Genomic DNA, 72,089 nt, shown 5'->3' with positions numbered 1-72,089 from the left:
GGCTCTGGCATCGACGACTTGGTCATGCAGGCATGAGGAATTTGCACATGCTTGCGAAGAAGAAGCATGTCATTGGCATTGAGAATGTCAAATTCCTCAAGGATCACTTATGTGGAGCCTGTGAAGCTGGAAAGATGACCAAGGCCAAGCATCCAGCGGAGACTATCATGACCACTACTCACCCATTTGAATTGCTTCACATGGATCTCTTTGGTCCTAATCATTATTCTGCTATTTCAAATGAAGCATCTCAATATGGCTTTGTTATTGTTGATGATTACTCTCGTTACACATGGGTACACCTTGTTACTTACAAACATGAAGTGCAGGAAGTCTTCAAACGATTTTCCTCGAGGGCTTCAACCAACTTTGGTGTGAAGATCAAGCACATCAGAAGTGACAATGGCACTGAGTTCAAGAATTCTAGTCTCGATGACTATCTTGATGAACTTGGTATTGCTCATGAGTTATCTGATCCCTATACTCCTCAGCAGAACGGCGTCGTGGAGCGCAAGAACAGGACTCTTGCTGAGATGGCTCGCACTATGCTTGATGAATACAAAATGCCTCGTCGTTTCTGGACTAAGGCAATTGATACTGCGTGCCACATCATCAACAGAGTATATCTTCACAAATTTTTCAAGAAGACTGCCTATGAACTCCTCACTGATAAGAAACCCAATTGATGAATTTTCCTATATGATGAGTGAAGAATATCAAATGTCTATGATGGGAGAGTTGAAATTCTTCTTAGGTCTTCAAATTCGTCAACAACGCAATGGCATATTCATATCTCAGGAGAAATACCTCAAGGATGTACTGAGGAAATTCGGCATGCAAGATTGCAAAGGCGTCAAAATTCCTATGCCCACAAATGGCCATCTATGCACTGATGAAAATGGTATTGACTTCGATCATAAGGTATACCGCTCCATGATTGGCTCTTTATTGTACTTATGTGCATCTAGGCCAGATATAATGCTTAGTGTTTGCATGTGTGCCCGATTTCAAGCTACACCGAAGGAATCACACCATAAGGCTGTGAAGCATATTCTTCGATATCTAGCTCACACACCAACACTTGGATTATGGTACCCCAAGGGCTCGTCTTTTGATCTCATTGGATATTCTGACTATGCTGGTGATCGTGTGGACCGCAAGTCAACATCTGGTACATGTCATTTCCTCGGACGATTTTTGGTCTGTTGGTCCTCGAAGAAACAGAACTGCGTATCACTATCTACTGCTGAAGCTGAGTATATTGCCGCTGGTTCTTGCTGTGCCCAATTGCTATGGATGAAGCAAACTCTCAAGGACTACGGCGTCAACATGAAGAATGTGCCTCTCTACTGTGACAATGAGAGTGCCATCAAGATTGCTCACAACCCAGTTCAGCACTCGAAGACAAAGCACATTCAGATTCGTCATCATTTTCTTCGTGATCATGTGTTGAAGGGCGACCTTTCTATTGAGCATGTGAAGACTGAAGAACAGCTAGCCGATATCTTCACAAAGCCCTTGGATGAGAAGAGATTTAGCAAGTTGCGGTGTGAGCTAAATATTCTAGAATCTTCGAATGTTCTTTGAAAAGGACACTCATCCTAACACTTATGCAAAATTGATGACTTAGATGTGCAACACATGAAGAAACGTTTTTCTTCAATCAACAAAGAATAACACTCTTAGTGTGAAGAAATTAACAAAGAATTTGATTCTCAGAACCCTACGATAATTGTACGTGGTGTCTGAAATCATCATTCTTATACGGTGGATCACGCCACCACCATAAGTTGAAATTCCTCAATTATTCATATTCTTCAACTTTGCATTGTCTTCACTGCTTCCGTCATTTTTCTTCATTGACTATACATACATATATATATATATAAGTTTATATCCTCTACAGCATTCACTTATTGCTAATTCTTCAAGTTGGGTTTTCTGCTAAGTGAATGTGATCGGACCCTTTCCCTCTATGCTATACTCAACCCAATCTGTTCACAAATTCTTCATGTGCGTTCTATTTGAAACTCGTTCAAAATCTTCACTGTGTCCTTGTCAGCTGAAGAAATTGCGAACGGAACTTTAAAACCTATCTTATCTAAATTTTCGGCTTTGCCGCTCAAACCGTTCCGCATCCCACATTATACTTATCCACTCACCCACGATCTAACACGATCTCCACCTCTCAGTACGTGGGTGACACATGTCAAGCGAATGAGAAGGGTCAGGGGCACGTTCGTCCAATTTCTTCGGGCGAGCAGTTTTTCACTGTGGCTATAAATACCCATCCGTCCCTTCCTCACTTCTTTTACTCCGCTCGACCTCTCTCTCCAGCTCGAGCTTCCCAAACCCTAGCGCCGCCGCTACTTCATCGCCGCCGGTGAGGAAGAGCTTCACTGCCTCGACCTCGTCGCCGACGTACTCGCGCCGACCGCGAAAATCTTCACTCCGCCGCCGCCGTAGCCGTCTTCCTCCGCCAAGTTAGGGCGTGGAAGATCTGCACAGACGAACTTCACATCTCCTCACTCCAGTTCGTCGTGTTCTTCGTCCAGGGTAATTAAAATTTACTTTTACTTCCCTTGTTGATTCGAATGATTATCTTCAAAATCTTCAAAGGTGTTTTTCTTCATAGCTTCACACACTAAACACCTCACAAGTCATCTATTCTTGATTCGTTTCTCTAAGCATCATTTTTCTTCAAGATTCCTCAATTGTGTGGATCTTCGATCTATACAACTCTGGAACCTAAGACAAAGAATGCTTAGTGAAATTCTTCAAGACTCATCTGATCAAATTCCTCAAACTTTTTCTTTTTAAAAAACCTTCTAAGAACGCATATGACCTCTCCAAATTCCTCGCAACTATACTCTGTTCACAGGTACTCATGTCAGCTGTTGAATCACTAGGTTCTCATCAACTTAACTCATTTGCAGCGTTCCTCGAAAAAAAGTTGCATACTTCTTCAGAGAATCCAATTGTTCAAATTCCTCAACTGAAGAAAATGGCTGATGGTAAGAGGCCACAGAAAGGAGGAAAGAAGCCTGAGGTCATGACTGCCTTTGAAATCCCTGAGGACATATACAAAGATTACTGCACTCCTGATGAGGCCAAGTTTGGAAAAGAGGACAAAAATCAGCGCAAGGTGCGCATACAGAGGATAGAAAGGAGATGGGAAAGAGAATGGAGGGAGTACATGTATGTAACTCCAAAGTACATGAAGAAATTCGCACTCAATCCTCCATGCCCAAGAGCTCCATTGGCACCTGGCCAAATAGCAGATCCCACCAGCCTCAAGCGCGGTGAGGACTATCCTGACGAATGGGCCAAGCGCCAAGCCAAGTTGGCTAAGCAAGCCAGAGAAGCAGTGAGGAAATTCAATGAAGACTCTACTGGTGTTGCTGCCTCTGTTGAGGCCTCTGCTGTCAAGCCAAAGAAGGCTATGTCAAAGAAGCCCGCGCGCAAGCTAAGTGCTTCATCAACAATGCCCTCAAGTCCAAGTTCCTTAGCAATGCCCTCACGGCCAGAATCCTCAAAGCCCTCACGGCCAATTCCTCATGCTGCTCCTGTTCCTTCAAAGTCCTCAGCTCCTCCGCCAAAGCCTTCAGCTGTTCCGACTAAATCCTCAGCACCTGTGCATCTCGCCTCATGCCAAAGGACTGCAGACATCTCCATTGCCTCAGGTGTCTCAGCTAGTTCCTCAGCTGCACCAAGTTCCTCAGCTGGCCCCTCACTGCTGAAGACAAAGGCCACTGCAGGACGAGGTCCTTGCCCAAGTCCTCAGAAGAAAAAAGTCGCTTTCCAAGTGTCATTTGAAGAAGACGAAGCTGATGATGATGAACTTGCAGAAATCATCAGAGATAGGCAAGTCAGGGCCGCTAGAGCCAAAGGAACAGAGGTGCCACTGCTTTTGGATCCCAAGTTGATCCTCGACTACATTGATGTTTGGCACAAGGACCCCAACACTCCCATGTCGGACTTCAAGCTGACTCCTGGCCATAGTCACATGCTGACCCACTTCATTCAAGAAGAAAAGTGGAAATTTGAGAAGGCCAGGCAGATCAAGAAAGCGCAGTACAAGAAAGAGCGCTATCTGAAGAAAAACATTGTCTCTATGACAACTGAAGAACTTGTCACTATTCAGACTGAGATCAAGAAACTCAGTGATGACTTTGACACATATCACCCTGATTGGCTTGGAGCCAAGGTTCGTTTTGTGAAACTTGCGGATAACTTCACTTCCAATGTTGCAGCCCCAACGCAACAGGAAATTCCTCAGGCTAAAGCATCTGCTCAGCCTACTGAAGAACATGCCAGCACCGCTGATGAAAATCAGGCTGCTGAAGAAAATGTGAGTTCCAGGGCTGATGACTGCATTCCAGCCACTGAAGAAATTACCAGGGCATCCACTAGTGGTGCGCCTGAAGAAAATGAAGAACTCAGGGCAACTTCATCAGTTGTGCCTGAAGAAAATCAACCAGATTCCTCAGCTTCTCCTGCACCAACTTCAACTCCAATCCTTCCATCTGCATCAGATGTGAAGAAGACCAAGGCTGCAGAGCGTGCTGCAGTGAAGAAAAGGAAAGCACAGCTGCTTCAGATTCTTCAGCTCCGAAGAAAATGAAGCCTATGACAAGTTAAATTGCAAATCCCATTGATGCTGTTCTCATCTCAACCAGGCCATCAAAGGACCTTATTCCTTTTGATGAAGAATATGTGATCCCCAGCGGATCAGATGAAGAAACTCCTTCTGCTGCTTCGTTAGAGCAGATTGGTGAAGAAATTGAAGTGGATGCGATCCCTTCAACACCTGTCATCTCCTCGCCCATGCCTCAGTTCACAGCTGAAGAGGCTGGCGTTGAAGAAATGGAAGATGAAGATGTGGACGTTGGCTGCTCCACACCCGTAATCAGTGATGAATTCTGGGACAATCAACATCCAAACTCTCCAATGTTCACACTGCTGCAGCAAATACCTCAGTCGCCTGCACCAACTGTTCAAATGGGCTCTGAAGAAACTCATCCCACTGCATCTGTCCATGAGGAAATTCCAGCCACTAGCACTGAAGAAACTGCTGTTGCTGAACAACCAACGACGCAGACTGCCACTGAGGAGGAACCAGAAATTCCTCAGCCCGAAGAACCTGCGATTGAGATTCCTGAGGTCGTGATGCAACTCACTAACACTCCTCTGCCGAAGCCAAAGGATCCATTCTCACGCAAGCAAAAGTTCAAGGCTGATGATTTCTTCGGCGAGCACGTATTCTTCGAAGATTACAACCCATATAACTCTGCTCGCATTAGGAAGAGGCGTTTCTGGACTGCTAGTCAAGCCAATTTCTATTCCTCAGTGATGTTCAACAAGGAGAAAATATTCTACCATGAGCATATTCCTCACGTGGATATGGAATCTCTGTCGTGCTTCGCACCAGTCCTCAGTGTTCTTCACGACGCTGGACTGCTAAACTTTTGCTCTGACATCTGTGATTGGAATGAAGAACTGATTCTTCAATTCTATGCAATGCTGCACATCACCGGAGATGCTGAAGATGTGAATTCATGGGTACTGGACTGGATGTCTGAAAACACTCACTACACTGCACCAGCCTCTGAATTGCTTCGTGCTCTACCACTCAGTCCTCCCCTTGAAGAAGCTCGTTGCATCTACAGTGAACCTGAGCTCACACATCATTACATGCAGGTGCTGATGAAACCTTTGAAGCCAGGTCAAGCACTAAGAACCAAATTCCTCGTGAAGGAATTGCTGTACGTGCCCAGAACTGTCTATCGTATTCTTATGAGGACAATCAGTCCTATCAAAGGCCACGACTCATCTGATGAGGAAATTGTTGGCATCATGAAGAATCTGGTATTCAACATCGTTCATGGCATTCCTGTCAATTATCATGATTTCTTCATGGGGACTATGGCAAATGTTGCACTGTCTCCGTTTGAGCTGAAGCCTTATGCATCTTGGATTATGAGATTCCTCAGGACAAGGTCTTCACTCAACTACAAAGCTGATTTCCAGAATCACCTCAGCTACTTGCCCCCAATTGAAGTCCTCAAGCAGACATATTCCTCAGTTGATGGAAAGGGCAAGGCACCAGCTGTCATAGATGAAGGCATTCGTCCATTGGATGGTCAGTTTCGCAAAGCTGCATCTTATTCCACCAATGATGACTCTGCCACACATGACTCTGCCAATGCACCCAAGTCCACTCCTCAAGCCATTGCTCCGCGCGTGATGACTGACCGAGAACTTCTGCTTAGTCTTCACCAGAAGGTGGATCGAAATCACAAATGGGTTAAGCGTCAGTTTGGTTCTCTTGTTCACAACATGACTGCTACACACAATGCAGTGAAGAAAAACCACTACTACCTCCATCAAGTCTTCGGTCGCACCTGGGCAATCCTGTCACATCTGTATGGTGAATAAGATCTGAAGAACATGGGTCTCAAAGAAGATTTTGACTGGTCTGCACCTCCACCGAAGAAGTTCAAGAAGTTCAAGGTTCCTTCTCTGGTGGCCAGCTCATATTCTTTATCGCGCGACACCGATGAACATGAAGACTTGGACGACACTGCGGCAGGCCCTACTACAACAAACGACCCCAACAACGCTGGCACTCCTTCATCAACTTGAATTTCTTTAGGGGCGCTAGTCCTCATATTCAATCCTTTTGGTCATTTGATGACAAAGGGGGAGAATTTTGAGTTAGTCTTCAAGCGGGTCTTTCTATATGGGCGTTTTTTTTCAAAGTTACAACTCCCGTTCTTCTGAGACTTTTATTGGATCGAGTTGTAAACTTAAACCCGATGGTGCTCTGATACTCTTGATGCGTTTTTCTGCATGCTTATTCCTCGTTAAATATTATTGCACGCATGCTGAACTACATCAGTCACCATATTTCATCATGCATTTCAAATTCTTCATTGTTATATGTCAAATGCGTGTATGAATTACAATATATAGGGGGAGATCTCCATGATTCAAATCTTCAAGTGTGCATTGCTTGAAAAGCAAATTCCTCACTATGCACATCTTCGGGGGGAGTTCTTCTATATCTTACAATCAAATTCCTCAACATTGGTATTTACACTTCATATGTTTATTCTCGTTGAAAACTTAACCTATATTGTCATCAATCACCAAAAAGGGGGAGATTGTAAGTGCATCTAGTGCCCCTTAGTGATTTTGGTGGATTGAAGACTTATAGGTTAAGAGACTAATGTGTTTGTTAGTGTACACAGGTCTATAAGTCAATGAGGAGTTTGATATTTACAGAGAAAGTCGACCCCTAAAAATGAAGTTCTTCGACTGAAGACTTTGAATTTCTGAAGACTTCAAAAGTGAAGAAATTGGTGTGACCTTGAAGACTTGGTATTCATTCGAGGAACATGAAGCGTGAAGACTTCTGTTTTCGTAGTTTCATTTTCTCTTTCTTGAGTCATAAGAAACACCGTACTGTTAAAGGGGGTCGAGGAAATACTAAGGAAAATTTTCCATGTGATGCTCAACTCAAAATCCTACACCTACCAATCCCTTCGAGTGAAGCCATTGGAAATCTCATACAGTTCAGTCAGATTCTTCAGTGACAGAGACAAAGTTCTTCTGGTCTCTGAGGAATTTGTCCTGACTGAGGAGTTAGGAATTCGCCAGTGCGGATTGCCTACACAGTGAGGAACATGATAGCCCTGAGGATTTTGCTACTCAAAATTCCGACCGTTGTTGTGCTATGCGCCAGCTGTCCCAAAATATCTATCCACCTAACGGTCATATCATTGAAGGACATTTATGTCTTATCATGTCGGGCTGCTCCCTAGGCTATAAATAGCCGCCCCCTACAACCACTAGCTGGTTGGCTGCTCCGAGAGAAACTGACACTTGTCATTTGAGAGCAACCCATCCTCCGAGGACTTTGAGCGAAAATCATCAAGTGAGGAAAAACCCAAAACCCAGAACCCAAACACCTACAAACCCTAAGTGATTGAGCATCACCGAAGAGATTGATCCTGCGTGGATCCGACGCTTGTTACCTTTGAAGACTGTGCTTCTTCCAGACGGTTAGGCGTCATGGTCTAGAGCATCCAAGAGGAATTGTGGATCACCGAGTGACCAAGTTTGTGAAGGTTTGGAAGTCACCTGAACACTTACCACGAGTGATTGGACGAGGTCTGTGTGACCTTAGTTCAAGGAGAATATGGTGAGGACTGGGTGTCCTGAGCTGCGTGTTCAGGACTGGGTGTCCGGGACTGTGTGTCCTCGAGTTTAAATACTCAGCCGCTCCAACCAGATGTACAACTGAGACAGCAGTTGGAACTAGTCTACCAAATCATTGTCTTCACCAAGCTTACTAGTTCTATTCCCTCAACTCTTTCATTTCCTCTTAACTGTGTTGTGTGTTTGTTCATATCTGTGTTTGAAGACTTTGACTGAAGACTTTCTCAATTTCCTCAGTTCAATTTCTTCAGTCTATTTGTCTTCATCATGTGTTATCCTGTGCTTACGCTTCCTGTACTCTGTGCCTGTCTTCATTTCATCATGATGACTATTATTGTATTCTGTTATGTTTACTTTTGAGTACTTATTCCACTGCTAGTAGTTCTTTGCTAAGGAATTTCCTCACCAGCAAATTCCTCAGTGAAGAATTTCATAAAAATCGCCTATTCACCCCCCTCTAGTCGATATAACGCACTTTCATGATCAATAGATGGTTACGGTTTCCTGACCATGGACATTGGATGTCATTGATAACGGGATCACATCACTGGGAGAATGATGTGATGGACAAGACCCAATCCTAAGCATAGCACAAGATCGTGTAGTTCGTTTGCTAAAGCTTTTCTAATGTCAAGTATCATTTCCTTAGACCATGAGATTGTGCAACTCCCGGATACCGTAGGAATGCTTTGGGTGTCCCAAACGTCACAACGTAACTGGGTGGCTATAAAGGCACACTACGGGTATCTCCGAAAGTGTCTGTTGAGTTGACATGAATCGAGACTGGGATTTGTCACTCCGTCTGATGGAGAGGTATATCTGGGCCCACTCGATAAGACATCATCATAATGAGCTCAATGTGATCAAGGAGTTGATCATGAGATGATGTGTTACAGAACGAGTAAAGAGACTTGCTGGTAAAGAGATTGAAAAAGGTATAGGGATACCGATGATCGAATCTCGGGCAAGTATCATACCGGTAGACAAAGGGAATTGTATACGGGATTGATTGAATCCCCGCCATCATGGTTCATCCGATGAGATCATCGTGGAACATGTGGGAGCCAACATGGGTATCCAGATCCCGCTGTTGGTTATTGGCCGGAGAGATGTCTCAGTCATGTCTGCATGATTCCCGAACCCGTAGGGTCTACACACTTAAGGTTCGGTGACGCTAGAGTTGTTATGGGAAATAGTATGCATTTACCGAATGTTGTTCGGACTCCCGGATGAGATCCTGGACGTCACGAGGAGTTCCGGAATGGTCCGGAGGTGAAGATTTATATATGGGAAGTCATCATACGGTCACCGGAAGTGTTCGGGGGTTTATTGGTATTGTACCGGGACCACCGACGGGGTTCCGGGGGTCCACCTGCCCCGGAGGGCCCTATGGGCTATATGTGGAAGGGAACCAGCCCCTAAGTGGGCTAGGCGCCACCCCCCTAGGGCCCATGCGCCTAGGGTTGGGGGGAACCCTAAAGGGGCGCTCCCCTTGGCTTGGGGGGCAAGCCCCCTCCCCTTGGCCACCACCCCCCTCTAGATCTCATCTAGAGGGGTCGGCCCCCTTCCCCCTCCACCCTATCAATAGAGGGGTGGAGGGAGGGCAGCAACACCACATCCAAGGCGCAGCCCTCCCTCTCCCAACACCTCCTCCTCTTTCGTTGAGCTTGGCGAAGCCCTGCCGGAAAACCGCGAGCTCCACCACTACGTCATCGTGCTGCCGGAGCTCTTCCCCAACTTCTCCTTCCCCCTTGCTGGATCAAGAAGAAGGAGACGTCCCCGGGCTGTACGTGTGTTGAACGCGGAGGCGCCGTTGTTCGGCGCTTAGATCAGAATCAACCGCGATCTAAATCGCTGCGAGTACGACTCCTTCATCCACGTTCTTGTAACGCTTCATTTTCGTGATCTTCAAGGGTATGAAGATACACTCCCTTATCTCTCGTTGCTAGTGTGTCCATAGATTGATCTTGGTGATGCATAGAAATTTTTTAATTTCTACAACGATCCCCAACAGTGGCATCATGAGCTAGGTCTATGCGTAGTTTCTATGCAAGAGTAGAACACAAGTTGTTGTGGGCGTCGATTTTGTCAATTTACTTGCCGTTACTAGTCTTATCTTGATTCGACGGCATCGTGGGATGAAGCGGCCTGGACCGACCTTACACGTACGCTTACGTGAGACAGGGTCCACCGACTGACATGCACTAGTTGCATAAGGTGGCTAGCGGGTGTCTGTCTCTCCCACTTTAGTCGGATCGGACTCGATGAAAAGGGTCCTTATGAAGGGTAAATAGAAATTGGCATATCACGTTGTGGTTTTGGCGTAGGTAAGAAATGTTCTTGCTAGAAACCTATAGCAGCCACGTAAAAAACTTGCAACAACAATTAGAGGATGTCTAACTTGTTCTTGCAGCATATGCCGTGTGATGTGATATGGCCAAAAGGATGTGATGAATGATATATGTGATGTATGAGATTGATCATGTTCTTGTAATAGGAATCACGACTTGCATGTCGATGAGTATGACAACTGGCAGGAGCCATAGGAGTTGTCTTAATTTATTGTATGACCTGCGTGTCACTGAAAACGCCATGTAATTACTTTACTTTATTGTTAACCGTTAGCCATAGTAGTAGAAGTAATAGTTGGCGAGACAAATTCATGAAGACACGATGATGGAGATCATGGTGTCATGCCGGTGACGGTGATGATCACGGCGCCCCGAAGATGGAGATCAAAAGGAGCAAAATGACATTCGCCATATCATATCACTATTTGATTGCATGTGATGTTAATCATGTTTTTACATCTTATTTGCTTAGAACGACGGTAGCTTAAATAAGATGATCCCTCGCAATAATTTCAAGAAAGTGTTCCCCCTAACTGTGCACCGTTGCTAAGGTTCGTTGTTCCGAAGCACCACGTGATGATCGGGTGTGGTAGGTTCTAACGTTCGCATACAACGGGTGTAAGCCAGATTTACACATGCGATACACTTAGGTTGACTTGATGAGCCTAGCATGTACAGACATGGCCTCGGAACACGGAAGACCGAAAGGTCGAACATGAGTCATATAGAAGATACGGTCAACATGAAGATGTTCACTGATGATGACTAGTCCGTCTCACGTGATGACCGAACACGACCTAGTTGACTCGGATCATGTATCACTTAGATGACTAGAGGGATGTCTATCTGAGTGGGAGTTCATTAAATAATTTGATTAGATGAACTTAATTATCATGTACTTAGTCTAAAAATCTTTACAATATGTCTTGTAGACCAAATGGCCCACGCTAATGTTTCCCTCAACTTTAATGCGTTCCTAGAGAAAACCAAATTGAAAGACGATGGTAGCAACTACACGGACTTGGTCCGTAACTTGAGGATCATCCTCATAGCTGCCAAGAAAGCATATGTCCTTGAAGCACCGCTAGGTGAAGCACCTGTTTTCCCAGCAACTCAAGACATTATGAACGCCTAGCAGTCGTGTACTGATGATTACTCCCTGGTTCAGTGTGGCATGCTTTACAGCTTAGAGCCGGGGCTCCAAAAGCGTTTTGAGTAGCACGGAGCATATGAGATGTTCCAAGAGCTGAAAATGGTTTTCCAAGCTCATGCCCGGGTCGAGAGATATGAAGTCTCCGACAAGTTCTACAGTTTTAAGATGGAGGAGAATAGTTCTGTCAGCGAGCACATACTCAAAATGTCTGGGTTGCACAACCGCTTGTCTCAGCTAGGAGTTAATCTCCCGGATGACGCGGTCATTGACAGAATCCTTCAGTCGCTCCCACCTAGCTACAAGAGCTTTGTGATAAATTTCAATATGCAGGGGATGGAGAAAACCATTCCTGATGTATATTCAATGCTGAAATCAGCGGAGGTGGAGATCAAAAAGGAACATCAAGTGTTGATGGTCAATAAAACCACTAGTTTCAAGAAAGGCAAGGGTAAGAAGAACTTCAAGAAGGACGGCAAGGGAGTTGCCGCGCCCGGTAAGCCAGTTGCCGGGAAGAAGCCAAAGCATGGACCCAAGCCTGAGACTAAGTGCTTTTATTGCAAGGGAAACGGTCACTGGAAGCGGAACTACCCCAAGTACTTAGCGGATAAGAAGGCCGGCAATACCAAAGGTATATATGATATACATGTTATTGATGTGTACCTTACCAGCACTCGTAGTAGCTCCTGGGTATTTGATACCGGTGTGGTTGATCATATTTGTAACTCAAAACAGGAGCTGCGGAATAAGCGGAGACTGGCAAAGGACGAACTGACGATGCGCGTCGGGAATGGTTCCAAGGTCGATGTGATCGCCGTCGGCACGCTACCTCTACTTTTACCTACGAGATTAGTTTTAAACCTCAATAATTGTTATTTAGTGCCAGCTTTGAGCATGAACATTGTATCTGGATCTCGCTTAATGCGAGATGGCTACTCATTTAAATCTGAGAATAATGGTTGTTCTATTTATATGAGAGACATGTTTTATGGTCATACCCCGCTGGTCAATGGTTTACTCTTATTTAATCTCGAACGTGATGTTATACATATGCATAGTGTGAATGCCAAAAGATGTAAGGTTGATAATGATAGTCCCACATACTTATGGCACTGCCGCCTTGGTCACATTGGTGTCAAACGCATGAAGAAACTCCATGCAGATGGACTTTTGGAGTCTCTTGATTGTGAATCATTTGACACGTGCGAACCATGCCTCATGGGCAAAATGGCCAAGACTCCATTCTTCGGAACAATGGAGCGAGCAACTAACTTATTGGAAATCATACATACTGATGTGTGCGGTCCAATGAGCTTGAGTCTCGCGGTGGTTATCGTTATGTTCTCACCCTCACCGATGACTTAAGTAGATATGGGTATGTCTACTTAATGAAACACAAGTCTGAGACCTTAGAAAAGTTCAAGGAATTTCAGAGTGAGGTTGAGAATCAACGTGACAGGAAAATAAAGTTCTTACGATCAGATCGTGGAGGGGAATATTTGTGTCACGAATTTGGCACGCACTTAAGGAAATGTGGAATTGTTTCACAACTCACGCTGCCTGGAACACCTCAGCGTAATGGTGTGTCCGAACATCGTAATCGCACTCTATTAGATATGGTGTGATCTATGATGTCCCTTACCGATCTACCGCTATCATTTTGGGGTTATGCTTTAGAGACTGCCACATTCACTTTAAATAGGGCTCCGTTGAAATCCGTTGACACGACACCGTATGAATTATGGTTTGGGAAGAAACCTAAGCTGTCGTTTCTAAAAGTTTGGGGATGCGATGCTTATGTCACGAAACTTCAACCTGAAAAGCTCGAACCCAAGTCGGAAAAATGCGTCTTCATAGGATACCCTAAGGAAACTATTGGGTATACCTTCTACCTCAGATCCGAAGGCAAGATCTTTGTTGCCAAGAATGGATCCTTTCTAGAGAAAGAGTTTCTCTGGAAAGAAGTAAGTGGGAGGAAAGTAGAACTTGATGAAGTACTGCCTCTTGAACCGGAAAGTAGAACAGCTCAAAAAAATGTTTCTGTGGTGCCTGCACCGACTAGAGAGGAAGTTAATGATGATGATCAAGGAACTTCGGATCAAGTTACTACTGAACTTCGTAGGTCCACAGGGACACGTTCCACACCAGAATGGTATGGCAACCCTGTCCTAGAAATAATGTTGTTAGACAACGATGAACCTTCGAACTATGAAGAAGCGATGGCGGGCCCAGATTCCAACAAATGGCTTGAAGCCATGAAATCCGAGATAGGATCCATGCATGAAAATAAAGTATGGACTTTGACAGACTTGCCCGATGATCGACGAGTCATAGAAAATAAATGGATCTTTAAGAAGAAGACGGACACGAATGGCAATGTGACCATCTATAAAGCTCGGCTTGTCGCTAAGGGTTATCGACAAGTTCAAGGGGTTGACTACAATGAGACCTTCTCACCCGTAGCGAAGCTGAAGTCCATCCGAATCATGTTAGCAATTGCCGCATTCTATGATTACAAGATATGGCAAATGGACGTCAAAACGGCATTCCTTAATGGTTTCCTTAAGGAAGAATTGTATATGATGCAGCCAGAAGGTTTTGTCGATCCTAAGAATACTCACAAGGTATGCAAGCTCCAGCACTCAATCTATGGGTTGGTGCAAGCATCTCGGAGTTGGAACATTCGCTTTGATGAGATGATCAAAGCGTTTGGGTTTACGCAGATTTATGGAGAAGCCTGTGTTTACAAGAAAGTGAGTGGGAGCTTTGTAGCATTTCTCATAATATATGTGGATGACATACTATTAATGGGAAATGATATAGAACTCTTGGAAAGCATAAAGGTCTACTTGAATAAGTGTTTTTTAATGAAGGACCTTGGAGGAGCTGCTTATATATTAGGCATCAAGATCTATAGAGATAGATCGAGATGCCTCATTGGTCTTTCACAAAGCACGTACCTTGACAAGATACTGAAGAAGTTTAATATGGATCATTCCAAGAAGGGGTTCTTGCTTGTATTGCAAGGTGTGAGATTGAGCACGGCTCAATGCCCGACCACGGCAAAAGATAGAGAAAAGATGAGTGTCATCCCCTATACCTCGGCCATAGGGTCTATTATGTATGCCATGCTGTGTACCAGACCTGATGTAAACCTTGCCGTAAGTTTGGTAGGAAGGTACCAAAGTAATCTTGGCATGGAACACTGGACAGCGGTCAAGAATATCCTGAAGTACCTGAAAAGGACTAAGGATATGTTTCTCGTTTATGGAGGTGACGAAGAGCTCGTCGTAAAGGGTTACGTCGATGCTAGCTTCGACACGGATCTGGATGACTCCAAGTCACAAATCGGATACGTGTATATTTTGAATGGTGGGGCAGTCAGTGTTGGGGAACGTAGTAATTTCAAAAAATTTCCTACGCACACGCAAGATCATTGTGATGCATAGCAACGAGAGGCGAGAGTGTTGTCCACGTACCCTTATAGACCGAAAGCGGAAGCATTATAACAACGCGGTTGATGTAGTCGTACGTCTTCATGGCCCGACCGATCAAGCACCGAAACTACGGCACCTCCGAGTTCTAACACACGTTCAGCTCGATGACGATCCCCGGACTCCGATCCAGCAAAGTGTCGGGGAAGAGTTCCGTCAGCACGATGGCATGGTGACGATCTTGATGTTCTACCGTCACAGGGCTTCGCCTAAGCACTGCTACAATATTATCGAGGATTATGGTGGAAGGGGGCACCGCACACGGCTAAGAGATCTCAAGGATCAATTTTTGTGTCTAGAGGTGCCCCCCTGCCCCCGTATATAAAGGAGCAAGGGGGAGGGGCGGCCGGCCATGATGAGGCGCGCCAGGGAGGAGTCCTACTCCTACCGGGAATAGGACTCCCTCCTTTTCCTTGTCCAAGTAGGAGAGGAGGAAGGAAGGGAGAGAGGAAGGAAGGGAAGGGGGGCGCCGCCCCTCCCTCCTTGTCCAATTCGGACTAGAGGGGGAGGGGGCGCGCGGCCTGCCCTGGCCGCCCCTCCTCTTCTCCACTTTAGGCCCATGAGGCCCATTAGCCCCCCGGGGGGTTCCGGTAACCCCCCGGTACTCCGTTTTTATCCGAAACTTCCCCGGAACACTTCCGGTGTCCGAATATAGTCGTCCAATATATCAATCTTTATGTCTCGACCATTTTGAGACTCCTCGTTATGTCCGTGATCATATCCGGGACTCCGAACTAACTTCGGTACATCAAAACTAATAAACTCATAATATAACTGTCATCAAAAACTTAAGCGTGCGGACCCTACGGGTTCGAGAATAATGTAGACATGACCGAGACACGTCTCCGGTCAATAACCAATAGTGGAACCTGGATACTCATATTGGCTCCCACATATTCTACGAAGATCTTTTATCGGTCAGACCGCATAACAACATACGTTGTTCCCTTTGTCATCGGTATGTTACTTGCCCGAGATTCGATCGTCGGTATCTCAATACCTAGTTCAATCTCGTTGTCGGCAAGTCTCTTTACTCGTTCCGTAATACATCATCTCGCAACTAACTCATTAGTTGCATTGCTTGCAAGGCTTAGGTGATGTGCATTACCGAGAGGGCCCAGAGATACCTCTCCGACAATTGGAGTGACAAATCCTAATCTCGAAATACGCCAACCCAACATGTACCTTTGGAGACACCTGTAGAGCACCTTTATAATCACCCAGTTACGTTGTGACGTTTGGTAGCACACAAAGTGTTCCTCCGGCAAATGGGAGTTGCATCAGAACTGTGGGTCAGTTGGTTCATCTAGTTGTTCACATATTGCTCATGGACTGTGAAATTTGGAGGAGTCGCCGCTCTCCCATTGGCCACTGTGTGTGTTTTCTCTTGTTCTGATGTGAAGATGTTGAAGCAACTGGTTTAGTGTTGGCTGACCAGAAGGTGGCAGCGGCTTAGGTACAAGAATTTTCAGTAGGTTGTGGATAAATATAGGAATTGATTGTCACATGCTCTTGGACAAGAATTGTTTTTCGCTCATGTAGTTGTGGTCTAATACTATGCAAGATTACTGTTGCATGGCCGGTGAAATATATTTTGTACTACTAGGACTGTTAGCTACTCTAATTAACAGTCTGTTGACAGTTGGTTGGATGAATATTATGGTGCCGAAGAATTGTGATCGATGATGAGATAGACGTAGTACACCATATTACTCCATGGGCAGGATAATACCAGAAAAAGGCAGTACATAGTATGCAAATTTTTTTTCTGAACATGTCGATCGCCAACGCTCATCATCGTGTAAACTTGTAATGTTGGAAGCAGGCAGACGCACTGGACCCTCTTCCATTAGACTGACGATGATGCAACAGTGCATTCTTTACAGTGCAACCTCTATTCAGGATATGGTTTTAATTTGGTTTGCCATATAATTCAGGGTTCTTTACAAATATTTGTAGGTATTAGGATCCATTGCAAGTATAAGGAGTGTATAAGCTAAAACTAGAATAAGCATATTTTTGCTCCGATGGATCAGCTTCACATTGTTAATATTTATATATTTTCTTCTAGGATTTATACTTTCTCGTTCAAGATAAACCACTAGACAAAATAAAATGTACAAGATGGTTCTGCTTGCCTCTGGTCTGCGTATATCAACACAACCACAAACACATGGTTCTATTTCTTCACCCATTCCATACCATATCATATTGACACTGTGTCTGAATCCTACTACCCATTTCTGTACAATATCAATAGTGTGTTTCGTTTGCCTGACAGGTCAGTGATCATTGATATCTAGTAGGTGCTGATTTGTGAGTCTGCTCTATTTAGTTATCTCATTAATTTTTGTGCTGTAAACTGATAAGTATTTAATCGTGTGTTATTTGGATGCTGCTCATGCTTATTTTGAATTTTGACAAATCTCAGTTCTCTGGATGTTCTTTATAACTATGGCGAATCACATAAAGTTCAGATGTTGGCATATCTAATAAGTTGTATGTTTGAACAATGCCTTTATATATGTGTGTGTGATAGGAGCTTTCTTTCGTTAATGGTTGGCTCAACTTCTCAAGGTCTGAGAATTATGTCTAGGATCTGCACTATGTGTTGCACTGACTGATCGTGTCTGAAACCTGAACCGAAGTGCTTTGTGTCGAAGTCACATAGAGTTCGAGTACTTTGTACTCCCTCCGTTCCTAAATATAAGTTTTTTTTAGAGATTTCAATACAAACTACATAGGATGTATATAGACATATTTTAGAGTGTAGATTCACTCATTTTGCTCCATATGTAGTCCCTTATTAGAATCCCTAAAAAGACTTATATTTAGGAACGGACGGAGTACATGTTTGTATGCATCTACTCCTTTTGCATCTTATGATAATTAGATGTATGCTTATTGCCTTATTGGTCTGGCATGGTTGCACCTATGCAAAGGAGAACAAGTTCTTTTTGTGCTCACCGACGAGAAATATAGTCTTGGCAAATGACGCAATGGACAACTCGAGTGTCAGTTTACTGAAACTATTGCACTGATGCTAACCTCCTCACTTTTGTTTGTAGTTCGGCCAACATAGAGCTGTGGTACTTGTGTCCATGTGGAGGAAAAGACCTTATCAGGACTATTGACCGTCGCCTTGTAATTCATTTTCTTCAGAAGTGTCTCGGCGTCAGACAACTTGAGAATCATTAGCTACTGTCTTTGTGCTAGCTAAACTTGAACTTTAGCTGTAATGGTGCAGTTCTAAAATTATTTGTGTACTGAAATTTCATTTTTTATGTGCCAGTAATGGGTTTTGTGGTACTATTTCAGAATTATTTGTGTAATTAAATTTGATTTAATTTGTGTAATTCATTGGTTTTGTGTACTATTTCAGAAAAAATAGTTGTAATGCGATTTGTGGTGTTTTTTCAGAATTATTTGTGTAATGGGTTTTGTTGCATTGTGAGGGATTTCTTCCCTGCCATTGATGCCATTTGGCACCAGGTAAAGTGGGGACTTCTCCCCCGTGGTGGGAGGGATCTCACATACCCAGGAAAACTCCCCCCTAGGGGCTTGCTGCCCAGGGTTCTATTTCCCTTGTAACCAAACGAGGCCTAAAGGGGGCGCCCCCCCTTGGCTTGGGGGGCAAGACCCTCCCCTTGGCCGCCGCCCCTCTCTAGATCTCATCTATAAGGGCCGGCCCCCTTCACCCTTCACCCTATAAATAGAGGGGTGGAGGGAGGGCAGCAACACCACATCCAAGGTGCAGCCCTCCCTCTCCCAACACCTCCTCCTCTTCCGTTGAGCTTGGCGAAGCCCTGCCGGAGAACTGTGAGCTCCACCACCACGCCATTGTGCTGCCGGAGCTCTTCCCCAACTTCTCCTTCCCCCTTGCTAGATCAAGAAGAAGGAGACATCCCCGGGCTGTATGCGTGTTGAACGCGGAGGCGCCGTTGTTCGGCGCTTAGATCGGAATCAACCGCGATCTGAATCGCTGCGAGTACGACTCCTTCATTTGTGTTCTTGCGAAGCTTCCGTTTCGCGATCTTCAAGGGTATGAAGATACACTCCCTTCTCTCTCGTTGCTAGTCTCTCCATAGATTGATCTTGGTGATGCGTAGAATTTTTTTTATTTCTGCAACGATCCCCAACACATGTCATACTTTGATTCGGCGGTATTGTTGGATAAAGTGGCTCAGACCGACATTACGCGTACGCTTACGCGAGACTGGTTCTACCGACGTGCTTCGCACACATGTGGCTAGTGGGTGTCAGTTTCTTCAACTTTAGTGGAATCGAGTGTGACTACGCTCGGTCCTTGTTGAAGGTTAAAACAACACACTTGACGAAAATCGTTGTGGTTTTGATGCGTAGGTAAGAACAGTTCTTGCTAAGCCCGTAGAAGCCACGTAAAACTTGCAACAACAAAGTAGAGGACGTCTAACATGTTTTTGCAAGGCTTGTTGTGATGTGATATGGTCAAGATGTGATGATATATAAATTGTTGTATGAGATGATCATGTTTTGTTAAAGTTATCGGTAACTAGTAGGAGCCTTATGGTTGTCTCTTTATTGCATAAGATGCAAGCGCCATATATTTGCTTTACTTTATCGCTATGCGATAGCAATAGTTGCAAAAGCGATAGTTGGCGAGACAACCATGTGACGACACGTTGATAAAGGTCAAGATGATAGAGATCATGGTGTCATGCCGGTGATGATGGAGATCATGACGGTACTTTGGAGATGGAGATCAAATGCACAACATGATGATGGCCATATCATGTCACATATTTTGATTGCATGTGATGTGTATCTTTTATGCATCTTATTTTGCTTAGTACGGTGGTAGCTTTATAAGATGATCTCTTACTATAATTTCAAGGTATAAGTGTTCCCCGAGTATGCACCGTTGCGACAATTCTTCGTGCTGAGACACCACGTGATGATCGGGTGTGATAAGCTCTGCGTTCACATATAATGGGTGCAAGCCAGTTTTGCACACGCAGAATTCTCGGGTTAAACTTGACGAGCCTAGCATATGCAGATATGGCCTCGGAACACTGAGACCAAAAGGTCGAGCGTGAATCATATAGTAGATATGATCAACATAGTGATGTTCACCATTGAAAGCTACTCCATCTCACGTGATGATCAGACATGGTTTAGTTGATATGGATCACGTGATCATTTAGATCACTAGAGGGATGTCTATCTAAGTGGGAGTTCTTAAGTACTATGATTAATTGAACTTTAATTTATCATGAACTTAGTCCTGATAGTATTTGCAAATCTATGTTGTAGATCAATAGCTCGCGATGTAGCTCCCCGTTTATTTTTTATATGTTCCTAGAGAAAACAAAGTTGAAAGATGTTAGTAGCAATGATGCGAACTTGGTCTGTGATCTGAGGATTATCATCATTGCTGCACAGAAGAATTATGTCCTTGATGCGCCGCTAGGTGACAGAACTATTGCAGGAGCAGATGCATACGTTATGAACGTTTGACAAGCTCGATATGATGACTACTTGATAGTTTAGTGCATCATACTTTACGGCTTAGATCCGGGACTTCAAAAATGTTTTGAACGCCACAGATCATATAAGATGTTCCAAGTGTTGAAATTGGTATCTCATACTCATGACCGTGTAAGAGGTATGAGACCTCTAACAGTACCTTGCCTACAAGATGGAGGAGAATAGCTGAACGAGTGAGCATGTGCTCAGAATGTCTGAGTACTATAATCACTTGAATCAAGTGGGAGTTAATCTTCCCGATAAGATAGTGTTTGATAGAGTTCTCTAGTCACTATCACCAAGTTACTAAAACTTCGTGTTGAACTATAATATGCAAGGGATAATGGAAACGATTCTCAAGCTCTTCGCGATGCTGAAATGGGAAAAGGTAGAAATCATGAAAAAGCATCAAGTGTTGATGGTTGACAAGACCACTAGTTTCAAGAAAAAGGGTAAGGAAAGAAAGGGAACTTCAAGAAGAATGGCAAGCAAGTTTCCACTCCCATGAAGAAGCCCAAAGCTAGACCCAAGCCTGAAACTGAGTGCTTCTACTGCAAAGGAAATGGTCACTGGAAGTGGAACTGCCCAAGATACTTGGCGGATAAGAAGGATGGAATAGTGAACAAAGGTATAGTGGATATACATGTTATTTATGTGTAGTTTACTAGTGTTTATAGCAACCCCTCGGTATTTGATACTGGTTCAGTTGCTAAGAGTAGTAACTCAAAACGGGAGTTGAAAAATAAACAGAGACTAGTTAAGGGAGAGGTGATGATGTGTGTTGGAAGTGATTCCAAGGTTGATAAGATCACCATCGCACACTCCCTTTACCTTCGGGATTAGTGTTGAACCTAAAATAAATGTTATTTGGTGTTTTCGTTGAGCATGACTATGATTGGATCATGTTTATTGCAATACGGTTATTCATTTATGTCAAAGAATAATTGTTGTTCTATTTACATGAATAAAACCTTCTATGGTCATCCACTCAATGTAAATGGTTTATTGAATCTCGATCATAGTGATACACATATTAATAATATTGAAGCCAAAAGATGCAAAGTTAATAATGATAGTGCAACTTATTTGTGGCACTGCCGTTTAGGTCATATTGGTGTAAAGCGCATGAAGAAAGTTCATGCTGATGGGCTTTTGGAATCACTTGATTATGAATCACTTGATGCTTGCGAACCATGCCTCATGGGCAAGATGACTAAGACTCCGTTCTTCAGAATAGGCATTGACATGGTTTAGGCTATGTGATGATATTGGATCATGGAACTACAACCGATTAAAATTGGAATTTCATCAGAAGTTTCATCCTATGCATTTGGTTCATCGTGATCGTAATTATATATATAATTTTTGGCCTCGCGAAAGAGAATGTATCGCTCAAGCTTGGGGGAGGCTTAAATCAATTTTATATTCATGCCCCAATCATGATCTCTCAAGAGAAATTATTATTCGAAAAATTTATGCTCGGCTTTCTCTCAATAATCGCTCCATCCTCGATACTTCCTGTACTGGTTCTTTTATGATGAAAACCATTGAATTCAGATGGGATTTATTGGAAATAATTAAATGCAACTCTGAAGATTGGGAACTCGAGGAAGGTAAGTGTGACGCCCTCGATTCAGTCGTACACTAATCATACATGCAAATGTGTACGATCAAGATCAAGGACTCACGGGAAAATATCACAACACAACTCTAGACACAAATAAAATAATACAAGCTTTATATTACAAGACAGGGGCATCGAAGGCTCGAATACATAGATACTACTCCCTCCGTTCGGAATTACTTGTCACGAAAATGGATGTACCTACAACTAAAATACATCTAGATACGTTCATTTCTTGGACGAGTAATTCCGATACATCCATTTTTGTGACAAGTAATTCCGAACGAAGGGAGTAGGTGGTAGTATGCATACAGTCACGACCATCATACTGAATACGGAGTAAGCACATCGGGCCGGGTCATCACGGTTCAAACATGATCGAAGTACCTGCATGATGATGCAGCCCTGCTCGTCGGCGCCGGTGTAGTGCTCCTATAGGCGGAAGGGCGGCGCCACCACGCGGAAACCCTCCGGCACCGGAACATGGAGCTCCTCCACCTCCACCTCGGCTGCTCCTCCAGGCAATGGCGGAGCTACGCCAGATTTTGGGGGGGGGGGCAAAACACAAAATGTGAACAACTGAGGGGGCAAACAACAATTTTTCCTTCCAACTAAGCCCGCAATTAAATTTTTTTCTTCAATGAATTGTGCATGGCTGCCCCCCCCAACACTACACTAAGCTCCACCAGTGCCTCCAGGTCATCCACCCACTCCGGTGATGAAGGCGCACACGAGGTCGAGGACGAGGACGAAGACGGTGGCGACAGTGATCGGCGACGCTGAACACGGTGATGATGACGTCGACCATGGCGGCGGTTATCACGCTCATCCTTGAGGCAGTAGAACAGCGGGTGGAGTTACCAGGAGGAGAATCGGTGTCCACCGCCGCCGGTGTTGTCGCTCATCGCCAAGGAGGTGGTTGCGTTGCCGATGCAAGGTTGGGCTGCAGCGGTACAATTGATTGTGGGGCATGGTATGTCCCTGCCCTCATGGCAGGAGCATATGCAGCACGCCATCGTGGCCGAGTCAGCGGACTAAGGTTGCTTGGCTTTCCCGGAAGTAGGAAACTTCCCCTTCACCAGCGGCGGACCGCCATCGTCCTTATCAGGAGCCGACTGGTTGTTGTTGTTGGCGTTGGTCACCACCGTACATGGCTCGTCGGAGCAATTGGGCAGCGCAGGAGAGGTGGTCTCGTCGGTGCAACCAGGGCATGGGGACTCGCAGTAGAGCTAGTGCCCCTGCCCACCGGTGAGCAGCATAGCAAGCACTACTACGTGAGGTGGGAGAGCGGGCTTGTTGCAAACTTGCAGGTGCAAAAAAGAGGGCGGGCGAGAGGAGGGAAATAGGGGAGGGGATGCAGAGCCGGTCAAAATCATTTTGGGGCCCGGGATGATGTAAAATAACTATTTTTTGTACTGAACTTTTATACATATTCTAAACTAAGGGACCATATTATAATTTTAATTAATAAAATTTTATTACTCAGTCACATAGGAATGTTTTCCAATAATATATTCATTATTACACAATTATAATTTATATCAATGAGTTTTTTGTTCTAAAAAATTTAAATTGTATGATTTACCAAATCTATTTCTTGTTAAATATTCCTTCAAATTCATTTTCTCATATTGCATAAACTATATAGCGTATACAAATATATTTGATATATATATATATATATCTGTGTGTGTGTGCGCGCGCTTCTTCGTATATCTTTTAATATTATTGAATAACATGGTAGATATTTCTAAATCATAGATACGAACAAATATTTTAATAGTGAATTCTAGTATATATTAGGCAACCATATTCATAAAACTGTTAGGGTATAACGATTGTGAATTACAAGTTGGGTTCACTAATAGAATCATCAAAGAACCAAGATTTGATTATCTGACACGCTCATCTAAATTCACTTGGCTTGATTTGGTGCAAATACGATTTTTTGCCAGTTTCTCAAATGAAAAATTGTGCACTGGTTTAAACATTCAAATCTTGGTATCATAAATTCCATTATGATATAAAGACATTCATCATAAAGGGAAACTAATATATTTAAACTCAACTTCTCCAATCAGATTGGTTTGCCTATGAATGGTATAAACGATTAGTATGTGTTGTGTATTTGTGCTCCTTCAAATTAAGACTCTATTTTATGCATTTAATAATCTCTCATATGTGATGTATGACCGTATAGTGTTACTAGTTTAATTAGTAGCGGGGCCCTTCCCTCTTGGGGCCCGGGGCGGTTGCCCCTTTTGCCCAGCCTATGGGCCACCCCTGAGGGGAGGGCGATCGAGGAGGAAGAGAGGGCGGCCTAAAATGAACTCCGCTGGATGGCCTGAGGTGCTAGTGCCAGGAAATCTCCTCGAGGCAAGGTGAGGTGTGGCTTACAAAAATGGAAAGGCGCGTCTGCTACTCTCGACGAACATTGGGATTGGGGAGCAAGGAATCGTGACGGCCGACTAGGCCGGTGTGACGGTAATGTATTTCACTCCCAATAATCCCTACCCCATCACAATTTGCATCAAATCCACCCCCGCCTAATCCATTTGCTCTCTCATCTTTTCTTCCTCCTCCGTGACGTCCGTATTACAGCTCCGCCGCCACGCCCACTCTGCAGCCGTTCCCAGCCTCTTCGCCACCAACACCGACATAACAGTCCTTTCTCCCATCCTCGCCATTGTGGACGTCGTCGCTGGCCCAGACGCCACCGTGGTACGTCCTGCAACTCTCGGGATCCGCCTTGCGCTCTATCTGTTCGACACATGTACGACCTAGTTTTTTGTGTGTTTTTAGGGAAAACGATGAATTCCGATGCTTCGTCGGACGAGGAGTATGGACCGACAGAGCTTGATCAAATGATTCAAGATGAGTTCTTCGATTCCTCGGATTTGAAGGAGGAAGTGGACATGATCATGCTTATGAGCATGCAAGAGGAAATGGACCGCCAGGTGGAGCATATTCTCAACTTCAAGGGCTCAATCAAAGGGAGAAGAGTGATTAATCGGGATAGGGTGTCCAGAGCACGGCTACTGCAGAAGGACTACTTTACTCCGAACCCAACATTCCTAGATGATCCATGGCTTCGTCGCCATTTTCGCATGCGGAAACCATTATTTTTGCGCATTATGGAGGGAGTGGAGGCACACGATGACTACTTCAAGCTCAAAAGGGATTGATGCGACCAACTTTGTTTCTCCGCTAAGCAAAAGTGCATGGCTGCACTGAGGATGCTTGCACTTGGTACTATGATAACCCACAAGTATAGGGATCGCAACAGTTTTCGAGAGTAGAGTATGCAACCCAAATTTATAGATTTGACACAAGGGGAGCCAAAGAATATTTGCAAGTATTAGAAGTTGAGTTTTCAATTCAACCACACCTGGAGATTAAATATCCGCAGCACACTGATCAGTAGCACAGTAATATGGTAATTTTGATAGCAGTGGTAATAGTAGTAGTAATGGTAACAGCAGTAGCAGTTTTGTAGCAGTTGAAACAGTAGCAATAGTAATAATAACTTAGCAAGAACAATATGTGGAAAACTCGTAGGCATTGGATCAGTGAATTCGTTGGATGATATTCATCATATAACAGTCATAACCTAGGGCAATACAAAACTAGCTCCAGTTCATAAATATAATTGTGCATATATTCCGTAAATAGTCATGTGTGCTTATGGAAAAGAACTTGTATGCCATCTTTTGTCCTACCCTCTCGTGGCAGCGGGGTCCATAAGGAAACTGAGGTATATTAAAGCCTCCTTTTAATAAAGAACTGGAACAAAGCATTAACACATAGTGAATACATGAACTCCTCAAACTACGGTCATCACCGGAAAGAATCCCAATTACTGTCACCCTGGGGTATACGGATCATAACATGTAGCAAGTGCATATAACTAGCAAGATCAGATCTAGAACATAGATATAATGGTGAAAACATAAATGGTTCAGATCTGAAATCATGGCACTCGGGCCCTAGTGACAAGCAATAAGCATAGCAAAGTCATAGCAATATCAATCTCAGAACATAGTGGATACTAGGGATCAAGCCCTAACAAAACTAACTTGATTACATGATGAATCTCATCCAACTCCTCACCGACCAGCGAGCCTACGAAGGAATTACTCACTCCTGGTGGGGGCATCATGGAATTGGTGATGAAGGACGGTTGGTGAGGACGAAGACCGAAGATTCCCCTCTTCGGAGCCCCAAATGGGCTCCAGATCTGGCCTCCCAATGAAGAATAGGACGCGACGACGGCTCCATATCGTGAAACGCGATGAAACTTCCTCCCTATTTTTTTTCTCCAAAAATAGGATTTTTATAGTGCTGGAATTAGGGTCTGCGGAGCCCCGAGGGCCCCACAACCCACCAGGGCACGCCTGGAGGGGGTGGCGTGTCCTGGTGTCTTGTGGTCAGCCAGGGGGGGCGCTCTGGTGCTTCTTGGTTCCAGTATTTTTTATTTATTCTACAATAAATCTTCAAAAGGTTTCGTCCAATTCCGAGAACTTTTATTTTTGCAAAAAAAAAACAACACCATGGTAGTTCTGCTGAAAATAGCAGTCCGGGTTAGTTTCATTCAAATCATGCAAATTAGAGTCCAAAACAAGAGCAAAAGCGTTAGGAAAAGTAGATACAATGGAGATGTATCATACTACCGCAGATGCCGTTGGTGAGATGGTCAGGATGAGAGAGAGCACATGCCTGAAGACTACTGTCAAGTTTGCCCGCACCATGGTGATGGTGTTTGGAGCAGAGTATCTGAGAGAACCAAATGTGCATGACACAGAAAAGTTGTTGGCTATTGGATCGGCCAAAGTGTTCCCAGGAATGCTCGGATCATTGATTACATCCATTGGCAATGGAAGAATTGCCCCAAAGATTTGTAGGGAATGTATCAAGGTCACACCAAAGAGGTCACCATCATACTAGAAGCGGTGGCATCACATGACTTATGGATTTGGCATGCTTTCTTTGGAATGCAGGGTTCTCACAATGGCATCAATGCTCTTCAGCGATCTCCAGTGTTTAGGAGGCTTTCTAATGGGGAATCGCCATTGTGAAACTATATTGTCAACAGTCGTGTCTATAACATGGGATACTATCTTGCCGAAGGCATCTATCCTCAGTCGGCGGCGTTTGTCAAGACCATATGCGAACGACAGGGCAACAAACAAAGCCACTTTGCAACAATGCAAGAAGCAGCTAGGAAGGATGTGGAGAGAGCATTCAGAGTGCTTCAAGCTCATTGGGGAATTGTTCGGGCAGCTGCAATGATGTGGGAATCAGAAAATATGTGGCAACTCATGACATGTTGTGTTATTTTACATAATATGATTGTCAAGGATGAGGGTGATAGTGTAGCCTAAACCAATGATTTTGAAGCACCTGGAGAACAAGTTTAAATCCCGGAAGATCAAGATGCAACTCAGCTTATCAACTTTCTACAGATGCATCAGAATCTTCGAGATCATCAGGTGCACGTGCAGCTAATCAATGATCTTGTTGAGCATATGTGGACCCATAATGAAAACCAAAGAGCTTAATGTTTGAGTTGTGCACTTAAAATAGATTTTATGTGAGAGCTATGTATTTTTGGTACCAACATTTGCTATTTACGTGCAACATTGGCGTGTATGATGGACGTGCATGGATTTGAGAGTCCAGATTTGAGATATGTGGATTCCGGGCACAATATATGAGGGGCCATCCGTATGCGACCCCAGGCGTGCCTGGGTGCGTCTGCAGACTTATAGGGGGCGGATTTTCCAAGTCCGGTTGTAGATGCTCTTAGGGAGCCGTGGGTGGGGATACCACCTACCCCTCTCCATTCCAGCTCCATCGCTGGCGATTCGCACCTCGAGTCCTTGTTTGGTCATCTGTGGGTTGATACGTCTCCGTCGTATCTACTTTTCCAAACACTTTTGCCCTTGTTTTGGACTTTAACTTGCATGATTTGAATGGAACTAACCCGGACTGACGCTGTTTTCAGCAGAATTGCCATGGTGTTATTTATGTGCAGAAACAAAAGTTCTCGGAATGACCTGAAACTTCACGGCACGTCTTTTTGGAAATAATAACAAATCCTTGCAAAAGATGAAGACCAGGGGGCCACACCCTAGCCACGAGGGTGGGGGCGTGCCTGTCCCCCTGGGCGTACCCCCTACCTCGTGGGCCCCCTGGAGCTCCTCCGACCTCAACTCCAACTCTATATATTTGCTTTCGGGGAGAAAAAATAGAGAAGAAGGATTCATCGCGTTTTACAATACAGAGTCACCACCAATCCCTAAAACCTCTCGGGAGGGATGATCTGGAGTCTGTTCGGGGCTCCGGAGAGGGGAATCCGTCACTGTTGTCATCATCAACCATCCTCCATCACCAATTTCATGATGCTCACCGGCGTGCGTGAGTAATTCCATCGTAGGCTTGTTGGACGGTGATGGGTTGGATGAGATTCATCATGTAATCGAGTTAGTTTTGTTAGGGTTTGATCCCTAGTATCCATTATGTTCTGAGATTGATGTTGCTATGACTTTGCTATGCTTAATGCTTGTCAGTAGAGCCCGAGTGCCATGATTTCAGATCTGAACCTATTATGTTTTCATGAATATATGTGAGTTCTTGATCTTACCTTGCAAGTCTATAGTCACCTACTATGTGTTATGATCCGGCAACCCCGAAGTGACAATAATCGGGACCACTCTCGGTGATGACCGTAGTTTGAGGAGTTCATGTATTCACTATGTGTTAATGCTTTGGTCCGGTACTCTATTAAAAGGAGGCCTTAATATCCCTTAGTTTCCGCTAGGACCCCGCTGCCACGGGAGGGTAGGACAAAAGATGTCATGCAAGTTCTTTCCCATAAGCACGAATGACTATATTCGGAATACATGCCTACATTACATTGATGAATTTGAGCTAGTTCTGTGTCACTCTAGGTTATGACTGTTACATGATGAACCACATCCGGCATAATTCTCTATCACCGATCCATTGCCTACGAGCTTTCCATATATTGTTCTTCGCTTATTTACTTTTCCGTTGCTATTGTTACAATCACTACAAAATACCAAAAACATTACTTTTACTATCATTACCTTTTGCTACCGTTACCACTACTATCATATTACTTTGCTACTAAACACTTTGCTGCAGATATTAAGTTTCCAGGTGTGGTTGAATTGACAACTCAGCTGCTAATACGTGAGAATATTCTTTGGCTCCCCTTGTGTCGAATCAATAAATTTGGGTTGAATACTCTACCCTCGAAAACTGTTGCGATCCCCTATACTTGTGGGTAATCAAGACTATTTTCTGGCGCCATTGCCAGGGATCATAGCTCTATTCTTTGAGTCACTTGGGGTTTATATCTGCTTATCATTATGAAGAACTTGAGAGATCCAAAAACCAAGATTTTTCCCTCAACTACGAGGGGAGGTAAGGAACTGTCATCTAGCTCTGCACTTGATTCACCTTCTGTTTTGAGTAAGCTTGCGACACCTAAACCTGCTTCTACTATTAATTTTGATATGTCGCATGTTATTGATGATGCCACTTCTGCTATGCATGATACTTATGATGAAACTACTTCTATGCTTCATACTACTGTGCCACTTGGTGAATTTCTTGATGAACAACTTGCTAGGGTTAGAGAATGAAATTATTGAAACTGATAATATTGATTAAAGTGATGATGAAGACTCCCCCCTAATAAATATGAATTGCCTGTTGTTCCTGAGGGTTATGTTGTGGATGAAGAAGCTACTGGAGCTATTCTAGCTTGCAATGATAGATATGATCTAAAGAGGTTATTAGCTAAATGGAAGCAGCAATCCACCCTGCTTTTGCTACTTCACATATCTGTGTTACTGATAAGGATTATGAATTCTCTGTTGATCCTGATATAATTACTTTGGTTGAATCTGATCCTTTTTATGGCTATGAATCTAAAACTGTTGTGGCACATCTTACTAAATTAAATGATATAGCCACCCTTTTCACTAATGATGAAAGAGCTCGCTACTTTTATATCCTTAAAATATTTCCGTTCTTATTAAAGGGTGATGCTAAGATATGGTTTAATTCTCTTGATCCTGGTTGTGTGCGTAGTCCCCAGGATATGATTTATTACTTCTCTGCTAAATATTTCCCTGCTCATAAGAAACAAGCTGCTTTAAGGGAAATATATAATTTTGTGCAAATTGAAGAAGAGAGTCTCCCACAAGCTTGGGGGAGGCTTCTCCAATTACTTAATGCTTTGCCTGATCATCCTCTTAAGAAAAATGAAATACTTGATATCTTTTATAATGGACTAACCGATGTTTCCAAAGATTACCTGGATAGTTGTGTTGGTTCTGTTTTCAGGGAAAGAACACCGGATGAAGCTGAAATTATATTAAACAATATGTTGACAAATGAAAATAATTGGAAACTTCCTGAGCCTATTCCTAAAGCAACTCCGAAGAAGAGAGGTGTTCTATTTCTCAGTCCTGAAGATATGCAAGAGGCAAAGAAATCCATGAAAGAAAAGGGTATTAAAGCTGAAGATGTCAGGAATTTACCTCCTATTGAAGAAATACATGGTCTTAATTTACCGCCTCTCGAAGAAATGCATAATTTTAATCCATCTCCTATTGAAGAAATACATGGTCTTGATAACCCGACATAGGTAGTAAAGGTAAATCCTCTCTATAGATATGATAAAGCCGAAATCCCATTTACTAAGTTTTCTAGCCCATGCTTAGATGAGTTTGATAAATTTATGGTTAAGCAAGAAGACTTCAATGCTTATTTTGGTAGAGAATTAAAACGCAGTGCTGATATGCTTGAACACTTGGGTGATTATATGGCTAATGTCAAAGGTGAACTTAAACTTATTAGTAAACATGCTTCTATGGTTACCACTCAAGTAGAACAAGTACTTAAAGCTCAAAATGATTTGCTCAATGAATTGAATAGTAGGAATAATGATTATGCTGTGAGAGTGGCTACTAGAACTGGTAAAATGACTTAGGAACCTTTGTATCCTCAAGGCCACCCTAAGAAAATTGAGCAAGATTCTCAGAGAAATAATATAGATGCACCTAGTCCTTCTAAAAGGAAGAAAAAGAAAAATGATAGGACTTTGCATGCTTCTAGTGAACCTATTGCTGAAACACCCGAGAATCCAAATGATATTTCTATTTCTGATGCTAAAACACAATCTGGTAATGAACCTGAAACTAGTGATAATGTTAATGATAATGTTCATGTTGATGCTCAACCTAGCAATGATAATGATATAGAAATTGAACCTGCTGTTGATCTTGATAACCCACAATCAGAGAATCAACGTTATGATAAGAAAGACTTTGTTGCTAGGAAACATGGTAAAGAAAGAGAACCATGGGTTCAGAAACCCATGCCTTTCCCTCCCAAACCATCCAAGAAAAAGGATGATGAGGATTTTGAGCACATTGCTGAAATGATTAGACCTATCTTTTTGCATATGCGATTAACTGATATGCTTAAAATGAATCCTTATGCTAAGTACATGAAAGAAATTGTTACTAATAAAAGAAAGATACTGAAAGCTAAAATTTCCACCATGCTTGCTAATTATACTTTTAAGGGTGGAATACCAAAGAAACTTGGAGATCCAGGAGTACCCACTATACCATGCTCCATTAAAAGAAACTATGTTAAAACTGCTTTATGTGATCTTGGAGCCGGTGTTAGTGTTATGCCTCTCTCTTTATATCGTAGACTTGATTTGAATAAGTTGACACCTACTGAAATATCTTTGCAAATGGCTGATAAATCAACTGCTATACCTGTCGGTATTTGTGAGGATGTGCCTGTTGTGGTTGCAAACGTTACTATTTTAACGGACTTTGTTATTCTTGATATTCCCGAGGATGATAGTATGTCTATTATTCTTGGAAGACCCTTTTTGAATACTGCAGGGGCTGTTATTGATTGCAACAAAGGCAATGTCACTTTTCATGTTAATGGTAATGAGCATATGGTACACTTTCCGAGGAAACAACCTCAAGTCCACAATATCAATTCTATTGGAAAAATTCCATCGATTATTTTTGGAGGTTTTGAATTTCCTCTTCCTACTGTCAAGAAGAAATATGATATTCTTATTGTTGGGGATGTGCATATCCCCGTTGAGGTAACCTAGTGTTATTCGAAAATTCTCCGGTTCCATGTTATTCAGAATGAGTTTGTTAACAAGACTTGATCAACCTTGTTAGTGGATTCCTTTTGATGATCATGAGATGGATGAATTTAGAAAACACAACTCTCTATACCCTCCTTCTACTTTCTGTTATTTATATTAAATAAAATAAAAATAGTATTTTCTGTTTGTTATCTGAATTATCCATGCAATATAAAAATACCCCGAAAATAAAAGTTCTCCAAATGCCCTGAAATTTAAATATGATTTTTATGGAATATTTGAGAATACTTGGCACTGAGAACACAGGAGGGGGCATCCACCTGGCCACGAGGGTGGAGGGCGCACCCCCCTACCTCGTGGGCCCACGGTGGCCCTCCTCCACTTAGTCCTACACCCACACACTCCTTCTTCCTCCCACAAACACGATTATCCAGTTCAAACTCGAGTCCAAGCTCATTTTGCTGCCATTTTCGATCTCCTTGCTCAAAGCACCTCTCACAAAACTGTTGGGGGGGGGGGGTTGTTCCTTTGTATGTGACTCCTCCATTGGTCCAATTAGTTTTTGTTCTAGTGCTTTATTCATTGCATATTTTTGCTGCTTAGGTGACCCTGTTCTTGAGCTTGCATGTCAAACTTATGTGGTTCCAAGTAGTTTTGATGCATGATATGGGCTCTAGGCACTTGCAGGAGTAGTTGCTATCAATTTAGTTGAGCTTGGTTCACTTTTATTTGAAGTTACTAAAAATTTCAGAAATTTTTCAGAGGAAGAAATATGTTTAGAAAAATGTACCAAAGTGGTCCTTCAAGGAAGCAAGGGCCCAGGCTTGCAATGCGTGATGCTGATGATGAGCCACCAAGGGACGCTCTAGTACGGCCTTGTGAATGGCCTTCAGAGGACTTCATGGATCGAGCGGGGATTAAGGAAGAATTTAACGCATATTTGCGTAATGCTGATCTTGTGAGCTTCGAGGAAGAAAAATGCCGTCAGTACCACTATCTCACTAGCTCCTTTGTGAGGAGGTTTGAATTTTCATCTTCACGTAATTCTCAAACTATCTTCACTACTAGGAAAAGGGCTATAGATGGAAATGACACTAATGGCGCACCAGACATGTGGTGCGCCATTAGCATATACTAATGGCGCATCATGTGGAAATGCACCATTAGTGTGAAAGACACTAATGGCGCACCAGGCACACGGTGCACCACTAGTAACAAAATGTTTTTTTTATTTTTTTCAAACATACTAATGGCGCATCCGGGCAGAGTGCGCCATTAGTAGTTAGAACTACTAATGGCGCACCATCCATAGAGTGCGCCACTACTGTATTTTTTTTACTTTTTTGCAAAACTACTAATGGCGCACCGTTGCATAGTGCGCCATTACTAGTTTAAACTAGTAATGGCGCACTGTGCCACGGTGCGCCATTAGTATAAAAATAATAAAAACATTCTAATAAAAAAATAAAAAAACATTCTAATGGCGCACCGCTCGGGGGTGCGCCATTAGTAATCTTCCCCCTAGCTCCAACTCGCCCGACCCCTTCGTCCTTCCCTCTCGCCAGATCCAGTCCCCCCCCCTCGCGCTGCCCCGACCCACGATGCCGCCGCCCCTACGTGCGCCGCCGCCCCCGCCCCCCCCCCCCCCACCACTGCAGCTCCGCCATCACCGATGCCTCTGCGACCTCGCCGTCGCCGACAGCCTCCCCGCGTCGGCCCCTCGCCGTCTTCCTCTTCGACTACGAGGACCCGGACGAGCTCGGACGCCCTCGAGCCATCCCTTCGACGCCACCGCCGCCGCCGACCCTGACCCCAACCCCGACCCCGACCCCTCCGGTGACCGGCCGCACCCGCCCAGGTACCTCTCCTCCTTCCTCCTTCCTCCCTCTCCACCCTTCCTCCCCATTCCATCCCTCCCTCCCCTCGACCGTGTCTTGTGTCTCAACACTTCAGGTTTGTGCACTAGGTTTAGACAGACAGTAATGCCTAGGTTCAATTAGGTTCAGTAGTGCCATTTGTTCATAGGTTCAATTAGGTTCAATTAGGTTTCTGCACTAGGTTTAGACAAACAGTAATGCCTAGGTTCAATTAGTTTTAGATAGACAGACAGTAATGACTGTGTTCCTAGGTTTAGACAGACAATGTATTTCATGCCATTTGTTCAACATCAGACAGAATTTGTCATTTGCCACATGTTCAGTTCAATAGAGATGCAATGCTAGTAATTCGTTCCTTTTCTTCTAAAATTGACATATGGAAGTAATCTGTTAATCTGAATTTTGTTACTGATGATGACATGCGATTTGTGCATTGCAGTTTGTTAATCTGGACAACTCAGTAGCTAATGCATTCAGTTAACCAAAGTTTAGTTCTTGTGTATTGTAATTTGTTAATCTGTTACTCCATTTGTTACTGAATTTTTCTCTTGGGGTTTAGTAGTGAGATAGAACATGCATGGTCCATCATTCAGTTGGAGTATTGCCTAGGTTCAATTAGGTTCAGTAGTGCTACTAGGTTTAATATTGTTTCTCCTGTGCTATACTTTGACAGCCTGGAGTGCATTAGGGAGTAGTAGCCAATTAGGTTCAACAGTTAATTGATGGTTTGATACATGATACATTTCATGCACAGGGTGCTAGAGCTGCACTTAACTTGCTAAAATCATCCCCTTATTCTTACTGGTTATAGAAATTCATTGCTTGTCCTATGTTTTTTGTCAGGGTATTGTTCAGGAAGCTTGCTTGAGTTTGTGTCCTTTAATTTGTAAATCTGCAGTTCTAGCCACATTTAGGATAAGTTGTTGTATATACTGTCTTAAAGTTCAGCAATAACAGGGCACCAACAGTGCTACTCTAGTATCTAGTTGGGGAGGGACAAATGGACAGGGAATTACTTGTGATGCCTCTGAATTACTTGTGATCACATTGAGAAAGACTTGTAAAGATGATGATAATCTTTTACAGAAAACAATTTCTGTAAACACGTCAGTAACTTTGCTAGTTTGCTGGGTTTTGTCTCCGACCATCGTGTCATGATGAATTTGCAGGTACCCCGAGAGGCCCTTCAGTTTGCTGGAATGTCGATTAACTTCTGTTCCGGCAAATTCGGGTACTCCATATGTCCTATTTTCAGCAAAGGTCATGCTGAAATTTTCCGTGAATTTTAGCATGACTTCGCTAAAAATAGGACATATGGGGTACTTGTGACTAATGCATGGGCCGGGGTATCTTAGTACTTAATTAAGTAGGATCAAGTGCCCCTTTATTCTTGCTGCATTAAACCATAGGTTTTAGGGTGCCTCGGTGTCGATAAGAACCTAAATGATGAAAGCTTAGGCTTTTAGGGTGCCTCGGCGTCGACAAACCCTAAATGATAAAAGCTTAGCTTTTAGGATGCCTCGGTGTCGACAAACCCTAAATGATGTAGTTTTGAATTATGAACGTAGGATATGTCGTCATCGGACGACTAAAGTCTCCTGGGGGAGTGCGACTGGTGCCACGACGATCGAGGTCTCTGCGACATGCCTCACCTGGACGATGATCGGCGCTTCAGCATTAAGCTCGAGGAGACCTTCGAAGTTGAAACGGTACACAACGACGACAAGTGTTATTTTCATAATTAAGCATGACTTCAACTATTTCAACATGTAATTTTCATCTTTTACAATTTGAGTATAGCTTATCCCATGCCATGCAAGACGCTATGTCTTGGAGAGGATGATTTTGAAGACCATGAAATTTCTGAAACAAAGAAAATTCACCTAAGGACTCATCACGATGTGGACTTTGAAGTAAATCTATATAATTCTGAGAGCGTAACCCATTTTGGTTGCAAAAATTGGGAAGCATTTTGCAAGATGTATGGTTTTGATGAGGGTATGCTTATCACCATGGATCTTGGTAATCCTGACATCAACCAAGACAATATGGACATTTGGGTCCTTGTTGATACGCCTCTAGTTCTACCACTATGTGAGTTTCTCAAACATAGTTAATTATTAACTAATTTATATTGTTTATTTCAAAATAGTTGACAGCTTATTTTTATTGTTCAAAGAATGTGCGGGAGATGGTAGACAAAACCACTACACCGATGGCTCTGAATTAACAACTTAGAAGGAGAAAAATCACCTGGTCGGATTTTGTACTGACATTGAGAATTACAACATCCACAATCAAACTCCTCAACATTATGGTAAATACGTGCCACTAGTGCATGTGTTCAACTACGGTAACTACCATGGAGATACCCTGGTAAGATTTTTACTATTACGACATCCGTGCATCTTTTGCATACTTCTAAAACTAGTACATCATTGCTAACTATGAAGTTATTACTATGTTTTTCAACAGATAATCCCAGAGAATTGTGTGCCTCATTTGATGTATAAGAAAGGTAGTCTTAATGTTTTGAACATACAGCCAGGTCATCCTACGAATCTCAACTGTCCATACGAGATTTTTAAAAGAAGTGGAGACATGGAAATCAAAGGATGGAAAAAATGTATGGACAGTCGTAAGGAGGTTCTTGGAAGCAAAAGGAAGCGAAGCACAAGAATTGGAGACAGGATGTTCTCCATTCTCCATAATGGAGCCTAATACTGATGATCATGTGCTAAGAACAATTAAGTAGGGTTGGTTCGATGACTATCAAGATGATGATCGTATGACTTGTTATTAATAACGAGTATAAGTTGTCTGATGATGATTAGTAGGACTTGTTAGGATTAGTATTACTTTCGACAAACTCGATACTCGCGGTCTCGAGACTTGTAATGTTTTATCTTTGTTCGGTCTTTTGAATTCGGAGACTAATATGATGAATTGTATTCGGAGACTAATCTTCTATTGTATTCGATGAATCTACTGTTGCTGTGTGCTACTGTCTATATTCTGTCAAATAATATATTTTGTAACCTGTGCAAAAATCAGAAAAGTAAAAAAAATAAAACCTAATATTCATACTAATGGCGCATCACTACAGAGTGCGCCATTAGTATGCCAAAGTATACTAATGGCGCATCACCAAACAGTGCGCCATTAGTATGCCAAGTATACTAATGGCGCATCCATCCGCAGTGCGCCATTAGTGTGCCAAAGCACATGGTTAAATATGGCCCCTGGGAGGAATACTAATGGCGCATGGTGTTATATACTAATGGCGCACTGGGTGGTGCGCTATTAGTATACCAGATACTAATGGCGCACCAGTGGTGCGCCATTAGTAATAAATACTAGTGGCGTGATACTAATGGCGCACCAGTGATGCGTCATTAGTAGGCAAAACTGGTGCGCCATTAGTAGGCCTTTTCCTAGTAGTGCTTGTTTGATCTTTATGAAAATTCTTACACTATGGACTCAGAGGACTTTACCACTGCTTGCAAACTTCCACAATGGGGTAGTACTAGTGAACCTCGCAAATCTGAATTTAGAGATTTTCTTAATAGTATAACTATGGGGGAATCTAGAGATATAGCACAAGCCACCATAGGGAGCATTCACTTTCCTGCTATACATTATTTTTCTCTCTTCATAGGTAGATGCATTAACGGTAAAGATGAGGCATGTCACATGTGTGTCCCTAATCTCAGTATTCTTAGGAGTGCTGTGTTAGGAGATAAATCTTATAATTTGGGAGCCATTATTGCACGTAGGTTGAATCTTAATAGATCTAATGGAGATTTCTTTGGTGGAGTTTATGCAACCCGCATAGCTAATTTTCTTGGTATAACCATACGTGAGGATGATATTGAGTTAACTCCTGCTTATTTGGATTATGAGGCTATGGTTCATCATCAGTTTGTTGAGAGGAACGATCAGTTTCTCCAGTACCGACTAATCTTTGACAGACGACGCACCTATCATGTCGCTCTCCCGGCTTCTACTTTCTTTGACTTTCAGGCAAAAGGGAGATATTCTATAACCAGAGAGGAGGAGGAAGAGTATAGGAGGAGAGCTGAGATAGCTCGCCTCCAAGCTGCAGCCCACGATGCAATGACTGCTGCATCTCAGTACGACCCCAACTACAACTTTGGATATCCGCCAGGCCATCCGTGGCATTAGACCAACTTAGGCCAAAATCCTAAGCTTGGGGGAGTACGTATTTCCCACCGACACTACATTTATGTTTACACACTCATTGCTAGATGTCGGTGCTCATACTTTTTCATTGTATCATCCATGCTAGTTTATTTCCTTTTTATACTTTCTTCTTGTGTGTTTAATAAACCTTAAGAAAAACAAAAAAATAGTTGCAGCTTTTAGCTAGTTTTAATTTCCATGCTTGTAGTAGTAATTAAAAAGAAAATCCAAAAAGATTTCATGTTCTTCTTTTTGCTTGTTGGGAGATTTCCCGTGTAAATAGTTTTATTTCTTTTCTTTTCTTTGGGGGTCGATAGGAGAAGACCATAATTAAATTGTTGAAGTGGCTCTTATATGCATTATTGTTGATCTGACAAAGAGCCCATATTGCCTTGTCTTCTCCTGTTTATTGAATGCTTGCAGATTCCAGCTTAGTCCAATGCACGTGCACTATTATTATTATCCACATCGTTCGGTCATGCAAGTGAAAGGCAATAATGATGATTATATGGTGAACTTATTGAGATGAGAAAAGCTGGTATGAACTCGACCTCTCTTGTTTTTGTAAATATGATTAGTTCATCATTCCTGATTCAGCCTATTATGAATAAACATGTTTGCAATGACAATTAGAGATCATAGTTTCTTGTGACATGCTTAATTATCTAGGAGCTTATAATGGTTTACCTTGCGTGCCAACATGCTATTAAAATGGTTGTGATGTGGTATGATAGGATGGTATCCTCCTCTGAATGATTTAAGTGACTTGACTTGGCACATTTTCACGCATGTAGTTGAAACAAAATCAACATAGCCTTCACGATGTTTATGTTCATGGTGGATTATATCCTACTCATGCTTGCATTTGATGTTGATTAATTTTAATACATGTTCATGACTGTTGTCGCTCTCTAGCTGGTCGCTTCCCAGTCTTTTTCTAGCCTTCACCTGTACTAAGCGGGAATACTGCTTGTGCATCCAATCCCATAAACCCCAAAGTTATTCCATATGAGTCCACCATACCTACCTATATATGGTATCTACCTGCCGTTCCAAGTAAATTTGTATGTGCCAAACTCTAAACCTTCAAATAAATATCCTGTTTTGTATGCTCGAATAGCTCATGTATCAACTAGGGATGTCCGTATCTTCCATGTTAGGCGGGTTATTCTCAAGAGGAGTGGACTCCGCTCCTCACTCACGAGAAAATGGTTGGTCACCAGGATGCCCAGTCACATGCTTTATGCAAACTAAATCAAAATAATTGCAAACAAAACTCCCCCTGGGACTCTTGTTAGTTGGAGGCACTCGTTGTTTCGAGCAAACCATGGATTGATGCTTGTTGGTGGAGGGGAGTATAAACTTTACCATTCTGTTTGGGAACCGCCTATGATGTGTGTAGCATGGAAGATATCGCCATCTCTTGGTTGATATGTTGACAATGAAAGTATACCGCTCAAAATATTATTCACCTCTATTTCAAAACCGAGCTCTGGCACCTCTACAAATCCCTGCTTCCCTCTGCGAAGGGCCTATCTATTTACTTTCATGTTGAGTCATCATCCTCTTATTAAAAAGGACCAATTGGAGAGCACCACTGTCATTTGCATTCATTACTGTTAGTTTACATTGAGTATGACTTGACTGGATCTCTTTTACCATGAATTACAATGTCTAGTCAGTCCTTGATCTTTAAAGGTGCTCTGCATTTATGTTTTGCGGTCTCAGAAAGGGCTAGCGAGATACCATCTTGTTATATCGTATTATGATTGTTTTGAGAAAGTGTTGTCATTCGAGATTTATTATTATTGCTCGCTAGTTGACTATGCCATTGATATAAGTAAACATGAGACCTAAGCGTTATTGTGAATATGGTTAGTTTATAATCTTTGCTGAAAACTTGAATGCTGGCTTTACATATTTACAACAACAAGAGCAAACAGAGTTTGTAAAAGTTTTTCTTTATCACTTTCTGTTTGACAACTGAATTGCTTGAGGACAAGCAAAGGTTTAAGCTTGGGGGAGTTGATACGTCTCCGTCGTATCTACTTTTCCAAACACTTTTGCCCTTGTTTTGGACTCTAACTTGCATGATTTGAATGGAACTAACCCAGACTGATGCTGTTTTCAGCAGAATTGCCATGGTGTTATTTATGTGCAGAAACAAAAGTTCTCGGAATGACCTGAAACTTCACGGAACGTCTTTTTGGAAATAATAAAAAATCCTTGCAAAAGATGAAGACCAGGGGGCCACACCCTAGCCACGAGGGTGGGGGGCGCGTCGGCCCCCCTGGGCGCGCCCCCTGGAGCTCCTCCGACCTCAACTCCAACTCTATATATTTGCTTTCGGGGAGAAAAAATAGAGAAGAAGGATTCATCGCGTTTTACGATACGGAGCCGTCGCCAAGCCCTAAAACCTCTTGGGAGGGCTGATCTGGAGTCAGTTCGGGGCTTCGGAGAGGGGAATCCATCGCCGTCGTCATCATCAACCATCCTCCATCACCAATTTCATGATGCTCACCGTCGTGCGTGAGTAATTCCATCGTAGGCTTGCTAGACGGTGATGGGTTGGATGAGATTTATCATGTAATCGAGTTAGTTTTGTTAGGGTTTGATCCCTAGTATCCATTATGTTCTGAGATTGATGTTGCTATGACTCTGCTATGCTTAATGCTTGTCACTAGGGCCCAAGTGCCATGATTTCATATCTGAACCTATTATGTTTTCATGAATATATGTGAGTTCTTGATCCTATCTTGCAAGTCTATAGTCACCTACTATGTGTTATGATCTGGCAACCCCGAAGTGACAATAATCGGAACCACTCCCGGTGATGACCGTAGTTTGAGGAGTTCATGTGTTCACTATGTGTTAATGCTTTGGTCTGGTACTCTATTAAAAGGAGGCCTTAATATCCCTTAGTTTCCGCTAGGACCCCGCTGCCACGGGAGGGTAGGACAAAAGATGTCATGCAAGTTCTTTTTCATAAGCACGTATGACTATATTCGGAATACATGCCTATATTACATTGATGAATTGGAGCTAGTTCTGTGTCACTCTAGGTTATGACTGTTACATGATGAACCGCATCCGGCATAATTCTCTATCACCGATCCATTGCCTACGAGCTTCCCATATATTGTTCTTCGCTTATTTACTTTTCCGTTGCTATTGTTACAATCACTACAAAATACCAAAAACATTACTTTTGCTATCATTACCTTTTGCTACCGTTACCACTACTATCATATTACTTTGCTAGTAAACACTTTGCTGCAGATATTAAGTTTCCAGGTGTGGTTGAATTGACAACTCAGCTGCTAATACTTGAGAATATTCTTTGGCTCCCCTTGTGTCGAATCAATAAATTTGGGTTGAATACTCTATCCTCGAAAACTGTTGCAATCCCCTATACATGTGGGTTATCATGGGTCAGATCTAGGGTTAGTCCTCTTCCTCCTCCTGCCAATTCGTTGGAGTGGTGGCCGGGCAAGGTCGCCGGCAACAAGTGTTCCTTCACTCAGGTTGCGGCAGGATCTGTTTCCTCACAATCCATTGTGTCAATTCTGATAGGTGATCGCGATGGTGGCAAGTTGGTGGGTGGCATGACGGGGCTGGGCGCGAAACTACGGAGGAGGCCACAACCGCAATCTATCAGGTCATTTCGCTCCTCGCTGTCCGACGAGTAGGTGTGAAAAGGGTGGTAAACTCGGACATATGGCGCAGTTATGTCAATCTCTTTGTCCTTGGGAGTGTCTTCCTTTCATGTGCGGCTTTCAGTCTCCTGGCCAGGGTTTCTTTTACATTCCTGACTTGTGTGTCCTGCTAAGAAAGCTAGTGATAAAACTAGTACAGATGTGATTACTAATGTGGAAGGATCTGCTACTGTTAAAGAAATTGAGAATGAATTCAAAGGTTTCTTCTCTCCAAAACCTCAAAATGGCGTTGCACTACTCGCCCTATCAGTCCTACTCAATTTTTCATGAGGTTTCCTAATGCCAGAGAGGTTGACAGAGCTTGCTGCTATGGTAAATACGTCCTGCTAAAAGATGGCTTGGTTGTTGTCTGCATTATTCATTGGTCAGCGCTATGGGCGCTAAGGCCGATCTACAGAATGCCTAGGTTAGGGTTCGTAACAATGTTCCTATAGAAAAAATATGTGTGGAGCATGTTTCTTATGCTGGTTCTTTGGTTGGGATCACCTTGGAGTTTGATGCTGCCACATTGCATAAACCTGAATATGCCCGTATCCTGCTTGGATGTAGGGATGTTGAAAAAACTCCCCCATCTGCTGATGGAATGCTTGGATGAGAAATTATATGACCTCTTTTATGAAGTGGAGGAAATTGTGTGGTTGGCGGCCATGCTAAAAGTCAATCATTTGTTCCAGTGAATAGTAGTTCTTCGCCTACTTTTTCCTAAAATGGCCATGTTTGATTTTCAGCCAAGTCGTCTACCGAACAAGGGGGAACTAGTGCATCTATAGTTGGGAATTCCTCCTTCCCCGAATTATACTATGAGCTCCCAACGCTTGGCTCTGTGTCCGAATTGAGGAAGAAGAAGATAGTGATGATGGATACCATACTAAGTTGCCGATCCATCTATGGCCAAGTACAAGGACCATTACACCTACTCCAAATACACGGGGAGTCGGGGTTTATGACTCACGTCACTCTATTGAGGCCAACCCTGCTCGATATGATCTCCCGATTATGTATCAGCCCTACTTCTCAGATCTGGTGATGGCTCAAACTTTCTGATGGGCTCGATGTCGTAAACTACAAGAAGTATGACGGATTCCTCGATTTGGACGGAATTCTATATCCTCGCAGCCCGTGTGGCCATTATTGATGATCTATACACCATAAAATGTCTGCCACTAAAGCTGGAAGGCTTAGCTGTGCACAGATTGCACACTCTGCCGCCGGGGTCGATCGATACTTGGGCAGATTTACAGTCCGAGTTCATGGAAAATTTCTAGGACTACACATACGTTAATCCTCCAGATGCTGATGATCTTGCCCTTGTAGTGTAGAAACTGTGCCACTCCATTCATAACTTTGGAATAGTTTTCTCAAGAAGAAGAATGAGATCATCGATTGTCCAGATGTTGAAGCCCTCGTTCAAGAATAACATCAATGACGAATGGCTCTCCAGAGACTTTGGCCATGATAAGCCGAAGATCATGGCCAAACTCACGGTTATGATGGCCAAATTCCGTGCCGGGGAAGACAACTGGCTCACCAAGAAGAAGGGGCGGAGCAACAATCCCGGGACATCCGAGGTGTGTGATGGAAACGGAAAGCCACGACGCAATAGACAAAATAAGCGCCATAACAGAAGTGATAGCGATGCCGAGGATGGCGAGGTCAACATCGGATTCGGCAACCAACACTAGGGTGGCAAGAAGAAGCCGTTCCAGGGAAACAAGGGATGAGTCGAGTCTGAGTTGAATAGAATCCTAGCACAGCCATGCGCCATCCGTCCCGGAACAGCCGATAAGCCTACCACCCACACAAATCGCAATTGTTGGGTCATTAAGCAGGCCTCGCATACCGGGAATAACATCCCCAGAAGCCAGAACCCCCACAACGGTAACAACGGGGACGGGCACCAGCCCGGACCAAGTAATGCCAGACAAAAGAAATTCCCTCGAAAGTGAAGGACATAAACATGATCTACGGGTCCCACATCACCAAGAGGGAACGAAAGTGCGTGCTCCACAAGGTATATGTCATGGAACCAACGAAACTGAAGTACAACCTGTGGTGGGATATCTCCAATCACGTTCGATCATCGGGATCACCCAACAAGCATCTACCACATCAGAACCGTCATACTGGTCCTCGACCCAATCATTGATGGCTTCCATCTGACCAGGGTCCTGATGGATGGAAAAAACAGTCTAAGCCTCATCTACACGTAGACACTAAAAATGGTGCAGTTTGACTCATCGCGCATTCAGGCTAGTAATACCAAATTTAAGGGTATCATCCTAGGCATGGAGGCTCAATGCATGAAGAGGGTCACACTACGAGGTGGTGTTCGGTACTCCCGACAACTATCACATCAAAGCTTTCAACTTAGACATAGTCCCCTTCCAGAGTGGTTATCATGGGTTGCTCGGTCTAACAACGTCTGCACGGTTTCACGTCGTGCCTCAGAGCATCTCCAACAGCTGCCCAATGCGCCGCGTCCACTTTGTCGTGCGCCCATCGCCTGGTTTGGCGCGGCGGGCAGCGCTGGCTCCAGCAGCCGCGCTAAAATGCAACGCGCGCGACTCTCGCACAAACTAAAGGAAATATGCCCTAGAGGCAATAATAAAGTTATTATTTATTTCCTTATATCATGATCAATGTTTATTATTCATGCTAGAATTGTATTAACCGGAAACATGATACATGTGTGAATATATAGACAAACATAATGTCACTAGTATGCCTCAACTTGACTAGCTCGTTGATCAAAGATGGTTATGTTTCCTAACCATACACATGAGTTGTCATTCGATTAACGGGATCACATCATTAGGAGAATGAGGTGATTGACTTGACCCATTCCGTTAGCTTAGCATTTGATCGTTTAGTATGTTGCTATTGCTTTCTTCATGACTTACACATGTTCCTATGACTATGAGATTATGCAACTCCCATTTACCGGAGGAACACTTTGTGTGCTACCAAACGTCACAACGTAACTGGGTGATTATAAAGGTTCTCTACAGGTGTCTCCGAAGGTACTTGTTGGGTTGGCGTATTTCAAGATTAGGATTTGTGACTCCGATTATCGGAGAGATATCTCTGGGCCCACTCGGTAATGCACATCACTATAAGCCTTGCAAGCATTGCAACTTATGAGTTAGTTGCGGGATGATGTATTACAGAACAAGTAAAGAAACTTGCCGGTAACGAGATTGAACTAGGTATTGAGATACCGACGATCGAATCTCGGGAAAGTAACATACCGATGACAAAGGGAACAACGTATGTTGTTATGCGATCTGACCGATAAAGATCTTTGTAGAATATGTAGGAGCCAATATGGGCATCCAGGTCCCGCTATTGGTTATTGACCAGAGAGGTGTCTCGGTCATGTCTACATAGTTCTCGAACCCGTAGGGTCCGCACGCTTAACGTTCGTTGACGATATAGTACTATGAGTTATGTATGTTGGTGACCGAATATTGTTCGGAGTTCCGGATAAGATCACGGACATGACGAGGAACTCCGGAATGGTCCGGAGATAAAGATTGATATATGGGATAATAGTGTTTGGACTCCGAAAGGGTTCCAGAATTCGCCAGAAGGGGTTCCGGATGTTTCCCGAAATGTTTGGGTACGAGAACACTTTATTTGGGCCAAAGGGGAAAGTCCAAAAGGTTTTTGGAAAGTGCAAAAAGGAAGTTTTGCGGAGTCCAGGGGCCAGACGCCAGGGTCCCTGGAGTCCATGGAGTCCGAGAAGGACTCCTGCCTTTCGGGTGAAACCGACTTTGTGGAGGCTTTTACTCCAAGTTTCGACCCCAAGGCTCAACATATAAATAGAGGGGTAGGGCTAGCACCCAAGACACATAAAGAAACACCAAGCCATGTGTCGGCAACCCCGTCCCCTCTAGTTTATCCTCCGTCATAGTTTTCGTAGTGCTTAGGCGAAGCCCTGCGGAGATTGTTCTTCACCAACACCGTCACCATGCCGTCGTGCTGCCGGAACTCATCTACTACTTGGACCCTCTTGCTGGATCGAGAAGGTGAGGACGTCACCGAGCCGAACGTGTGCAGAACTAGGAGGTGCCGTGCTTTCGGTACTTGGATCGGTCGGATCATGAAGACGTACGACTACATCAACCGCGTTGATATAACGCTTCCGCTTACGGTCTACGAGGGTACGTAGACAACACTCTCCCCTCTCGTTGCTATGCATCACCATGATCTTGCGTGTGCGTAGGAATTTTTTTGAAATTACTACGAAACCCAACACAAACAACATATGCATTGCAAACACAAGCAAAAATATCAGACACAAACAAAATAAATCAACAATAAATAGTTCAATTTCATTATTACGACTCAAACAAATAGTTTATCGTCCAATACAACAAATAGTTCCATAACACAACAAACAGTTCAACAATACAACATCAAACGCACAAATCATGATGCTCTTTGTCGCCCATTCCAAGCCCACCACTCCTCAACGAGATCCTTCTGAAGATCATCATGCGCTGCGGGACGTTGAATGGCATGATAGGAGGCAACAAAATGGGTCACCCTTTCAGCCCTCCGTCGCACTCACACGGAATGTCCCAATAGCTCAAACTGAGAGTAGTCTACATCTTGGCCACGCTCATTCTCGATGATCATGTTGTGCATGATCACACAAGTTTGCATGATGTACCAAAGCATTTTCTGATCCCAAAATCTAACCGGTCCTATCACAATAGCAAATTGGGCTTGCAAAATCCCAAAAGCTCTCTCCACATCTTTTCTAGCCGCCTCCTGAGCATTGTGGAAATCAAGATTCTTCTTACCTTCCGGTTTTTTCAACAGCTTCACAAATGTTTGCCACTTTGGGTAGATGCCATCCGCAAGACAATAGCCATAGTTGTACGTACGGCCATTTGCTACAAACTGCACTGGTGGCAAATCACCATTTGCAATCTTATTCATCAGTGGTGACCGGTTGACAATATTGATGTCATTCAAAGATCCAGGCATTCCAAAGAAAGCATGCCAAATCCAAGTCTCTTGATCGGCCACCCCTTCAAGGATTATAGTGGAACCCTTTTTTGGCCGTGGAATTGCCCATGCCATGCCTTTGGACAATTTTTTCAACTCCAATGGATGCAATCTATTGAGCCAAGCATACCTGGGAAGCCGCGAGCTTTGTTCATCTCCAATAGCCTTGCGGCATCTTCAGCATTGGGAGATCTCAAATACTCTTGGCCAAACACTTGGACAATTCCGACTGCGAAGCGCTTGACACACATGATGGCTTGGCTCTCACCCATAGCCAAATGATCATCAACTAGATCAGCCGCCAACATACGCAAAGCGGCTGTCACCTTCTGAAAGGTGCTATGCCCGAGCTCTCCGGCGGCATTCCTCCTTTGCTGAAAAAACCGGTCATGGCTCGCTAGTTTCTCTGCAATGCGCCTGAACAACTCGGTGCTCATCCTAAACCGGCGACGAAAGTATGACTCCGGGTATGGCGGATTCTCCACGAAATAGTGCATCATCAATCTGTTATGGGTATCGATCCTATCCCTTCAAATTTTCTGCCGACTCATAACCGAACCACCGTGCTTCGGTTTTTTATTGATGTGCATAGTTAGGATCATTGCAAGATCCTCCTCCTCTTCCATATCAAATTCTTCTTCGGAAGAATCATACGACGAACTCATCTACAATGTCCAATACTAGGATATAAAAACTACAATCAACATGCACCAAATTCATGAAGTTTGAGCAATACATACCTTGCAGGTGTTTTGTCGAACACCTTGCGGGCGCCGAGCGGCAGCGAGCGGCCGCGCGCTGTTCGTTGGAGGACCGCCGCGCGCGAGGGGCGGTGGTGACTAGAGGGAGGCAGAGGAAGCCGCCGCGGTGCGGGGACGGGCCGGGGAAGCGCCGGAACGTCGCCGGGTGGCGCGGGCAGCGGCGGTGCCGCGGCTGGATGGGGTAGGTGGAGTAGCAAGTGCGCGCTCGAGAGTCCAGCGTGCGGGAGCGGACGCAGAAAATAAGCGGCACAAGATGGTGTTTCGGCCCGTGCGCTGAACTAGATATGCCGCGCACGCGGTTTTTGCGCCTCGGCTGGAGTGCCCGGAGCGGTAGGGCGCGCGCAAAAAACACTGGTTTTAGCGTGCGGCGCTTATATAGCGCGGCTGTTGGAGATGCTCTCATTACGCATACATGAAATTGAAGGTGTCGGTTTCTAAAGACGTCATTGCTATCTGTGGTAATGCAGAACGGTCTCTCCGGACCAAGGACCATACCACAGCCTACGCCGCCAAGGCCCAAGCTGACGACTCAGCGGCCAAGCAGCTTGCTGAGATGAAGGCCTCATACGCTAAATAGGGCTTGTTTTTATTATTTTGTTATAATTTTGACATCAAATCTTTAGCAATTTTATTCATGTTGTTGGTCAGCTACTGCTGAAGCTTAATCAGGAGAATTATATCTAAATGTTTTTTAATATATTTTCTTTTTAAAAATCAGGGTAATTCTGAAGTCATTAAACTCATTACAGAGGATGCAACTTCAGAACACCGCAGTCAGTCAGCCATAGATATAGAGGCGAATTAGGAGAAGCATTGTTGCTTAGATATTTTTTTCCGACGTTTGCAGAACGCCTGCCCGTGTTAGATAACATTTCAAAGGAAAACGCCTTGCTGGGAGATCGCACCTAGCAGTAGCGAAGGAAGCATTCAGAGACGACGCATCGATGGTGCAACACCTGAAGCTCTTTCAGGGTTTTTCTTCGAAAGAATCCAACGACGCTGAGGCACCGTAAAATCAAAGATTTCCTGGCTGGTCGGGGAGAAATAAAGAAAATAGGGTCGATGGTGGTTTCTTGCCAGAGTTGGGAGGGATTGAGACGAGAATTAATGGTCTTAATTAAGTCGTATGCTTCCTATGAGCGTACACATCCGCTAAACAATCGGCCACTGCCTATTATCAATAAATACCACGCGGCTCTCCCTGTTGGAGAGTAGGAACGCTTCAACCATTTTACAGGACGAAGATGCAAGATAGACTTCAGACGAATGATGATGGTACAACTAGGCTTGGTAATACTACATGGGTAGGGTACTAGAATGGCTCATTCTTTCACAGCTGTATAAAATTTCAGTTTGCCATGTTTTATGTTGTTCTTGATGATTGTAGTTTTGCTTTCACATTTTTGCTACATTATGGGCACCATCTAACAGCTCTAACTTCTTAGTGCTAACACTAAACTCACTATGAACATAATTGAGCATTATGTATCAGTCAAAATGATCTTTTGTCGAGTTTATATGATGTTGTTTCTGTAGAAAATATGATGGAAGCGTTCTACCCTATTGAGAGAGGGCCGTGGGTATTTATTGATAACGATGGGGCTTATCCCATGAGCGCATACATAACTTGGAGTACAAGAGAGAATAGATAGAGATGAGAGTTTAAACTAGATACTAGTATATCTCTAACTAACTAACCCTATACCAGAATTATATGCGCCGGCCCATAGGCCTACATGAGATATTTCAACACACCCCCTTAATCACAACTTGATCAAGTTGAGATTACGTCTAAAATTCTCAAAGCTCCTTGTAGGCAACGCCTTGGTAAAACCATCTGCAATCTGATATCCAGAATGAATAAACCGAACGTCCAACTCCTTGTTGGCAACACGTTCTCTGACAAAGTGAAAATCTATCTCGATATGTTTTGTTCTGGCATGAAACACTGGATTAGCAGAAAGATAAGTGGCGCCAAGATTATCACACCATAAACAAGGAGCTTGCACTTGTATCACTCCAAGTTCCTTCAGCAAAGACTGAAGCCAGATAATTTCTGTAGTGGCATTAGCCAGTGCCTTATACTCAGCTTCTGTACTAGACCTGGAGACAGTGGCCTGTTTCTTTGCACACCATGATATCAAATTTGGACCAAGAAAGACTGCAAAACCACCTGTGGACCGTCTATCATCAACACTGCCAGCCCAGTCGGCATCAGTAAATGCACTGACAAGTGTGGATTGAGACTTCCTAAATAATAGTCCAACATTTACTGTATACTTCACATATCTCAAAATACGCTTAGCTGCAGTCCAGTGCAAGGTGGTAGGTGCATGCAGAAACTGACATACCTTATTTATGGCAAAGGATAAATCTGGTCTAGTAAGGGTTAAGTATTGAAGTGCACCAATCATACTTCTGTACCGAGTGCTATCTTCCTGACTTAGGATCTCTCCTTCATACAAGGACAGTTTCTCTAAACTGGATAATGGAGTTGGCGAGGGCTTGCAATCTTGCATTCCAACCCTTTTCAAGAGATCATTAGCATATTTTTCCTGAGACAAGACAATACCATCTTTGTTCCTTTTTACTTCAATGCCGAGAAAGAAGTTCAAATCTCCCAAGTCCTTCAAGGCAAACTCAGAGCCCAGGTCCTTTAGGAGTGCTGTCACTGCTTCATCAGATGAGCTTGCAATGATAATATCGTCAACATATATGAGCATGTACATTGTTATTTTGAACTTGTTGAAAATAAACAATGAAACATCAGACTTGGAAGGAACAAAACCAATAGCTTGCAACTTCATACTCAAGCGATGATACCATGCTCTTGGGCCTGTTTCAAACCATAAAGGGCCTTATCAAGTTTACACACATGAAAGGGTGCATTCTTGTTTTCAACCCAGGTAGTTGTCTCATGTAAACCTCCTCTTCCAGAACACCATGCAAAAACGCGTTCTGCACGTCCAACTGTCGTAGGCTCCATCCCCTAGACACAACAATAGATAAAACCAACCTGATAGTAGCAGTTTTGACAACCGGACTAAAGGTATCCTCGTAATCTATTCCATACCTCTGTTTAAAACCTTTTGCCACTAGCCTGGCCTTGTATCTATCAACCGTGCCATCTGCTTTCCTTTTAATTTTATAAACCCACTTACAGTCTATCAAATTCTTACCTTGACTACGTGGAACCAAGTGCCACGTCTCATTTTTCCTCAAGGCCATATATTCTTCTTCCATGGCCTTCTTCCATTTTGGATCTGTCAAGGCTTCATCAACCGAACGTGGCTTCCCTGTTGTACAGGTTAAACCAAATTTCAAAATATTTTTGTAATTTACAGGCTGAATTTTTCCTGTTTGAAGTCGCGTGCTGGTGCGTGTAGCGCCCCCTGGTCCGGGCGCAGAAGATCCCACACCCGACCGTGCAGGCCTGCGTGGTGGCGATCCCGATGAGGATCCTGCATCTGGCGAACCAGAGGGAGATCCCCGACCGGACTGGACGGGCGAGACAGCGATCGCGTCGCCGTCTGACGCAGCCTCGTCTGCATGCGCATTGGGACCCACCTCAGGCGCGTGAGTGGGGGACAGCCGCGGACCCGCAGCACGCGTGGCAGGTGGAGAGCGGCCTGCTTCAGCCCCTCATGAGCCGTTGCCGCCCGTGCGTCCCGAGGCAGAATCATGCCGTGCTGGCGGCGGCGTATCTGCATGGGATCGCTCGCCTGCGGATCCCGAGGCATGCACAAGCGAATCATCCTCGTGTCGCGTGCATTCGTCCTCTTCCGGAGCATGAAATATGGGCTGATATGCACTGTTTTCAGCGCCATTTTCTGCACAAAAATTTTCTGTATTTTCTGCACCATCAATAGGATTAGTAGCATGAGAATTATTCATGTGATCAGTAGTATTGTTGCCCCCTTGATCTAAGCCGGAAAGATGAGCAGGAAGAAGGAGAATCTCTTTTTGTAAGAGAGCGCCGGCGTTTGGATGGAGATCTCTAAACGGAAAAACTGTCTCATCAAAAACGACATCACGGGAGATATACACCCGACCAGTGGAAACATCAAGGCACTTGACGCCTTTATGTTGGGGGCTATACCCGATGAACACACACTGTTTTGACCGGAAAGAAAGCTTTCTCGAATTATATGGCCGTAGGTTTGGCCAACACGCACACCCAAAAACGCGGAGAGAAGCATAGTTTGGTGTACTGTGTAGGAGACGTTCGGTGGGTGTTTCAAAGTTGATAACTCGACTGGGCAGAATGTTTATAAGATGAGTGGCAGTGAGAAAGGCTTCATCCCAGAACTTGGGGGGCATAGATGCATTCGCAAGTAGGGACAAACCAATCTCAACGATATGTCTGTGCTTACGTTCTGCCGAGCCGTTCTATTGATGAGCATGAGGGCAAGAGACATGGTGAGAAATCCCTAATTTTTGGAAGAAAGGGTTCAATTTTTCGTACTCACCACCCCAGTCTGACTGAACTGAGATAATCTTACTATTGAATTTTCGTTCAACGAGTGCTTGGAAATTTTGGAAGACTTGAAACACATCAGATTTATTCTTGATAAGATAGATCCAAGTATACTTGCTATAGCTAGTCATCAATAAACCTTACATAATATTTGTATCTGCCAACAGAAAGAGGTGCTTGCCCCCATACATCAGAAAAAATGAGTTCTAATGGTTTGGAAGAAACACTAGTTGACACGGGATAAGGAAGCTGATGACTTTTTCCTTTCTGACATGAATCACAAACTGTTTCATTGCTAGGCTCACCAACAAAAGGGAGCTTATTTTTCCTAAGCACACGAAGAACAATAGTAAAAGAAGGATTCCCTAGACGATCATGCCACCTTGCCGAAGATAATGTGGTGACACCAAGGCTTTGTTTATTGGAACACGGAATCAACGGATAGAGCCCACCAACGCATCTACCTCTGTAGAGAATTCTCCTCGTTGTTTGGTCCTTAATCAAGAAGAGAAAAGGATGAAATTCAAGGAAAACATGATTGTCCAAAGCAATACGATGAACAGAGAGGAGATTTGTTCTAGCATGAGGTGAATAAAGAATTTTTTAAAGATGAATGGGTCGGCTAGAGGTATGTAATACTGACTGACCAACATGATCTATTCTCATACTTGTCCCGTTTGCACCATGGATCTGATCTTGCCCGCGATACTTGTCACGGACAGTTAACTTCTCCAGCTCTCCTGTGAGGTGGTCGGTCGCCCCACTGTCAACGTACCAGTTTGTACCCACCCCGTATTGGGCAGCAGCAGCAACTTTTTCTTCCAGTGCATCATCATCGAACCTGTACCAGCAATCTTTGGCACTATGGCCAAGCTTACCACAGATCTGGCACTGGATGGGATCATTCCCCCTTGCATTGTTGTTGCCAGGTGCAGGGCCACCGGGGCCTCCTGGACCTCCGGGACCGCCTGGTGCACCACCTGATCGGGTGCCCTTGTTATTGTTGTAGAAAGGACGCCCGCCGCCGCCCTGCTTCTTCTTGTTGTAGCCACCGTAGCCGCCGCCATACCCGCCACCGTTTGGCTTCTGCTGCTGCTTACCGCGAGGAGGCGGCGGACCACCACGATGTGCGGCGGTGTTAGCAGAGGACTTGAATCCTCCGCCACCGGCACCGCCCGTGAAGAGCTCCACTCGCTGATCAAAGTTGCAGATCTATGAGTAGAGGAGGTCGACGGTGACTGGTTCGGTGCGGGCGTCCAGGGCTGAGACCACAGAGTTGTAGTCGAGGTCCAGCCCCGCGACAATGAAGGAGACGAGTTCATCTTCCTCCAGTGGCTTCCCGGCCGTAGCAAGTTCATCTGCGAAGCCTCGCATCCGGGAGAAGTACCCCGCAGCAGATTGGGTACCTTTCTTAGCATTGGCGAGGGAGATGCGAAGGTTATTGATGCGTGAACGAGACTGTGAAGCAAACATGTTACCGAGGCTTGTCCAGAGTGCGTGAGCAGTCCGGATGGAGGCGACGGAGAGGAGCACATCTCTCGTCAAGTTGTTCAGGATGTGCCCGAGGACCTGCTGGTCCTGCCTGATCCATGTATCATATGCTGGGTTTTGGATCGTCTGATCCTTGCCGTCCTTGTCCTTGACGACGGCGAGCTTCTCTGGCGCGGTGATGGAGCCGTCGAGGTAGCCATAGAGCCCTGCGCCGAGGAAGTGGGGGAGGATCTGTGCCCTCCACAGGAGATAGTTCTCCCTGGTCAGCTTCTTCGAGACCTGAGAGCCAAGGCCGGAACCAGCTGGGGTTGATGATGAAGACGCCATCGGGTTTTTGTTGTAGATGGGATTTGTTTCTAGGGTTCAGAACGTGGGGGAAGAGGTTGCTCTGATTACCATGTAGAAGATATGATGGAAGCGTTCTACCCTCTCGAGAGAGGGCCGCGGGTATTTATTGATAACGATGGGGCTTATCCCATGAGCGCATACATAACTTGGAGTACAAGAGAGAATAGATAGAGATGAGAGTTTAAACTAGATACTAGTATATCTCTAACTAACTAACCCTATACCAGAATTATATGCGCCGGCCCATAGGCCTACATGAGATATTTCAACAGTTTCGCCACTACTGCTGGAAGAGGGATAGACTCCTGTAGCATTTTGACATTCTCTTCATGATATAGCTTAAATAAAATACATAACCTAGTGTCTTCACGTTTGTTTCAGGAGCTCAACTTCGTTGTAAAAGGATCTGTGTATTTTTTGACTTGAGATTCTTAGAAAGTTCTATACGATATGTTTAAGATAACATTATTTCGTGTTAGTTATACTTTGGTTTACGAACAAGTTCTTTTATCTTTTGTAGCTGTAGTTCTGAATGGCAGTACGAGAGAAGCCTGCAGGAGACTTCATGCAGGAGTATGGAAGCGACGAGGCCGACTTGCAATCACCCGATGGCGCGCCCTTGCTTTTACCTTGCTGTGTAGGCGTGGCCCCTATGACATTCTTTACCGCAAGTGAACAAACTACATGAGTTCACTCGATCGACAAAAACTTCCTCCTGGATGAGGACAGAGAAACCTACTGATAATCTTGTATGGAGTGGGTTTGTGCGTCTGCTACTCTGCTCCCAAACAACATGTGGTTACTTCTGTTACGAACTTACAATGATTACATGAAAACTTCTTGTTCTTACAGATGTTGATGAAAACTTATGAAGAATATGAGGATGCTAGCTGTTTTTGGCAAGATTTTCATCAATCAAGAATCAAGTATACCCTGTTTTTTTTGTTTTTTTAATAAGCATTCTCTTTTGTTCGGGTGCAAATTGTTGCTGGCTTCAGGGTGCAAATTGATTATGCTGGAGTCTCTAGTTTATACTTCAGAAACTAATTAAGGTGGCTGGAGTCTCTATAGGGATTTTTATTTAGAAAAACAACCAATAATTTTGCAATCATACTAAGTGAGCGATCTCCTGACCTAAGATCCATACATCAATAACAAAATATATGAGTAGCAAAATAAATAGATATAGCATATCAGAACCTTGAGCTATACACAAGTAACCCATCAGTTCATCCCCACCAGAACAGAACCGGCAGTCCACCCTCATATAATAAGAAGTCATACTATCCTAAAAAGAAGAAGAAAAATCCAGAGCAGCACAACCACCCTCCCCTTTCAAACATCAAGCTACTCCCTAATTTATACAGAAGCATTGATGACATACATTGTTCGGCGGGGATCCATCTGTTGCTTCCCGGTAACACTATAGTTAGGTGTGGTACGGTCAATGAGTCCAAGTTGGTCACAAAAAGGGATCGGGTTGCGCAAACTGCTTGCAAACTACGATTTTTGTATTCGGTGGACCGCTGTCCAAAGGTTCCCGATAAAGGCCGGTGCACGTGCAAGCCAGCTCAAGAAAGCCATGGCGGTAGCGTTCATGAAGCTTGCACATGGATTTACGGAGCAAGCTCCGAAATCATTGGAAAGGAGAGTGGTGATAGCTGCTGATCCACACGCTGCACTGAAGATGAGTGTACCTGTGACCTACGAACAAAACATCAAGGTTAAAAGCGGATCGTTTTTACTTTTTAGGAGAGAATCTTGTGTATCTTTCTTTCTCCTAAAATTATAATTTGCCTATTCAAAACGCAATGCATGACAGACAGATGGTTTGTTGTTTTGCTTGAGGTGCCTGAGAAAATATGACTTACCCAGTCCCCGAGGGCAAGTATGATGACAGCCCGGGCAGTTCGGAAGGAACGTTTGACAACAATTGCTTAGGCATCGAGAATGGCCACGGAGAGGCTCCACAGGCATTGCACACTTGGTGCTGCTACGAGTTAGCTGATCAAACGAACACGAATAAGTTCATCTACAAAAGGGCAAACAAACAAATAAAAATCACCTATTCTGAGTTGTAACAGCAACATCATAAGTGAAAAAACCGTCAATTTGTGCCATCTAATTGGGTCACGGAAATAAGGTGCACTAACATACTAGTACTTGTTTCGTATATATAGTTCTCAATATACTGTACTACCCCCAAACACTAGATTTTCAAATGTTTTCCTCAAGGAAGGAAATGTATGCACATGATTGTCCATTACAAACTGCATGCATATGCAGATCAGACTCCTGATTTTCGCACCAATGCTGAACATTGCAGCACCCAAACAAGACATCTAAGATAACATCACAGGACACAGGGAGCATGATCTACTCGTACTGCCTCTTTCAGGATGCCAGACTAGAAGATCCAAAAAGGCGTAGACATATCGAAATGCGCGAATAAATATGAGCATTTCAGTTTGGAGAATTAAGGAGGACTCAATAATAATTTCTAATGGGAAACTTATGTCTTGCAGAGAGAGACAGTACTGGGGAATTGGCCAATGCACTGTACGTACTACTCCCAACACTAAATGTAGATCTCAAATACGCCGCGGTTGGTGTATCATTGCATTGATAGAGAGAAGAACTTACAAAGTGGCGTCACGGCCACGTACACAAGAAGGCGTGGCCGTGACACAATAATGAGCATGGGGGGGGGGGGGGGGGGGACTATAGGGATGATGATGCTAAGTCCTTTCGCTCCGGCGTAGGCCCAGGAGCGGGCGTCGTCTTCGATCGCAGCCAGAAGGGAGGCGGAAGAGGGCGTGGCCTTGTCGAATATGTTGCGGTGGCGCCACAGAGACCAAGCCATGAGAACGGCGATGGTGGAGAGCCCGCGTCGCCGGTCCTGGGGGATTTGGAGTACCGCCGTGCTTAGCCAGTCGAGGAACCCAAGTGATCCGTCGGGTGCGGTGATCGTGGGACAACACCAGGAAAGATGTCATGCCAGATGATGCCGGCGAAGACGCATTCGACGAGGATGTGGTGCAAAGTCTCGGCGTGCTGGGAGGTGGGAGCAGAGCACGCGTGCCGGTTCATGCGGCAAGCCACGACGTGCCAGCCGGCCGACCGTCCAACAGCGGTTGACGGATGCGAGGTAGATGAAGAATTTGACAGATAGAGGGGCTCCCGATTTCCACACGAGATGCCAGTGCTCAGAGGTCGCGGATCCCGTGAATAGAGCGTTGTAGCACAAGGAAGCGGTGTAGACTCCATTTTCCGTCCACACTTCCAGTGGATGGTATCGGGCTCAGCAGTAAGCACAACAACCGGCAGTCTGAGCCACACGTCCATGTATTCAAGCGCGGCCGCCGGGCTGAGATGTCCATGGATGTCCTGAATCCATGTACGGTCCTGCAGAGCGGCAGCCACAGTTTTTTTTTCGCGAATACGCAAAGCTTGCGTATCATTCCATTGATAAAAGAAGAAGAATGAGTACAGGGGGTACAACACATGACACAAACGCAGGCGTGGATATGGTGCCCGAAGCAGAGAGACCAGGGATGCTCGGCCCAAACACAAGAAAACATCACAGCTAAACCAACCAAACCCGAGCTAAGAGTGGCACTACCAAACCAACGAGAACTCCGACATCATCCGAGCCAAGACCGGGGACACCGCGAGCCAGCAAGATAGTGCCTTCAAGAAGTAGAACGACGCCGAGGCTCCGTCACTATCTGGTCCGGGAGACCCGGACCTAGGGTTTCCCCTGAGCTCGAAGAGGGGCGCAGCTAAAGAAGGCCTTGGCAGCGCCTCCATGGAGGAAAACGACACCCACGGGCGCCGTCGCTGCCGGCACCGGCGAGCCGAGCAGGGATCTCTCCCTGGCCTGAAGCTGAGCGATCCCATAGCCGCCGAATCCGAAATCATAGATGGGGGAGCCAACGCTGATTGGAGTCACCAAGTCGTGGAGAGGTTGGTCGGGCTGCACCTGCCTTCGGAGGGTGGCACCACCACCGCACCCAGGAGCACCGGAGATGGCAAAAGGAGGGGGCTTTGAGGTGTACATGGTAGGGCGGAGGAGGCGAACCACGTGGGGGTCTTGCCACAACGGCTTTGAGCGACGCCGGCGAGCAAGGGCTCGAAGCACGCAGGCCGAGCTGCCGTGGCCTTGACCGTCGAGATTTCGGCATGCTAGGTAAGCTGGAAGGGGCGCAGCTACCCAGCCGCTGGGCTGGATCATCCCGGTGGAGGACGCCGGCAGCAAAGGGCACCGGAGAGACACGGGCCTGTAGCCGCCGGGGCCGGTGAGGGAGTCCTGGATTAGGGGGTGTTCGGGTGGCCAGACTATACCTTCAGCCGGACTCCAGGACTATGAAGATACAAGATTGAAGACTCCGTCCCGTGTCCGGATGGGACTTTCCTTGGCGTGGAAGGCAAGCTTGGCGATGCGGATATTCAAGATCTCCTACCATTGTAACCGACTTTGTGTAACCCTAACCCTCTCCGGTGTCTATATAAACCGGAGGGTTTTAGTCCATAGGACAACTTCATCATACAACAATCATACCGTAGGCTAGCTTTTAGGGTTTAGCCTCCTTGATCTCGTGGTAGATCTACTCTTGTACTACCCATATCATCAATATTAATCAAGCAGGACGTAGGGTTTTACCTCCATCAAGAGGGCCCGAACCTGGGTAAAACATTGTGTCCCTTGTCTCCTGTTACCATCCGGCCTAGACGCACAGTTCGGGACCCCCTACCCGAGATCCGCCGGTTTTGACACCGACATTGGTGCTTTCATTGAGAGTTCCTCTGTGTCGTCGCAATCAGGAAGGATGCCTCTTCCCGTCTTTAAAGACGGCGCCGTTACTAAGGGAGCCTTGGCTGTCGGCCAAACTCTCCGGCTAGGCGGTTTTCTCATGACCGCCTGTTCGGCCGTGGCGCCGACGGTGACCTCTCGGGTCATCAAAAGCAATCTTCACGTCAGCTCAGAACTCGTCGAGCAAGTAGATCCAATGGAGCTCTCTTCCGTAAACGAGCTCTTGGATCGCATCGCCGCCTTGGGGGTCACTACGGATTATGACCAGGTTGGGCTTAAACCCGATCTAAGAGAAATTAATTCTCCCCAAGTCACCCATCACGTTGCTGTAGTAGAGGCACAGTGCGCCGACTCTTCATCTATCTTAAGGACTAGCTATGTCCGGATTCTAGATCCCTCCAAGCCGGATACCCGCGGAGGGGAGGATGTAACTCAAGACCTAAACTTAGAATCAGGCAACGGGCTAGATTCACTGGACAACATCCAAGAATCCGAACCTCAGAGTTCGGAAACTCCTTGGCCTCTGAGTCTTAGATTGGGTGAAGTTCCGGATTTAATTCCACCCACCCACCCGAACATAAGCGATCTATCCCAAATCAGGCAAAAGCCCGAAGAAACAGTACATCATTACTGGGCAAGGTTCCTCCTGGTTATGAACAGGATAAAGGACTGCCTTGAGGAAAACGCAATCACAATCTTCTGCAATAATTGCACAGACAAGGGAATCCTCAACGCCACAGGTCGTCGTGATCTTACACGCTTCGCTGACTTGGCGTCCATAGTACAAAAGTACTGTGCGATGGAAAGCGCTCGGTAAACCGAAACTAAATTTTGGGACAATCCGGCCCTGAATAGAAACCCCGTCCGAAATAAAAGGGTGCATCATCATCAGACACCCGGGTTAAAAACCAAAAAACCAAAACCCTCTGCAGGGCATGGAACCGTACTGGAGGGATGGCTTAACGGACCCTGTAAAATTCATAGTACAGAGGACGCCACACCAACTCATAGCCTTAGAGCATGTTGGATACTCCGGCAGGTGGCCAAAAGGGGCTAAGATCTCCTAATTCCGGAGGCCGCAGAAAGCCACCTCAGGGACTCCAGTACAGTCTTAACAGTCTTCGAGACTTACGCATCAAATAAAATGCGAAAAAGAACACTCCGCAGCTTCGCCGAAGTCTATCAAGTAGCAACAATAAACCCATGGAGTGACACGGCTATTACCTTTAATGCCAGCGACGAACCTAAATTCCGAACAGCTCGAGCACCAGCCGCATTGGTACTCAGTCCTATAGTGGACGGCTTTCGCCTCACCAAGGTACTGATGGATGGAGGCAGCGGATTGAACCTCATTTATGAGGAAACCCTTCAAAAAATGGAAATAGACTGGAACCGCATTGAGCAAAGCAGCACAACCTTCAGAGGAATAATCCCCAGTCGGGAAGCACGCTGTACAGGAAAAATCACACTAGATGTGGTGTTTGGCACGCCGGATAATTATAGGTCCGAAGAGGTCACATTCCAAGTGGCCCCGTTCAGCAGCGGATACCACGCTCTGCTGGGGCGGGAAGCGTTTACAATCTTCCAAGCAATACCCCATTACGGGTACATGAAGCTCAAGATGCCCGGGCCGAACGGAATCATCACTCTCGCTAGTGATCCGGACATAGCACTCCGCGCTGAAAACAAGACAGCCGCACTGGCCCTTGAGGCACTGTCCTAAGCCCTAGCGGCTGAGGAACTGACTACGCTGCGCTCCACGGTGAACAGGGACGATGTGATACTCGACAAAAGATCCAAGTCCACCTCCTTTAAACCAGCGGATGAAATAGTCAAATTCCAGGTCCATCCAACGGACCCCAATAAAACAGCTTCCATCGGGGCACAATTAAACCCCGATGTAGACGCCGCACTACGAGAATTCCTACGGGAGAACTGGGACATTTTTGCATGGCACCCTTCGGACATGCCAGGAATCCCACGCAGGCTGGCCAAACACAGCTTAAATATCCTAAAAGGATTCAAACCTGTCAAACAAGCCCTTCGGCGTTTTTCTGAACCCAAGAGACAGGCAATGGGAGAGGAGCTAGCCAAACTATTGGAGGCCGGATTCATCAGAGATATAAAACATCCGGACTGGCTAGCGAACTTGGTGATGGTACCAAAGAAGGACAAATCCTGGCGCCTGTGCGTTGACTTCAAAGACCTCAACAAGGCCTGCCCAAAGGATCCCTTCCCCCTCCCCCGCATCGATCAAATTATCGACGCCACTGCAGGACACGATTCATTGTGCTTCCTCGACGCATACTCCGGTTACCATCAAATCAAGATGGCCAAGTCAGACCAAGCCGCAACGGCATTCATCACCCCATACGGCCCATTCTGCTTCAACACAATGCCTTTCGGGCTCAAAAACGCCGGCGCAACATATCAGCGCATGATTCAGACATGTCTGGTAAACCAGATCGGCAAAACAGTAGAGGCATACGTGGATGATGTGGTCGTAAAAACAAGACATGTCGAATCTCTAGTAGACGACTTGAGGCTTACATTTGACAACCTCCGAGCATATGACATCAAGCTAAATCCGGAAAAATGCGTTTTCGGCGTTCCAACCGGAAAGCTCTTGGGCTTCATTGTATCCGGTAGGGGAATCGAAGCAAATCCAGCCAAGATCCGAGCTTTGTCACAATTGGATATCCCAAAGGACCTCAAACAAATTCAAAAATTAACCGGATGCGTGGCGGCTCTAAGCCGCTTTATCTCCCAGTTGGGAGAAAAGGCGCTACCCCTCTATCGCCTACTTCGGCGCACCGAACACTTCGAGTGGACGGACGCCGCCACGGCCGGACTCGAGGAAATAAAAACCATATTGGCAACAAACCCCGTCCTGGCCGCGCCAAACATCGGCGAACCAATGCTATTGTACATAGCAGCAACCTATCAAGTTGTCAGCGCAGTACTCATCGTCGAGCGGGAAACGGACGGACACAAATCCCCCCTTCAAAAGCCGGTTTACTACGTGTCCACTGTCCTCACCCATGCAAATCACGGTACCCACATTATCAAAAGATTGCATATGTGGTATTCATGGCATCCCGGAAGCTACGAGACTACTTTCAAGAGTGTTCAATCACAGTAGCATCGGAAGTACCACTCAATGATATTATAAACTGTTGGGTTTCGTAGTAATTTCAAAAAAATTCATACGCACACGCAAGATCATGGTGATGCATAGCAACGAGAGGGGAGAGTGTTGTCTACGTACCCACGCAGACCGACTACGGAAGCGTTGACGCAACGTAGAGGAAGTAGTCGTACGTCTTCCCGATCCGACCAATCAAGCACCGAAACTACGGCACCTCCGAGTTCGAGCACACGTTCAGCTCGATGACGATCCCCGGACTCTGATCCAGCAAAGTGTCGGGGAAGAGTTCCGTCAGCACGACGGCGTGGTGACGATCTTGATGCACTACAGCAGCAGGGCTTCGCCTAAACTCCGCTATAGTATTATCGAGGAATATGGTGGCTGGGGGCACCGCACACGGCTAAGGAATAGATCACGTGGATCAACTTGTGTGTTTCTGGGGTGCCTCTGCCTCAGTATATAAAGGACTAGAGGGGGGAGGCTGGCCGGCCAAGGTGTGGCGCGCCAGGAGAGTCCTACTCCCTCTGGGAGTAGGATTCCCCCCCCCCCAATCCTAGTTGGAATAGGACTCCTTGAGGGGGGAAAGAGAGAGAGGGGGCCGGCCACCTCTCCTAGTCCTAATAGGACTAGGGGAAGGGGGGAGGCGCACAGCCACCTTGGGATGCCCCTTTCTCCTTTCCACTAAAGCCCACTAAGGCCCATATAGCTCCCGGGGGGTTCCGGTAACCTCCCGGTACTCCGGTAAAATCCCGATTTCACCCGGAACACTTCCGATATCCAAACATAGGCTTCCAATATATCAATATTTATGTCTCGACCATTTCGAGACTCCTCGTCATGTACGTGATCACATCCGGGACTCCGAACAACCTTCGGTACATCAAAATGAATAAACTCATAATATAACTATCATCGTAACCTTAAGCGTGCGAACCCTACGGGTTCGAGAACAATGTAGACATGACCGAGACATGTCTCCGGTCAATAACCAATAGCGGGACCTGGATGCCCATATTGGCTCCTACATATTCTACGAAGATCTTTATCGGTCAGACCGCATAACAATATACGTTGTTCCCTTTGTCATCGGTATGTTACTTGCCCGAGATTCGATCGTCGGTATCCAATACCTAGTTCAATCTCGTTACCGGCAAGTCTCTTTACTCGTTCCGTAATACATCATCTCGCAACTAACATATTAGTTACAATGCTTGCAAGGCTTATGTGATGTGCATTACCGAGAGGGCCCAGAGATACCTCTCCGACAATCGGAGTGACAAATCCTAATCTCAAAATACGCCAACCCAACATGTACCTTTCGAGACACCTGTAGTACTCCTTTATAATCACCCAGTTACGTTGTGACGTTTGGTAGTACCCAAAGTGTTCCTCCGGTAAACGGGAGTTGCATAATCTCATAGTTATAGGAACATGTATAAGTCATGAAGAAAGCAATAGCAACATACTAAATGAGCGGGTGCTAAGCTAATGGAATGGGTCATGTCAATCACATCATTCTCCCAATGATGTGATCACGTTAATCAAATAACAACTCTTTTGTTTATGGTTAGGAAACATAACCATCTTCGATTAACGAGCTAGTCAAGTAGAGGCATACTAGTGACACTTTGTTTGTCTATGTATTCACACAAGTATTATGTTTCCGGTTAATACAATTCTAGCATGAATAATAAACATTTATCATGATATAAGGAAATAAATAATAACTTTATTATTGCCTCTAGGGCATATTTCCTTCAGTCTCCCACTTGCACTAGAGTCAATAATCTAGTTCACATTGCCATGTGATTTAACAGCAATAGTTCACATCACCATGTGATTAACACCCATAGTTCACATTGATATGTGATCAACACCCAAAGGGTTTACTAGAGTCAGTAATCTAGTTCACATCACTATGTGATTAACACCCAAAGAGTACTAAGGTGTGATCATGTTTTGCTTGTGAGAGAATCTTAGTCAACGAGTCTGCCACATTCAGATCCGCATGTATTTTGCAAATTTCTATGTCAACAATGCTCTGTTTGGAGCTACTCTAGCTAATTGCTCCCACTTTCAATATGTATCTAGACCGAGACTTAGAGTCTTCTAGATCAGTGTCAAAAACTTGCATCGACGTAACCCTTTACGACGAACCCTTTTTTTGTCACGTCCATAATCGAGAAACATATCCTTATTTCACTAAGGATAATTCTGACCGCTGTCCAGTGATCTACTCCTAGATCACTATTGTACTCCCTTGCCAAATCAGTGCAGGGTATACAATAGATCTGGTACACAGCATGACATACTTTATAGAACCTATGGCCAAGGCATAGGGAATGACTTTCATTCTCTTTCTATCTTCTGCCGTGGTCGGGCTTTGAGTCTTACTCAACTTCACACCTTGTAATACAGGCAAGAACTCTTTCTTTGACTGCTCCATTTTGAATTACTTCAAAATCTTGTCGAGGTATGTACTCATTGGAAAAACTTATCAAGCGTCTTGATCTATCTCTATAGATCTTGAAGCTCAATATGTAAGCAGCTTCACTGAAGTCTTTCTTTGAAAAACTCCTTTCAAACACTCCTTTATGCTTTACAGAATAATTCTACATTATTTCCGATCAACAATATGTCATTCACATATACTTATCAGAAATGCCGTACTTCTCCCACTCACTTTCTTGCAAATACAGGCTTCACCGCAAGTCTGTATAAAACTATATGCTTTGATCAACTCATCAAAGCGTATATTCCAACTCCGAGATGCTTGCACCAGTTCACAGATGGATCGCTGGAGCTTGCACATTTTGTTAGTACCTTTTGGATTGACAAAACCTTCTAGTTGCATCGTATACAACTCTTCTTCAATACCCATTAAGGAATTCAGTTTTGTTTATCCATTTGCCAGATTTCATAAAATGCGGCAATTGCTAACATGATTCGGACAGACTTAAGCATAGATACGAGTGAGAATCTCTCATCGTAGTCAACACCTTGAACTTGTCGAAAAACCTTTTGCGACAATTCTAGCTTTGTAGATAATAACACTACTATCATCGTCCGTCTTCCTCTTGAAGATCCATTTATTTTTATGGCTTGCCGATCATCGGGCAAATCCATCAAAGTCCATACTTTGTTCTCATACATGGATCATATCTCAGATTTCATGGCCTCAAACCATTTCGCGGAATCTGGGCTCATCATCGCTTCCTCATAGTTCGCAAGTTCGTCATGGTCTAGTAACATGACTTCCAGAACAGGATTACCGTACCACTCTGGTTTACCTACGAGATTCGGTAGTAACTTGATCTGAAGTTACATGATCATCATCATTATCTTCCTCACTAATTGGTGTAGTAGTCACAAGAACAGATTTCTGTAATGAACTACTTTCCAATAAGGGAGAAGGTACAATTACCTTATCAAGTTTTCTACTTTCCTCCCACTCACTTCTTTCGAGAGAAACTCCTTCTCTAGAAAGTTTCCGAATTTAGCAACAAAAGTCTTGCCTTCGGATCTGTGATAGAAGGTGTATCCAATAGTTTCCTTTGGATATCCTATGAAGACACATTTCTCCGATTTGGGTTTGAGCTTATCAGGTTGAAACTTTTTCACATAAGCATTGCAACCTCAAACTTTAAGAAACAACAGCTTAGGTTTCTTGCCAAACCATAGTTCATACGGTGTCGTCTCAACGGATTTAGATGGTGCCCTATTTAACGTGAATGTAGCTGTCTCTAATGCATAACCCCAAAACGATAGTGGTAGATCGGTAAGAGACATCATAGATCGCACCATATCTAATAAAGTACGGTTATGACGTTCGGACACACCATTACATTGTGGTGTTCCAGGTGGCGTGAGTAGTGAAACTATTTCACATTGTTTTTAACTGAAAGCCAAACTCGTAACTCAAATACTCTTCTCTACGATCAGATCGTAGAAACTTTATTTTCTTGTTACGATGATTTTTCACTTCACTCTGAAATTCTTTGAACTTTTCAAATGTTTCAGACTTATGTTTCATCAAGTAGATATACTCATATCTGCTCAAATCATCTGTGAAGATCAGAAAATAATGATACATGTCGCGAGCCTCAATATTCATCGGACCACATACATCAGTATGTATGATTTCCAACAAATCTGTTGCTCGCTCCATTGTTCCGAAGAACGGAGTCTTAGTCATCTTGCCCATGAGGCATGGTTCGCAAGCATCAACTGATTCATAATCAAGTGATTCCAAAAGCCCATCAGCATGGAGTTTCTTCATGCGCTTTACACCAATATGACCTAAACGGCAGTGCCACAAATAAGTTGCACTATCATTATTAACTTTGCATCTTATGGTTTCAATATTATGATTATGTGTATCACTACGATCGAGATCCAACGAACTATTTCATTGGGTGTGTAACCATATAAGGTTTTATTCATGTAAACAGAACAACAATTTATTCTCTTACTTAAATGAATAACCGTATTACAATAAACATGATCAAATCATATTCATGCTGAACGCAAACACCAAATAACACTTATTTAGGTTCAACACTAATCCCGAAATTATAGGGAGTGTGCGATGATGATCATATCAATCTTGGAACCACTTCCAACACACATCGTCACTTCACCCTTAACTAGTCTCTGTTTATTCTGCAACTCCCATTTCGAGTTACTAATCTTAGCAACTGAACTAGTATCAAATACTGAGGGTTTGCTATAAACACTAGTAAAGTACACATCAATAACATGTATATCAAATATACTTATGTTCATTTTGCCATCCTTCTTATCCGCCAATCACTTGGGGTAGTTCCGCTTCCAGTGACCAGTTCCTTTGCAGTAGAAGCACTTAGTCTCAAGCTTAGGACCAGACTTGGGCTTCTTCACTTGAGCAGCAACTTGCTTGCTGTTCTTCTTGAAGTTCCCCTTCTTCCCTCTGCCCTTTTCTTGAAACTAGTGATCTTGTCAACCATCAACACTTGATATTTTTCTTGATTTCTACCTTCGTTGATTTCAGCATCACGAAGAGCTTGGGAGTTGTTTCTGTTATCCCTTGCATATTATAGTTCATCACGAAGTTCTACTAACTTGGTGATGGTGACTAGAGAATTCTGTCAATCACTATCTTATCTGGAAGATTAAATCCCACTTGATTCAAGCGATTGTAGTACCCAGACAATCTGAGCACATGCTCACTAGTTGAGCGATTCTCCTCCATCTTTTAGCTATAGAACTTGTTGGAGACTTCATATCTCTCAACTCGGGTATTTGCTTGAAATATTAACTTCAACTCCTGGAACATCTCATATGGTCCATGACGTTCAAAACGTCTTTGAAGTCCCGATTCTAAGCGGTTAAGCATGGTGCACTTAAACTATCAAGTAGTCATCATATTGAGCTAGCCAAACGTTCATAACGTCTGCATCTGCTCCTGCAATAGGTCTGTCACCTAGCGGTGCATCAAGGACATAATTCTTCTGTGCAGCAATGAGGATAAACCTCAGATCATGGATCCAATCCGCATTATTGCTACTAACATATTTCAACACAATTTTCTCTAGGAACATATCAAAATAAACATATGAAAGCAACAACGCGAGCTATTGATCTACAACATAGATATGCTAATACTACCAGGACTAAGTTCATGATAAATTAAAGTTCAATTAATCATATTACTTAAGAACTCCCACTTAGATAGACATCCCTCTAATCCTCTAAGTGATTACGTGATCCAAATCAACTAAACCATGTCCGATCATCACGTGAGATGGAGTAGTTTCATTGGTGAACATCGTTATGTTGATCATATCTGCTATATGATTCACGCTCGACCTTTCGGTCTCCGTGTTCTGAGGCCATATCTGTATATGCTTGGCTCGTCAAGTATAACCTGAGTATTCCGCGTGTGCAACTGTTTTGCACCCGTTGTATTTGAACGTAGAACCTATCACACCTGATCATCACGTGGTGTCTCAGCATGAAGAACTTTCGCAATGGTGCATACTCAGGGAGAACACTTCTTGATAATTAGTGAGAGATCATCTTATAATGCTACCGTCAATCAAAGCAAGATAAGATGCACAAAAGATAAACATCACATGCAATCAATATAAGTGATATGATATGGCCATCATCATCTTGTGCCTGTGATCTCCATCTCCGAAGCATCGTCATGATCACCATCGTCACCGGCGCGACACCTTGATCTCCATCGTAGCATCGTTGTCGTCTCGCCAATATTATGCTTCCACGACTATCACTACCGCTTAGTAATAAAGTAAAGCATTACATCGCGATTGCATTGCATACAATAAAGCGACAACCATATGGCTCCTGCCAGTTGCCGATAACTCGGTTACAAAACATGATCATCTCATACAATAAAATTTAGCATCATGTCTTGGCCATATCACATCACAACATGCCCTGCAAAAACAAGTTAGACGTCCTCTACTTTGTTGTTGCAAGTTTTACGTGGCTGCTACGGGCTTTAAGCAAGAACCAATCTCACCTACGCATCAAAACCACAACGGTAGTTTGTCAATTTGACTCCGTTTTAACCTTCGCAAGGACCGGGCGTAGCCACACTTGGTTCAACTAAAGTTGGAGAAACTGTCACCCACAAGCCACCTCTGTGCAAAGCACGTCGGGAGAACCGGTCTCGCGTAAGCGTACGCGTAATGTCGGTCTGGGCCGCTTCATCCAACAATACCGCCGAACCAAAGTATGACATGCTGGTAGGCAGTATGACTTATATCTCCCACAACTCACTTGTGTTCTACTCGTGCATATAACATCAACATAAATAACCTAGGCTCGGATGCCACTGTTGGGTTTCGTAGTAATTTCAAAAAAATTCCTACGCACACGCAAGATCATGGTGATGCATAGCAACGAGAGGGGAGAGTGTTGTCTACGTACCCACGCAGACCGACTGCGGAAGTGTTGACGCAACGTAGAGGAAGTAGTCGTACGTCTTCCCGATCCGACCGATCAAGCACCGAAACTACGGCACCTCTGAGTTCGAGCACACGTTCAGCTCGATGACGATCCCCGGACTCCGATCCAGCAAAGTGTCGGGGAAGAGTTCCGTCAGCACGACGGCGTGGTGACGATCTTGATGCACTACAGCAGCAGGGCTTCGCCTAAACTCCGCTACAGTATTATCGAGGAATATGGTGGCTGGAGGCACCGCACACGGCTAAGGAATAGATCACGTGGATCAACTTGTGTGTTTCTGGGGTGCCTCTGCCTCAGTATATAAAGGACTAGAGGGGGGAGGCTGGCCGGCCAAGGTGTGGCGCGCCAGGAGAGTCCTACTCCCTCCGGGAGTAGGATCCCCCCCCCCAATCCTAGTTGGAATAGGACTCCTTGAGGGGGGAAAGAGAGAGAGGGGGCCGGCCACCTCTCCTAGTCCTAATAGGACTAGGGGAAGGGGGGAGGCGCACAGCCACCTTGGGCTGCCCCTTTCTCCTTTCCACTAAAGCCCACTAAGGCCCATATAGCTCCCGGGGGGTTCCGGTAACCTCCCGGTACTCCGGTAAAATCCCGATTTCACCCGGAACACTTCCGATATCCAAACATAGGCTTCCAATATATCAATATTTATGTCTCGACCATTTCGAGACTCCTCGTCATGTCCGTGATCACATCCGGGACTCCGAACAACCTTCGGTACATCAAAATGAATAAACTCATAATATAACTGTCATCGTAACCTTAAGCGTGCGGACCCTACGGGTTCGAGAACAATGTAGACATGACCAAGACATGTCTCCGGTCAATAACCAATAGCGGGACCTGTGGCTCCTACATATTCTACGAAGATCTTTATCGGTCAGACCGCATAACAATATACGTTGTTCCCTTTGTCATCGGTATGTTACTTGCCCGAGATTCGATCGTCGGTATCCAATACCTAGTTCAATCTCATTACCGGCAAGTCTCTTTACTCGTTCCGTAATACATCATCTCGCAACTAACATATTAGTTACAATGCTTGCAAGGCTTATGTGATGTGCATTACCGAGAGGGCCCAGAGATACCTCTCCGACAATCGGAGTGACAAATCCTAATCTCGAAATACGCCAACCCAACATGTACCTTTGGAGACACCTGTAGTACTCCTTTATAATCACCTAGTTACGTTGTGACGTTTGGTAGTACCCAAAGTGTTCCTCCGGTAAACGGGAGTTGCATAATCTCATAGTTATAGGAACATGTATAAGTCATGAAGAAAGCAATAGCAACATACTAAACGATCGGGTGCTAAGCTAATGGAATGGGTCATGTCAATCACATCATTATCCCAATGATGTGATCCCGTTAATCAAATAACAACTCTTTTGTTTATGGTTAGGAAACATAACCATCTTCGATTAACGAGCTAGTCAAGTAGAGGCATACTAGTGACACTTTGTTTGTCTATGTATTCACACAAGTATTATGTTTCTGGTTGATACAATTCTAGCATGAATAATAAACATTTATCATGATATAAGGAAATAAATAATAACTTTATTATTGCCTCTAGGGCATATTTCCTTCATAAACAACCGTGACGCAACGGGCCGGATTGCAAAATGGGCCATCGAGCTCCTCCCGTTCGACATAACTTATAGGCCACGGCGAGCTATCAAGTCGCAAGTTTTGGCCGACTTCGTCGCAGAATGGACGGAGGCCGAACTCCCTAAAGAGTACAGCACATATTCAAACTGGATAATGCACTTCGACGGTTCCAAAATGTTGGCCGGACTAGGGGCCGGCGTCGTTTTGACGTCCCCCACAGGAGACACAGTTCAATATGTACTCCAGATTATGTACACGGACTCCAACAATGCAGCCGAATATGAGGCCCTTTTACATGGTCTCCGGATGGCAGTATCCATGGGCATTCAACGCCTAGAGGTGCGCAGGGATTCGAACCTCGCGATATCCCAAATAAATGGAGACTTCGATGCCAAGGATCCAAAAATGGCAGCTTACCGCAACGCCGTCCTCAAAATGTCAGCTCGGTTTGAAGGGCTCGAATTTCACCATATAGCCCGAGAAAACAATCAGGCGGCAGACGTCCTGGCACGCATCGGCGCAAAACGCGATGCGGTCCCCCCCAACATCTTCCTGGAAAGGTTGTTCAAGCCATCCGTAGTATGGGAAGGGGAACATGGCAATATCAGTCCGGACCCAACCGCACTGTTCGACGCCGAACAATCTGACATAATCGGCGGCTCTGCCAATGAAATAACAACCTCAGCCCACGTACTAATGGCCGTTATCGCCCCGTGGACAGAACCATTCCTAGCCTACCTTACTAGGCAGGAACTCCCAGAGGACCAAAACGAGGCACGCTGTATAGTGCGGCGATCTAAAGCCTATAAAGTCCATGAGGGAGAACTTTACAAGAAAAGCACTACCGGAGTCCTTCAAAGGTGCATCTTCGAAGAGGAAGGGCGGAACCTGCTGGCTGAAATTCATGCCGGACTCGGTGGCCATCACGCCGCAGCGCGGTCCCTCATAAGCAAGGCTTTCCGTACAGGCTTTTATTGGCCGACGGCCCGGGCGGACGGTCAGGACTTGGTCCATAAATGTGTCGGTTGCCAGCTTTTTGCAAACCAAAGCCATATGCCACCCACCGCCCTCCAAACTATCCCCATCACTTGGCCTTTCGCGGTCTGGGGGCTTGACATGGTGGGACCCC

At 44.5% G+C, this 72,089-nt stretch overlaps 1 protein-coding gene across 1 annotated transcript; it reads right to left on the bottom strand.

Annotated features, from left to right (window-relative positions):
* Positions 1–49,863: 49,863 nt before the first annotated feature.
* LOC147987592 (uncharacterized) lies at positions 49,864–54,395 on the bottom strand. The gene is made up of 6 exons (XM_087542442.1): positions 53,847–54,395; positions 53,217–53,771; positions 51,668–51,954; positions 51,443–51,561; positions 51,280–51,396; positions 49,864–50,936 (listed from the first exon to the last, which is right to left on the bottom strand). Exons 1-6 carry the CDS (start codon positions 54,393–54,395, stop codon positions 49,864–49,866), a joined length of 2,700 nt encoding a protein of 899 aa, XP_087398568.1.
* Between the last annotated feature and the right edge of the window lie 17,694 nt (positions 54,396–72,089).

The sequence above is a fragment of the Triticum urartu genome, chromosome 2A (assembly GCF_056163025.1).
Source record: "Triticum urartu cultivar PI428250 chromosome 2A, HENAU_Tu73, whole genome shotgun sequence".
NCBI lineage: Eukaryota > Viridiplantae > Streptophyta > Magnoliopsida > Poales > Poaceae > Triticum > Triticum urartu.
Note: the sequence above shows the minus strand (reverse complement) of the source record. Positions and strands in the feature narration are given on the sequence as shown.

What these genes read in the sequence shown, in the direction of transcription:
- LOC147987592 (XM_087542442.1), bottom strand. Translation starts at nt 54,395, where the DNA reads ATGGCGTCTTCATCATCAACCCCAGCTGGTTCCGGCCTTGGCTCTCAG. An exon ending in ACCTCGACTACAACTCTGTG is followed by an intron (nt 53,772 to 53,846) that starts GTCTCAGCCCTG and finishes AACTTTGATCAG; the next exon opens with CGAGTGGAGCTCTTCACGGG. An exon ending in TAGATCATGTTGGTCAGTCA is followed by an intron (nt 51,955 to 53,216) that starts GTATTACATACC and finishes TTGATGGTGCAG; the next exon opens with AAAATACAGAAAATTTTTGT.